This window comes from Apium graveolens, chromosome 6 (genome assembly GCF_009905375.1).
Source record: "Apium graveolens cultivar Ventura chromosome 6, ASM990537v1, whole genome shotgun sequence".
NCBI classification, from domain to species: Eukaryota; Viridiplantae; Streptophyta; class Magnoliopsida; order Apiales; family Apiaceae; genus Apium; species Apium graveolens.
The window spans coordinates 139,201,624-139,273,712 of NC_133652.1; positions in this window are offsets into that span (position 1 = coordinate 139,201,624).

Sequence of the window (72,089 nt, forward strand, 5' to 3'; positions counted from 1 at the left end):
GTAATAACTCGCATACTAAGCTTTCTTGTCATCCTTAACTTCTGCTAATTCAAACGTTTTTTACATTTCTCTTAACCACGACTGCGCTTTAATCGGGTCTGGCAAACCAAAGAATTCTGGGGGATGAACAGATTGAAAGTATTTGAAGTTTCCAACTTTAGGGGCCACGGGTTGTTGCAAAAGCTGAGCAAGTCTGCTTATCATGGTGGTTTCTGGATTTACTTCTGGGTCTTGGGTTGGAATTTCTTCTTCTTGGTGATCTGGTGAGTTGGCCATTTCTTACAAACCTGATTGAGCAATTATTTAGCAATACAATAGCATGGCATATATAACAACATTTTATTATGAAATATCTTTCGCGGGTTTTAAGCTTTGCCCAATTTTGCACATGCAATCCTATTACTACATAATTCTCATATCAGTGTTATTTTCTCATGGCACATGATAGGATATTATGAAATTTTAAACACGGTTGTGTGAAAACATGGTATTCAGAACAGTTTATGCAGATCTTTAGGGTACACAATAGAAAACAAGATATATAATGGATTCATCAAACCAAGGGTACATAAGTAAAGGTCTGGTTATCATAAGTTCAGGAATAAGGTACAATAATATAACAGGGTTAAACAGAGGAAAAACTGGAAAATATCCCCCTATCTACCCCTAACTTCTAACAACTACTACTACAAAGTTCCAAGATATAATGCAACAAATAAAAAAGGGATCCCGGCATCTGACCAAGTATCCCAAAGCCTACCAGCGCTGAAAAACAACTACTACGGGCTCAACCAACAGTCCCTCCTAACAACTAATCATCCAGAATCTCTCTCAACACAACCAACATCTAGCGATTAATCTTATACAGCCTCCGAGCCTCAGCATCAGCATCACTAGTGGATGGTCCCTCATCCAATCTCCTCCGGTCAACCTGCTCCACCATCTTAATCTGGACTCGCCACTCATCATCCATAACTGAAGTGCTCTGCCTAGTCTCTCGAGCTAGCCTATCCACCAAAGCTCCCAACTCAGGAATACGGGAGTAAACAAAGTCTCGATCCTGAGCTAACTTGCCACCAACACTGACAGGCACAATCTTAGGCATCTCAGACTCTGGCTCAGGGGCAGGGGTCTCTGAATCCGGCCTCAAGGGTGAAATCTGTATAGGGATCTCACTACTCTCAAAAGGATCCTCCTATGGATCTGAACTAACATACATAGGCTCTTCTGAAGAGGGTGGAATGGGGTCCACTCGGGTACCAGTCAAACTAATCTCTGAATCTAAATCACTACCACTACTGGGATCCTGAGATAAAACACAAAACAGCAACCAAGAAACAATGTTAGGGTTAAATAAAGCTTCTTGCTAACTCACACCCTAACTCTAGTCTCCACTTTAGCTAATACACACTTTTCCTTAGACTATACCTAATAGTCTAACTCAACTCTATATGAGTCAAACTCTCTCGTGATACAAATATATACCCAAAATACCCTTTTAAATCATAACTTGTCTCAGGGACTAGATCATGTAGCTCTGATACCAACTTGTGACGCCCTCAATCTCGGGGTTAGGAAATGAGGACCCACACACCTTTAATCTACTAATTAAATAAGCATAAACCCGATTAGCTACTAACAGGATCAAACAGGATAAAGTATGAGATAAGATTACAACTACCAACCATAAAATATAACTTATAACCCCAAAATAAAATCAAATATACATAGTCGATCCCGACTTGGAACTGACATATAACCCATTATATCTTTACAACTCTCGGGCTAAGCGCTTGCTCACTCAAAAACTTTACTACCTGCTCTGGCAACCGGAAGCCCTCAACACGATAGGGACCACCAGGTACGCTCTTATGAGCAGTGCGCCTAAGCCTGACTATCTTCTTGCTTAACTGCCATGGTTAGATTAAAACAAAACATATGAGTATAAAACTTAGCAAGTAACTAAACATCAGTTCTATGATATAAAATCCATAATATACTTTACTGATCTCAGGGCATTCTACTTTAACAGTTCTAGGTGGCAGATTTCTATCTTTCAGTTTATAAAAAGGGTTATGAAGAAAATTTTGGGCTTTCAAGGAACAAGGCTCAAAGCAGGGTGAAAGCCGACATTCTTCACAAATCATTTGTAACACCCCCAGATCCGGGGTCGGGGATCCGGGTCGTCACAGTCTTTCTTTCCACAATATCACTTAACTTAATTAATAATAAATAACCTCATGTTGTGAACCCACACTAACACACACCACAACACGTTATAGTCTCAGAGATGAAATTGAAATAAGTACAAGTCCTTCAATCCACAATTTAAAAGTTATTACAACCCAAAATGATTACTTGATAAGTTTACAATTAATAGCCATAATCTGCCACAAGTTATAATTATACATTAAAAGAAGATGAAGTTACCAATTACTTCACTATACTTATACCATTTAGAAATCTATTTGAACTACCACTGTTCAAAGTATTCTAAGTTTTCGAAGTTCATCACATAGGTGGGACTACAACATAAGACTTGAATAGATTCGACCTTTGAAATATTATTGAATGAAATGAAGTTACGAGATACTTCATTAAGTCCCGATATATATATATATATATCCATATATATCTCTCATACATTTCCTGAAACCTCTGTCATGTAAAGTATGAACAGAGTTACAATATCCAATGAATTTGGAAAGAAAAGAATTTTAGCATAAACCCGATATCTTGCTGATCAGGCAAAGATACCAATAAGTAACCTTTTCTACTAGTAGATGGACGAATTACCCACTGGTCATCACCCTGGCCGCATTAGGACCTATGCTGGACTGCCACTCAGCCACTTACGCATTGATAAACTCCCACTGAGCCACTTACACTTTCATGGATGCCCATTGAGCCCATGTTGCTTATGCCGACTCAAATATATGGACTTACTTCCCGAACGTTGGGCAAGTAATCAAAATGTTTTCTCAAAACAACAACCTCGTTGCGAATATAAGATACACCACAGAGCCGGATCCCTCAGGTTTTGAGCAAGTATTTAAATCCCCTTCGAAAGGAAGATCTTAAATCTAAAAATGAGTTTTGGGATCCGCTCTAACTTTTAAAAATCATTTTGAAGACTCGAAAATATTTTAAAGAATGTTTAGAGTAACGCTGATTTAATAAAATAAATCAGTCCCGATATGTTGGAGAAAATATCTGAAAATTATTACTTAAATAATATTTCCATAAAGGATAATCTTTATAAAATAATTGAAGTAGAAGTTTTACAACTCATACTTGAAATGAATAATAAATAACCAAAGATATACTTATACGAAAGTACGATCTTTATTTGAATAATCGAAAATAAGTTTGATTATCGTAATATTATTCTTTAATAAAATAAAGAATATTATTTAATAAAAGAAGCGGAGTCATAAGTCCTCGAATGAATATTCAAAATAATATTCATTAAATAAAATAAGCGGAGTCATAAGTCCTCGAATGAATATTTAAAATAATATTCATTAAATAAAATAAAGTTATCGAATAAGCCTTATTCGATTAATAGTTTTGAAAACTATATCTATATATATATAACTATATATATTATACTCGGGAATATCGACTCCCGGTTTAGAAAATGTTTACCTTTGGGTCCCCTATACTAAGGGTATACGCAACTACTACTTATCTCTAGCATAGGTATTATGCAACTTATAAACATTTGAATCAACAATTAGATATCAAGATTACGAAATAGGCATGCATATATACCATATCGGCATGCTCCAATATATCTCAATATTTTCTAATAACAATCATGCACTTATCACAAGACAGTGCATATACATATATACATCACAACAACAGTATAACGGGTAGAAAACTTGCCTGAGCAACTGGGTTGGAAAGAGGCCTGGGATGAGTCTGATAACCTATAAACAACATATAAGTTGGAATTAAACTAAAGTCTCTTAAGAAACTAGACTTTAACAAATTAGACTCTAACGTTCGCTTTTGCGCTTAACGATTCACTTAAGTCGTTCGAGTACCCTAGGCTCCACCATTTTCAATAAATTAACCATTAAGAATTTTAAGGCGATTATTTCGTGAGTACTCTACCAACTGACTAATCCACTTTACATAATTGTTTCATACTCCAATTAGTCATTTAAGGGCCTTAACCAAGGTTTCAAAGTAAGGCGAGGGGTAATGGTTCGATCGCGAAACGCCGTTACTTAAAACGGTCGTTTCTCCTAAACCGTACATCGGATTCAAGCGAACCACATATCAAAACGAAGCTCATAACATGATCTATCTAAACATATGGTCAAAATCTAACAGTGAGTTCACGGCTCCTGAAGTTAAGAACAAAAACAGTCCAAGGTAAATCGGGCATAACGACGGCTATGTTTACGCGATTACCAAATTTTAAACTACTCCAATCAATCCACAAATCAACCCACAATCAATGTTACAACCAAACTCCATCCAAATTTCACTACATCAGTCCCAACATCTCAAGATTTTCCAATTTATACTACCCTCAAACATGAACTAAAAGCTATACTTAAGTTCATTAACCAATAATCCAAGATTTACAACTCAAACTCATTACAAATCCAACCACACTCTAAATATACAAGAATCATACTTTCCATGGACTATACCAGTCATAACAAGCTCTAAATATTCAAAAGTAAGTCTAGGTTATGAGATTATACCTTCCTTGATGAGTAGAAGTAACTAAGGAGCTTGAAACAACCCTTGAAAATCCTTACAAAACCTATATATAAACAAAAACACAAGATCAAAAGTTTCAAGTTCTTGAAAACACTATTCACTCTCTTCTTCAATGATTTATTGAAAGAGATTGTGAAGGAAATGGAAGCTTAGATTCATAGGATATCTATATCTAAGTATAAGGGACCTTGGATAATTACCTCATAATTTAACAATGTTTGGATCTTGGTTTATGATTTTCTTTTCTTTGAAAGGATGAAGAAGCCGAGAGCTTCCTTCTTGAAAATGGAAAGTCAACTTTCAATTTGTATTTATGTTATGATATTTATTGGTTGGTTGCTTCCTTTTGTTGGTTAATTGCTTTTTACCATGGTGAAAATGTGTGGCTCATAATCAGCCAACTAATCCTTCCCACTTTGTCATGCTTATGTCATCAAGCTTAGGTCATCTTATTACACTTGTCTTCTTCTTGTTGGTGTGATGACATCATCATCCCCTAACTTCTTTGATTAACCTTTAATTACTTGGCTAATGACCGCTTATCTGTTATACGGTTCGCTTAACTTTCGTTCACGTTTATCGTTCGAGGGATCATATCCGGGATCTTATTACTTGGGTTTCCCCTAAACCTTTCTCAATATTTTATATTCCTTTTTATGATCCTCTCTTACAATCCTTGAATTTAAATCCTTTTCATCATGTTACCTTATACTCAATTATTTCTGTATCTTGTGGGTTTTCGGGAAAAATCGAAGTGTTCGAATTTGGATTCTGACGACCTTTACATACACTTATATACCGTATAGAGTACTAATAAGATCTCAGAATATCAATAAAAGAACCCCTACATATTGTAGCATGAAAAGTTTTCTTATTCAGCATAATCAGCAAAATCACTATTCATAAGGATTACAAAAAGTCAAAATTTTTTAGGGTTATTACAGTCGCCCCTCCTTAAAAGGATTTCGTCCCGGAATTAGATAGAAAACAAATGGGGGTACTTTTCTAGCATTACGCTCTCTAGTTCCCAAGTTGATTCCTCCACATTATGATTCTGTCATAGCACTCTGACTAGCTTGTTCACTTTGTTCCGAAGCACCTGCTCCTTCTAATCCATAATCTTCACTGTTTTCTCCACGTAAGTCAGGTCTGGTTGCATATCCACCTACTCGTACTCCACTATGTGTCTGGCATCCCGATGATACTTTCTTAGCATTGACACATGGAACACATTATGAACTTGTTGTAGGTTCGGGGGTAAGGCTAGCTCATAAGCTAACTTCTCAATCCGTCTTAGTATCTCAAAAGGTCCAATGTATCTTGGGCTTAGTTTCCCTTTCTTTCCAAACCTCATCAATCCCTTCCAAGGGGATACTTTTAGCAGTACTAAGTCCCCTACTTCATACTCTTTGTCCTATCGGGCTAGGTCTGCATACTTCTTCTGTCGGTCTTGGGCTGCTACAAGCCGTCCTCTAATAAGATCCACTATGTCTTTGGTCCTTTGGACCACTTCGGGTCCGAGCAGCTTTCGCTCCCCCATTTTATCCCAATATAAGGGAGATCGACACCTTCTTTCGTACAGGACCTCATAAGGCGGCATTCCGATGCTGGCATGAAAGGTATTGTTATAAGAAAACTCAATCAACGGCAAGTGATCATCCCAACTCCCTTTAAAGTCTATTGCACAGACTCTCGACATATCCTCTACTGTCTGGATGGTCCTTTCACTTTGCCCGTCCGTTTGGGGATGGTAAGCGGTACTCATGTTTAATTTGGTTCCCGCACATTCTTGAAAGCTCCTCCAAAATCTGGAGTTGAACCTGGGGTCTCGGTCTGAGATAATGGACGCTGGGACTCCATATCGGGTCACTATTTCCTTAAGGTAAATGTCCACCAGTCTATCGACTGTGTATCTCTCATTGATAGGAATGAAGTGAGCTGACTTTGTCAGTCGGTCTATAATTACCTATATGGCATCATGATTAGCTTTCGTCCTTGGCAAGCCTACAACAAAATCCATCGCTATCTGTTCCCATTTCCATTCGGGAATCTCCAGGGGTCGTAAAAGTCCACCGGGTCTCTGGTGCTCTGCCTTTACTCTTTGGAAAGTCAAACATTTGCTTACCCATTCTGCCACGTCCCTCTTCATGTTGGGCCACCAGTAATACTCCTTCAAATCCCTATACATCTTGGTGCTCCCCGGATGAATGGAATACCTTGAACTATGGCTTTCATCCAAATTCTCATCTTTCAGCTCTTGAACATTCGGAACCCAAATCCTGTAGGAATACCTCATTATCCCTTTATCATCTCTCTCAGTATGGATCTCTTCTCCATTCATTGACTCTCTGCCTTCATTCATTACTTTTTCTTGGCACAATCTAATCTTTTCCAATATCTTTGGCTGCATCGAGTTCTCAAACAGCTTTTCAGTTCCGGTTCCGGTTACCTTTACTTCTATTTCCATTTTCTCGAAATCGCTTATCAATTCCTCCGAAGTCATTATCATTTTGAGTCTTTCCTTCCTGCTAAGGGCGTTAGCCACCACAATGGCTTTCCCTGGATGATAGAGAATCTCACAATCATAATTCTTGATTAGTTCTAACAATCTTCTCTGACGCATGTTGAGCTCTTTCTGCGTGAATATGTACTTGAGGCTCTTATGGTCTGTAAAAATCTCGCACTTCTCTCCATACAAGTAGTGCCTCCAAATTTTTAAGGCAAAAACTATTGCCCCGAGCTCAAGGTCATGAGTAGGATATCTAATCTCGTATTCCTTCAGTTGTCTCGACGCATACGCTATCACCTTACCGTGCTGCATAAGCACACACCCCAATCCTTTGTACGATGCGTCACTATATATCACAAAATCTCCTTTTCCGTCTGTCAACGCCAACATCGGGGCCGTTACCAACCTTTTCTTTAATTCTTGAAAATTGTTCTCGCATTTTTCTGTCCATTCAAACTTCTCTGCCTTACGAGTAAGTCGTGTCAAAGGGGCTGCGATCTTCGCAAAGTCCTGCACAAATCTACGATAGTAGCCGGCCAATCCTATAAAACTCCTTACCTTTGTGAGTGTGGTTGGCCTTTCCCAATTTGAGACCGCCTCTATCTTGGAGGGGTCAACCAATACTCCTTCCTTATTGATCACATGTCCTAAAAATTGTACTTTCTTCCGCCCGAATTCACAATTTGAGAATTTGGCAAACAACTGTTCTTCTCTGAGTATTCCTAGAGCTATCCTCAAATGCTCTGCATGTTCTGCCTCGGTCCTTGAGTAGATTAAAATATCATCGATAAAAACTATTACACACTTGTCCAAGTACTTCTTGAATACTCTATTCATTAAATCCATGAAAGCCGCTGGGGCGTTGGTTAATCCAAAGGACATTACCAAGAACTCATAGTGCCCATACCTGGTTCGGAACGCAGTCTTGGGAATATCTTCGGGTTTAATCTTTAGTTAGTGATATCCAGTTCTCAGGTCAATCTTGGAAAAGTAAACAGCATCCTTTAGCTGGTCGAACAGATCATCTATTATGGGTAACGAGTACCTGTTCTTTATGGTTAGCTTGTTCAACTCTCGGTAGTCGATGCACAGCCTCATGCTCCCATCTTTCTTCTTAACAAATAACACTGGTGCTCCCCACGGAGACACACTGGGTCTTATCATACCCTTCTCCAAAAGCTCTTGTAATTGGGTAGCCAATTCCTTCATTTCTAATGGGGCTAACCGGTATGGTGCCTTTGAAACTGGCGCCGTCCCTGGGGCCAACTCAATAGCAAATTCAATCATTCTACCGGGTGGTAGTCCCGGAAGGTCTTGTGGAAATACATCTTCAAATTCGTTGACTACCGGAATGTCTTGCAAGTTGGTCACCTCCTTCTGCGTATCCACCACATAGGCTAACTAAGCCTCATTTCCATTTCGTAGCATCTTATTGGCCTGGGCCATGGTCAAAAATTTATGCGTCTGCCTCTTCCCTCTATATATGACTCCTTTCTTCCCTGGGATATTCAACTTAACTTTCTTCCCCTTACAGTCTATCTGAGCATCATTGCTAGATAGCCAGTCCATTCCCAAAATTACATCAAATTCCCTTAACTTAAAAGGAATCATATCAACACTAAAAGACTGTTCCCCTATGCCTAACTCACATGCGGGGTGAATCTGGTTAACAGGAATAACTTCATGGTTGGCTATTTCTACTTGTAAGGGTTCTATCAAGGGTTCAGCCTTAAGTCTTAATTTATGTGCCAAGTCTCTCGATATAAAAGATTTAGTTGCTCCCGAATCAAATAAAACATTTGCACTGACTGAATTTAGAGAAAAGGTACATGATATCACATCTGAGACTTTCATAGCATCTTGAACTGTCATGTTGAAATTCCTTGCAGTAGGTGGCTTATTAGAAGCAGCCCTGCTTGCTCCTGAAGCTGCTGGTTTATTCATTGGGCATTCCCTCTTCCAATGACCCGAGCGTCCACACTGATGACAAGTGGTTGTTGGAATGACGACAGGGGTTGACGAAGGGCACTTAATTGAATAGTGACCCCCTCGACCACACTTAAAGCATGTTACTGGCTTTCCTTTACACTCCCCAGAATGCATCCTTCTACAAGTGTTACAGGCTGGCAATGGGGGTCGAGACTGGATGGAATAGGACATTCTTGACTTCTGGCCGCTCTGGCTCACATTCACACTTACGGGCCGCTTAAACCCAGTACTCCTTCCTGGTAGGGACACTACTCCTCGATTAAATCTAGATGGGAAGCTCCCTCCTGCGGGACCTCCGCCCATGCTCATACTTTTCCTCTTTATTCCGTTCTTTTCTCTTTCCTTCTGTATCTGTTCACTTCCGGCTTCTGCAATTATTGCCTTTTGCACCAGAATGGCATAATCTGTAAGCTCAAGGATTGCCACCCTATTCTGAATCCGCGATTTCAGTCCCTGATGAAAACTCCTAGCTTTCTTTTCCTCGGTGCTCAAAAACTCCGGCACAAACCTTGATAACTCAGTAAATTTTGCTTCGTACTCTGCCACAGTTAAGTTATTTTGCTTTAGCTCCAAGAACTTGAGCTCCATCTGGTTCTCCATAAACCTCGGGAAATATTTCCCCAAAAAACAACTAACTGAACCTCTCCCAGGTTATGACAACATCTGTCTCCATATTTTTCTTGGCCTTCCACCAGTAGTTGGCCTCTCCTTTCAGAAGGTAAGTAGCAAATACAGTCTTTTATGCCTCATCGGTACTTAGAATCTCAAAGGATTTATCCATATCCTTTAGCCATGCCCTTGCCTCAACAGGGTCGGCTGATCCGGGGAACTCAGGGGGCTTAAGGGATTTGAAAGCCCTGAAAGAGTTTGCCACAACATTGTTATTTCCTTGAGGGGGTGGGTTGGGTTGACATTCCAAGTTCTACCTTAGTAGTTGCATGAACTGCCCCATGGGATCCATGCCTGGGTTTGGTACCTGTTGCTCAACCTCAGTTTCTCCTTCTTCAGCCTCTATCTCGAATCGTTCAATATCAAATGTTTCCTCCTCCTCTTCATACTGGGAGTCATCCTGTTCAACATAATCCTCATCTTCCTCTTCACTGTGTTCTTGGTTCCTACCATCCTGGTTATGGCTTCCCTGGTCCTCAAATCCAGGGTTCGCCCTAGTTCCAATCCTTCTTGGCGGCATGATACTGATAAATTTTGGAAAATTCAACGTTAGGTCACAGTCATACACAAGATTGTGCCTTGCACAGTTTCTATAATGGGGAGAACGTATCTCGCAATTCTGTTATATTATGATAGTTCTAATAAGAAGTGCAGTAATAATAATGATAAAAACAGTGATCTCGTCACTAAGGAACTGAACTGAAAGGAAACAAATATATACATAATGCGAGAAATACATAGTTCGATCTGGTCAAAAGTACAACAGTGCTATAGTCATCTGCCCAAAAGTGAAATACATGAGTCTATCTTTCTAGTCAGAGAAAGGGATACTATATACAAGTCAACTATCCCGGAAAATTTGCTCTTACTATGGCCTCGACTAACTAGATGACTAGACTACCACATCACTAGTCCTGAATCAATCACCGGAGCGGGTCAACTCCCACACTCTCTCCATCGCATGACGGAAAACGTAATCAGCCTGCCTCCTGGATATCCTGTCATGTCTGTCTCCCTGAAGTGATCGGAGTCTCGCACGGGCCATGAGCTCTATCCCAGTCAGCTCCCTCCTCAGGGATCGGGGTATGGTAGCTCTAGCCTCATGAGCTCGTGCACGCCTACCAGCTCTCTCTGCATCTAACTCTCTCCTGACCTTATCCAGCCGGGCCTCAACAACAACCACTCGAGTCCTTAGGACATCCTGAACATAGTCGTGAGCTGACAAAGACTGCCTATGGGCAGGGTCGAGAGGTGGTGAATCCGAAGGCGCTGGGGGTGCCTCCTCGGTCTGCCTAGGCTCGAGAGTATGGGTCTCAGAACTGACATCATAGGGGCTCCAAGATAGTGGTGGAGGGGTAGGAGCTCTGACCACGGGGAGTGAGGGTAGAGGGGTACCAGTATACTCCATTATAGCTCCGACATACTCCTCAGCCACTGGGACCTCATCCGGGTCCTCCTCATCTGAAATCGCAATAACCTCTGCCTCTGACTCCTTTGAGGGGTCCTCCTCCTCCACCTCAGGCTCCTCCTGATCCTCGACATCTAGCAGTGCCTCATCATGCTCACGCTCGAACATCTCTGGGTCCGCTATCTCATGCGCCTACACATTAAACGAGCTAAGTTACTATCATGATACTTATAAGAGTTCCCGTAAGGGTTTTAACCGTCAGCACTACTTTAAGTAGTCCGACCATGAACTTGGTAAGAGTTCTTATTATCTTTGTGAGTTTATTATTATATCGTCGCATCATCTCTGAGGTTTATAACGCTTAGCTCTGATACTATTTATGTAACACCCCCAGATCCGGGGTCGGGGATCCGGGTCATCACGGTCTTTCTTTCCACAATATCACTTAACTTAATTAATAATAAATAACATCATACTGTGACCCCATACTAACACACACCACAACATGTTATAGTCTCAGAGATGAAAGTGAAATAAGTACAAGTCCTTGAATCCACAATTTAAAAGTTATTACAACCCAAAATGATTACTTGATAAGTTTACAGTTAATTGCCATTATCTGCCACAAGTTATAATTATACATAATTGATCCCCAAAAGTAGAATTCCTGATCTACAAATAGATCTACCTCTGCAGCTATAGCAGCTACGATATCAACGGGAAGATGCGGGACGCTTCCCACGCTCTTGCGCTGGGTCTGCTTGAGTCTGGACATCTTTCCTAACTGTTGTTGTGTGATGAAGAAATGAAGCAAGAGTGACCATTACAGCTCGCAAGATAATATATAGTATAAACAATAATGCAAGTATCTAAATGGATAACTTACTGGAAACCTTTATCAAGTGTAAGGTAATTACTTACTGGATATAAGCTTAAAGGAAGAAGAAGTTACCAATTACTTCACTATACTTATAACATTTAGAAATCTACTTGAACTACCAATGTTCAAAGTATTCTAAGTTTTTGAAGTTCATCACATAGGTGGGACTACAACATAAGACTTGAATAGATTCGACCTTTGAAATATTATTGAATGAAATGAAGTTATGAGATACTTCATTAAGTCCCGATATATATATATATATATATATATCCATATATATCTCTCATACATTTCCTGAAACCTCTGTCATGTAAAGTATGAACAGAGTTGCAATATCCAATGAATTTGGAAAGAAAAGAATTTTAGCATAAACCCGATATCTTGCTGATCAGGCAAAGATACCAATAAGTAACCTTTTCTACTAGTAGATGGACGAATTCCCCACTGGTCATCACCCTGGCCACATTAGGACCTATGTTGGACTGCCACTCAGCCACTTACGCATTGATGGACTCCCACTGAGCCATTTACACTTTCATGGACGCCCACTAAGCCCATGTTGCTTATGCCGACTCAAATAGATGGACTTACTTCCCGAACGTTGGGCAAGTAATCAAAATGTTTTCTCAAAACAACAACCTCGTTGCGAATATAAAATACACCACAGAGCCGGATCCCTCAGGTTTGAGCGAGTATTTAAATCCCCTTCGAAAGGAAGATCTTAAATCTAAAAATGAGTTTTGGGATCCGCTCTAACTTTTAAAAATTATTTTGAAGACTCGAAAACATTTTAAAGAATGTTTAGAGTAACGCTGATTTAATAAAATAAATCAGTCCCGATATGTTGGAGAAAACATCTGACTATTATTACTTAAATAATATTTCCATAAAGGATAATCTTTATAAAATAATTGAAGTAGAAGTTTTACAACTCATACATGAAATGAATAATAAATAACCAAATATATACTTATAAGAAAGTACGATCTTTATTTGAATAATTGAAAATAAGTTTGATTATCGAAACATTATTCTTTAATAAAATAAAGAATATTATTTAATAAAAGAAGCGGAGTCATAAGTCCTCGAATGAATATTCATTAAATAAAATAAGCGGAGTCATAAGTCCCCAAATGAATATTCAAAATAATATTCATTAAATAAAATAAAGTTATCGAATAAGCCTTATTCGATTAATAGTTTTGAAAACTATATCTATATATATATATAACTATATATATATTATACTCGGGAACATCGACTCCCGATTTAGAAAATGTTCACCTTTGGGTCCCCTATACTAAGGGTATACGCAACTACTGCTTATCTCTAGCATATGTATTATGTAACTTATAAACATTTGAATCAACAATTAGATATCAAGATTACGAAACAGGCATGCATATATACCATATCGGCATGCTCCAATATATCGCAAGATTTGCTAATAACAATTATGCACTTATCACAAGACAATGCATATACATATATACATCACAACAACAGTATAACGGGTAGAAAACTTGCCTGAGCAACTGGGGCTGGAAAAAGGCCTGGGATGAGTCTGATAGCCTATAAACAACATACAAGTTGGAATTAAACCAAAGTCACTTAAGAAACTAGACTTTAACAAATTAGACTCTAACGTTCGCTTTTGCGCTTAACGATTCACTTAAGTCGCTCAAGTACCCTCGGCTCCACCATTTTTAATAAATTAACCATTAAGAATTTTAAGGCAATTCTTTCGCGAGTACTCTACCAACTGCCTAATCCACTTTACATAATTGTTTCATACTCCAATTAGTCATTTAAAGGCCTTAACCAAGGTTTCAAAGTAAGGCGAGGGTAATGGTTCCTTCGCGAAATGCCGTTACTTAAAATGGTCGTTTCTCCTAAACCGTACATCGGATTCAAGCGAACCACATATCAAAACGAAGCTCGTAACATGAACTATCTAAACATATGGTCAGAATCTAATAGTGAGTTCACGGGTCCTGAAGTTAAGAACAAAAACAGTCCAAGGTAAATCGGGCATTACGACGGCTATGTATACGCGATTATCAAATTTTAAACTACTCCAATCAATCCACAAATCAACCCACAATCAACGTTACAACCAAACTCCATCCAAAATTCACTACATCAGTCCCAACATCTCAAGATTTTCCAATTTATACTACCCTCAAACATGAACTAAAAGCTATACTTAAGTTCATTAACCAATAATCCAAGATTTACAACTCAAACTCATTACAAATCTAACCACACTCTAAATATACAAGAATCATACTTTCCATGGACTATACCAATCATAACAAGCTCTAAATATTCAAAAGTAAGGCTAGGTTATAAGATTATACCTTCCTTGGTGAGTAGAAGTAACTAAGGAGCTTGAAACAACCCTTGAAAATCCTTACAAAAGCTATATCTAAACAAAAACACAAGATCAAAAGTTTCAAGTTGTTGAAAACACTATTCACTCTCTTCTTCAATGATATATTGAAAGAGATTATGAAGGAAATGGAAGCTTAGATTCATAGGATAGCTATATCTAAGTATTTGTTATGATATTTGTTGGTTGGTTGCTTCCTTTTGTTGGTTAATTGCTTTTTACCATGGTGAAAAATGTGTGGCTCACAATTAACCAACCAATCCTTCCCACTTTGTCATGCTTATGTCATCAAGCTGAGGTCATCTTGTTACACTTGTCTTCTTCTTGTTAGTGTGATGACATCATCATCATCCCCTAACTTCTTAAATTAGCCTTTAATTACTTGGCTAATGATAGCTTATCTGTTATACGGTTCGCTTAACTTTCGCTCGCGTTTATCGTTCGAGGGATCATATTAGAGATCTTATTACTTGGGTTTCCCCTAAACCTTTCTCAATATTTTATATTCCTTTTTATGATCCTCTCTTACAATCCTTGAATTTAAATCATTTTCATCATGTTACCTTATACTCAATTCTTTCTGTATCTTGTGGGTTTTCGGGAAAAATCGAAGTGTTCGAATTTGGATTCTGACGACCTTTACATACACTTATATACCATATAGAGTACTAATAAGATCTCAGAATATCGATAAAAGAACCCTTACATAGTGTGGCATGAAAAGTTTTCTTATTCAGCATAATCAGCAAAATCACTCTTCATAAGGGTTACAAAAAGTCCAAAATTTTTGGGGTTATTACATCATTAAAGGATCAAAACAGATCTTTCAAATGGAAAGCGACAAATATTTTCATTATAAGGAATCAATTATATGATCAACAGAATCAAAAATCAGGGTTCACAAGCTGTAAGCTCCACAATATCACAATCAACTCTTTTCAAAGCAATATAAATCTTTTTCATTTTCAAAGAATCAATTACTGAATAGGAAATTTCAATTCCTTTTAAAATCATTATGGAACCCTTGATTGGACCACTTTATCTTTCATTTCATAATAATACAGGTGATCAGCCCGTACCGACCTCCATCCGGTCTTTAAGGTACCAATGTCATAATTTCAGCCTTAAACTGGACTAGCCCCGCTAGCCTCTTACTATGACTGGACTAGTCCCACTAGCCTCTTACGTCCCAATCCAATCCATCAGGAATTCATTTGGAAAACCTTGAGTTGGAAAAAGGTAGGTTACTAAATTCATTTTACATTTACCAAGAATATGAAATCATTTGGACTTTTTCAAGTCGAAACTCATTCTTAAGTTCAATTTCAAGAATTTCAAAGTTAAGGGAATGAATCAGGGATAAGCAAAGTTCAATTCTAGGGATCTTGATCAATGATAACAAGGTACTCAAGTTAGGGAAATCAAAACCGTTTCAAGGATCAATAGGGAATAAGGTAAACAAGGAATGAAACATCATTACAAGGGGTTCGTAAAGGTACTTATAAGGTTTTTTTAAAAGTTCATGGTATATCAAATAATTAGAATAGGAAAAAGAGTTACCAAAGGGGTTGGATCAATAAGCTTATCAATAACAATTTCACAAGATCAAAGACAGGGTATCTCAAATCAATAACAGGGGTTCATTACTTTAACAGTTCAATACTCTACATGGCATGAACAATATCCTCTCTATAACCATTTACACAAGTAATTAGAGTTACTTGCCTGAATTCGCTTTCCTGAAGGTTGAACTACTGCCACCTAGTATACCTTTCCCTTCCCTAGCCTGAATGCCCTCACGTTCCGAATTTACAATTAAAACCAAAACCTTAATTAGTTTCTCAACTCTCGTTCCCGGAATGTTCACTCAATACGATAGCTCGATTATACTCTCGACTCGAACTATATGAGTATAGTTTATACACACATGCACATAGCACATAACACATTCTTTTCTCATATCCTTAATATCTTTATATACTCAATAACCAACTTATACTTGCTTTAATCTCGACTATTCTTCAAATCAAACGATTATAACTTATACGAGTACACGATTCATTCGCAACTAAATCTTTACGACCATAACTATCACTTATAGCTTTTAAAATCAATCAACTTAGTTCCCTTTTCCTTTATTCCTTAATTCGAACCACACACTACAATCATACAAACAAATCCATAGATATTCACATATACACACCCAATCATTCTTTCAATTATCAAAATCAAGCTTTTGACTTTTAATTTCTATGGCCTATTCGGCCTTATCACTTAACACAAATAAGAATGAAACATGCAAAGCTCTTAATTGACATAAATCAAGTATATCATCCCAATCTAGTTCAATTTCATTCTTACAACTCATTTAAACTCATAATTTAAACCTAAACATGGATGATCACTCATTTTAACACATAATACAACTTAATTTCTTAAAAACAAGTAGGGACATTCAAAATTTTCAAGAATCAAAACATGCATGCATCACTTTGGACCTCTAAACCTCAACTCAATCTAGTTACTCTATAATTTATAAAAACAATTGTCAATAGATCATTTACACCAACAAAAATCAATTTGATCTTCCCAAAAATCAAGAGCCATTCGGCCTATTTTTTTTTAAAGAAACCACACATGCAAACATAATTCCAAATCCTTGCATCTTTAATCACCCTAATCTCTTAACATTATCCTAGAATAAACATCCATAACCAACAAAATCAACTCAATAACTTTTGAAACTACAATTCCATTTGGTTTTTCATCAAAATACCACATGCAAACACAGAAAATTGATTTAAAGATACTAGAGCTCAGTTTTCTTTTAACATCATCACTCACCACCGGTTCACCGGAGTTCATCACCGGTGGCGGTGGCTTCACGGTGGTGCCCCCATTCGGGGGTTTCCAACCTTCAACCACCAATTTACAGAAGTAATTACACACATGCAAACACATATCTTCACTCCAAATTACTTAAGAATCAAAACCCTTTTTGTTTTCATGAAAACCGAATCAAACCACCAAATCCAACTTTGGATTTTTCAAAAACCTTGAAGATAGTATTATGCATATATATACATGGATAGATAAAGTAAAATCTCACACAATTATGGTCTTATAATCGAAAGAGGATGAAGAACAAGAGAGATATTGAATAGAGAGAGTACCGAGAGAGAGAGAGAGAGAGAGAGAAGTCCCGAGAGGTAGAAAGAAAAATGAGAGAAAAGAGAAAAGAGGAGTGCTTGGGTGAGAAAAGAAAGAAAGAGGGGGTAGGGTGGGGTTATATACTACAAAGGAAGGGTAGTTTAGTAATTAGGCCATTCTATTTCCAATTCACCCTTTATTCTTTAAAAAAATGAATTTGATTTGCAAATATCTCTCTCAGAAAAGATGAATTTGATACGAATGATAATTTTAAAACGTGGATCTCGAAATTAGCTTTCCAACCATTACTCATAATAAACATTTGAGCGTACGATTGATTTTATATGATTTTTACAAGTTTATACTAAAACTAGCATTTTAATACATAAAAAAATCATTTTAAAATGCAACGATCATGAAATAAATCTGTCTATCATTTTTAGAAAGTCTCTAAGACTATTTCGAAGATAACAAAACAAATCTCATGCCTTTACCTTACTCATATAATTTTATAAAAATGTGAAAAGGTTAAATAAATCTTATTTAAATCATCTTATCCATAAAAATATTAACAGATCACGTATTCTCGTATACATACAAGCAAGCACATATACTCACACGTCACAACTCATGTCTGATCATAAAAAAATTCCTCTTTAATATTATTCCTTTTTACGCGTACCGGGTCACGTTCTGCCTGACGGCCCGACGCTCAACGTTTCAATTACGCTTCACAATATCATTATCGACCGACACATCACTAGAACACAATACTTTACTTAAACATTCATTTCACATAATATCATATAATTCACATTTTAAATACTTTAATCCCTTTATAGGACGGGTTCCGTTCTACTTGACGGCCCGACAACACAACTTAACTCTTAAGCTGACTCTTTAAATTGGAATGCTTCTATCTACACTCTCAGATACTTATATACCATAAATAAAATTAATCAACACTTAATCACATAATTTATAATCACATCACATAAATCATACTTTATTCACTTAATTACGTCGCGAAATTCTCAGTCGTCACATCGAGTACTTAACAATTTATTCGATTTAGCTTGATTAATTTGAATGCAAGGAATATTAAGGCATGCTTTTAATTCGAGATAAAATCTAGCTATAGCAAAATATCATTAAACCTACTAACTACAAAATTTTAAACTATAAAGAGCCGTAGAGGTTTAAGGATAGTATGCTACACAACCGAGTATATATTTTACCAAAAATAATTCTAACTACACAATAGTTATTCTATTTTACACAAAAAAACAAATAATGTTAATTTAGCAAGATAAAATTGTAGATTGGTAGCCGATGTGTTTCTGTTGGTCGAGTAGCACTCCATCTTGGAGTTTAAGTCCAGAAACAAGCACAAAGGTATTAGTCTTTAGACACAAACTTTGCCAAATTTTACACTTAAAAAAAATTGCAACTTAAAATCTATAGCAGAAATCACAAATGTGATAAGCTCAATTCTCCACAATGAATTTTGGTAGGGGGGCAGGGTTCAGACTTCACACCGTTACCTTACTACATATACACAAGTTAGTAATCTTTCTTAAAGTGACAAATATAACAATTGAACTTAAGTTTGAGACAAGGAATACAAATAGTACTATAGAGTAGTTCCAAAGCCAAAAGAACAAGCACCAAAGCTGAGATTTCGTCCTGCAATAATCACAAATGCAAGTGCTTTTCTACATGTGGCCAGTTCCCCTTGGGAACAGATCAAGGGAGCCTCGCAGGAGCCCCCAGGAAATCCATAGGATCATTGTCATGTGTGTGCTTGAATCATAGTATGCTTATGCAGCAGTTCTAAAGATTAAACAATTGCAAAAGAAAGCATATTGCATTAACCAACACAAACTAAGGCATAGCAGCCTACAACCATCCAACTGAAACACAAGCTAAGCATAAAAACAACAAACTAGTTTGCTACTGGTACCCAATCAAGGAAACACTAACAAACTAAACAACTTAACCAACTAGCACAAAACAGATAGTGCTACAAGAAAGAGGCATGCAAACATAAACCAACTAATCAACCTGATTATAAGAATCAGAATTGATTACAGAATCAACTAAAGAAACATTCTTACTAGCCCTATTGTCATCTCCATTTCCAGCAACATCCTCATCTTTGCCAACTATTTCCATATCAACATTGTTGATTTCCTCAATGACAGTAGCAGGAGCAGCTTGAGTAGAGGCAGAGTCAAACTGAATTTGAATAACTTGAGATAGATTACTCTCCACTGCACTCACTCTACCCATAACTGAGCCCAAGACAGTCATAAGAATGTCAACCTTTCCCAACAACTCAGTAATTTTTTCTTTTAAAAGATCATATTTAAGTTTTAAGTCCTTGTAATTCATGTCATTTTCTTCACATTTTCCAGAAAGCTTAACTAGTACATTAAAATATGCAACTAGCTGGGCATGAGTAGGACTGGAAGTGGGGACAACACTTGGAGGAACACTAACAGTAACAGCAGGCAAAACATTTATATAAGAAGGAGCAGGCAAAGCACAAACTGGAGCAGACAAATCATGCAAGGAAACAGGAAAGGCAGACATGGAAACAAACACAGGAGCAGGCACATCATCATCAATCATAATAAGCATGGCATTCACAGAAGTCTTAGCAGGTACAGACTCAGAAAACAAAGGAACAGGAGGCAAAGAACCAAACTGAATACTAATAGAAGGAGGCATGGCATTTTCAGGTAAAGGCAAGACAGTCCTAGGAGTCTTATCAGAAATGCTAGGGTTCACATAGAAATGGGGGTGAGCAAGAAAGTCACAGTGGAAGTACTCAAACACATGAGTGAGAAGAAGACCATAAGGCATGTAACCATGTTAAGCATCAGAAATCATTTTTGTCAAGATCACATAAGGCAAGTTAAAATCACCATATTTTGAAGCAAGTTTGTACATAATTTTAAGCTCTACAAAGTTCACAAACTTGTTTTTGTTTAAAGGATAAAATACAGTTTTGACAATTTCAGCAAGGACTTGATAGAAAGGAGTAAAGTGCTCATAGGTTATACCCTTATCTTTTTGAAAAACATTTTTAGGGACTTCTTTCCCACAGAAAACAGTGAGGAACTTATAAAGTTCATCATTGTTGAAGGTGAATGTGGAAGAGACATCAACTGGTGGCAATCTCAAGATGGAAGAATCAAGTTTGAGAATTTTTCCCAACTTAGCATAATCAATGACAACAGATTTGACATCAATTTTGGAAGTAAAAAAACAAACTCTGTTTTCCCCATACCCCAACCCCATGTTACTATAGAACTCAGTGACAAGTTCTGTTAAGACTCTCTTAGTAGGGTAAAACAACAAGGGTTCCCACTTAGCAACAACAAACAAGTGAAATAACTCAGACTCTCTATCCAAAATGGCAACTCTACCAGTTAAGATCCTTGCCTTAGCAAATTTCTTTTGGTTATCAGTGGTCATTTTGGCTTTCTTAGCTCTCCTAGACCTAACAGCAAGGGTGCCCTCAGGCAAAGACTCAACAGGCAAAAAAGAAAGAGAACTGAACAAATTTAGAGTGGTGTCAACTGGTGTTTTGGTCATGGTGTGCAAGGGGTGTGTATTTATAACTAGCAAAGAGAAATGAATGCAGGAGATATGCATTTAACACATCAATAAACACTCTCTTAAATAGCCAAACACAGCACAGAAAATCAGTACATGAACCGTAACAGATAGTAGAACATAGTAACAAGTAACCTAGGATTGACAGTTAAAGGATAGCACAGTATAGGTAAGTACACAGAATTTCAGGAAGTACTATCACACATCAATCTGTTAAGATCCAAAAAGCTGAGTATCATCATTTACAATAATGCCAAAACCAGCTACCATCATACAAACAAGATAGGAAAGGATAATACCATTTAGGGAAACATTGAACACATTTAATGCAAAGTTGATAGCATGCAGCAAAGAGTAGATGTTTATATAAAACAAATTCTATTAATGCAAAGAAGTTCATTTCAAGTTGAAGAATAGGCATGGCTTAGTATCAAAAGAAATCAATAGCTCATAAGCATGCACATCTTACAACTAATACACTGTATATATATCCATTACATAAATATTAACCACACAAATATCAAACTGCACAAAGCTCCATAATAATGTGCAGCACATTTAGTAAATACCAAAAACAACTAAGTGCACATGAAAAAGTGTTAACATGCTAAGTGAGATGCAACTAACTGCTTAGACTTAATGCAATAAAAGTTTCAAGATAATCAGATAGCACATAAGATAGTTAGGTTCTAAGTGCACACGTGTGTGTGTTCAATGCATAAGCGAGATACACTAAACAGGATGACACAAATAGAGCACCTTAAACAAATAGCTCACACAAAGCACTTAATCACATATTAAAACTGTTAGACTTTGGTTTTTATTCAAGGATAAATTTCTCAAAATTTGAGAATCCAAGAATTAAATACATTTCTCAAGTCTATTTTAGCCACACAAATAACAATAACTCTACATGCTCAAGGTAAAGCTAGAGTTAAATCAAGGCAAATATGCAAAAAGCTCTAACTTAATTAAGTCACACCATAATAAGCACAACAATCAGAGATGCATGACAATTCCAATCTTATAACTAAGGAAGCATAAGTAAGATACACAACTGATCAAGCATACAAAGCTCATATAAACGCTAGATAGCAAACCAACCATAATTGTAAGCACATAATTCAATCAACCAAGGTGTATCCATCAAGCACACTTACAATGACTATCATATGGTCCTAAAATGAATATCCCCAGTTAATCATACTATATACATACACATACATACTACTACATCAATCAACATAATCATTCATATCATATATGCTTTAAAACTGTAATCAAGATAAGGCATAGATGTAACTGTATGTGAAGAACACGAATTGATCCACAAAACACACAAACACCCCAAGGTAGATGGAACTCCAACAACAAGAAATCTGCAACATAAATTAGTACAGCAGAATAAAAGTATTAGGTGCTGGAATTTCAACAATATAGAGATTCAAGTGAATGAAACTCCAAAATAAATAAAATTATCGAATTTTTGAAAGCCAATGAAGGGACTTTTCTGAAATGAGAAAGATAACCAATAAACCAACACGAGAAGAGCATGAATTGCATGAAATAACAACGAAACAGAGTCGAATTGAAACCAATCGAAGAGCTAGGGTTTCGAGGGTTTGAGATTTACGAAACAGAATCATGCTATATGGGTGTGTATCGATGTGTTTTGAGGAGAGAATCACGAATATGAGATCGATTTTCATCGAGGTTGAGTGTTTTGATCGGAAAAGAGCAATCACCGGTTAAGTTTTAGATAAATATAGAGATCGGCGAGAGACAGAGATATGAGAGGCGCGTGTGAGAGAGAGAGACACGTCCGTACACGGCTGAAAACATGCACACACAAAATGATATATACTCTTTGATTTAGATGGTTCAGATTCATCTGCCTTTTCAAATCAACGAACCAGATTAATTGGTTTTTACTTTTATATTCCTAAAATCGGGAAAATGAAAAGTTAAATCATAAAATCAGTTTTATTTATTTTAAATAAATTTAATATATATTCAGAAATTATTTCCTTAAATAACAAAAATAAAATTGCAATTTTCTGGATTTAATTTTGAATTCCTTGAATTTTATCTAAAATCAAAACCGAATTATTTTTAGTCCAAATATTTCTAAATATATCATTTTAAATTTGAAAAATGATATAACATTTTAGAACAATTATTTTTGGACATAAAAATATGATCCTTGGATTTTTATGCATTTTCCACATTTTTATATTAATATTACGATACTTGCAATATTTAAAATGTGTAGATGTCATAAATAGCATTATATTATTTTTCAAATAATAATATATGAAAAACTTGATTAAATTGAAATAGCTCTAATTTTTTGCCCCGAGTTTTGAAATATTCGATATTCCAAGGCCATGCAAAATAGAACCATTTAAATTTATCCTTTAATCTTAAAATATATTCAAGATGGTTTTAGACAAATCATAAATATTAAAAATAATATTTACGTTAATCAAATATATTGCAGAGAAATCTGAACTTTGGACAACCAAAAATCCGCTCATACAATATGCTTAATTGATTTGGCCAAAAATCAAATTGCGTATACTTTCAAAATGGAAGTCTAACTAAATATAGAGTATTTCTATATTTAATTAAGATTTGCATTCTAACATTCCTAAGAGCAATCGCAGCTTAGTGAATCTTTCGGAATGCAAAGGCTTCGTGAATATGTCGGCAATATTATTTTCGGTATCAACATGATCCATTAAAATATTACCCTTATTGACATGATCACATAAAAAGTGATGTCATATATTAATGTGTTTTGTACGAGAGTGCGACACCGGATTTTTATTTAAATTTATTGCACTCGTATTATCACACAAAATTGATACCGCATCAAATTTAATCATATAGTCGGCTAATGTTTGCTTCATCCACAATATTTGAGCACAACATTTTGCGGCCGCTATATATTCAGCTTCCGCGGTAGACATGGATACGGAATTTTATTTCTTTAAAAACCAAGATTTTGAATTTACTCAACTAAGGAATAAATTCGAAACTGAATCCAAGAAATGAGAAAGCGTTATCTTGGAACTTGAATCGATTATATTGGATAGACAAAGACTCGAAATAAAAAATCGCAAGCTCTTATTTCAAATCGAGCATCAAGATATTCAATTACGTAATAAGATAAATATCTTGTTAGCGGAAAAGGAAAATCTTGAGAAAACTGTTAAACAACTCACTAAGAGTAATGCTATACTAGATCGTATGGTATTTAACTCTAAGGAATTATTTAATTCGGAAGGATTGGGATATAATTCGAGATCTTCACCTAAGAGTGAGTTTCGAACCCCTAAAACCTCGATAAATACAACTCCTAAGTCATCTTCTACTACGTGTTCTTATTGTAATAAGGATGGACATATTAATCTTTATTGCAAAGCTAAAGAAGGTGAACATAAGGGGAAGTATAAGTGGATTCCTAAAAGTGAACTTATAAAGAAAAGAAATGAAACAAAGGTTGTTCAAAATAAAAGACAAATGGTCAAAAATGACAAGAGACAACCTAAGTTTCATTATCATCAAGAATCTAACGTTTATCAACGTAGGAATGTTAAAAATCAAATTAGTGAAAGCACTAATAAGGGACGATTTTTGAACACTCCTAAACAAGGTTATAAAACTCGAAATCCAAGTGGTTATGATCATACTTGCAACTTGAATGTTAAATTTATGCTTAGAAATACGAGTCATTTGCATGCTAGGTCGAGTCATAATAATTATGTGCCTAATGTCTATCCTTGTGCTAATTATTATAATTCGAGTCATCATGCTTATGTTAGTGATAAAAGTTCGAATCAAATTGCATATCCTAGGTTCGAAAATGATCATGCCTATCCTAGAAATATGTCTTATGCTCCTCGTAGAAATGCTTATCATATTTCTAATAGAAATGAAGCATCTAGAAATCTATTTGGTGTTAATAATGATTATCCTATGCCTAGATTTCTATATGCAAACTCTAGTATACCATATGATGCACTAACACCCGGAACCTTGATAAAGAAGGGTACCAATAGGTTTAATTGATCCTTTGTATAGGTGTGCCTTGCTGCTAAGAAAGATGTGTGGTATCTTGATAGTGGTTGTTCACGACACATGACAGGTAATAAATCCCTTTTGAACAACATTAGAAAAGTTACCGCAGGAATTGTCACATTTGGTGATAGTAACAAAGGTGACATCATTGGTATTGGTGATCTTGGCAATGAAAACTTTAAAATATGTGACGCACAATTAGTCACAGGATTAAAGTATAATCTGTTGTCAATTAGCCAACTTTGTGATAATGGATGCAAGGTTACATTTTATCCAGCTCATTGTTCCGTATTTGATAATAATGGAAGACTTGTTATAACATATCCAAGAGATAATAATGTATACGCTTGTAACATTAACAATTACGAAAATGTGTGTTTAGTTACCACAAATGAGGATCCTTGGTTATGGCACCGAAGGATGGGTCATATTAATATGAAACTCATTAAGAACATTTGTTCGAATGAACATGTTCATGGTTTACCAAAATTCAATTTCGTAAAAGATCATATATGTGAAGCATGTAAAATTGGCAAAAAAATTAAAGCATCTCATAAAGCCAAATTATTGGTGTCTACGACTAGACCACTCGAGCTTCTACATATAGATCTTATAGGACCCGTTCCCGTACAAAGTTTGGGAGGATGTTCGTACACTCTAGTAGTGGTCGATGACTTCTCACGTTATACGTGGACAAAATTCCTAAAAAAAGCGATTCACTTGAATCATTTATTGCTCTTTGCAAAAGGATACAAACTCAAAAAGAAATGTCTATCATCTATATAAGGACGGATCATGGAAAAGAGTTTCAAAATTCCGAGTTTGTACACTTTTGTGAAACTAGTGGTATTACTCACAACTTCTCTCCTCCTTATACACCTCAATCAAATGGTGTAGTTGAAAGGAAGAATAGAATGTTACAAGAAATGGCAAATACAATGTTGAATGAATATCGGAGACCTAAATATTTTTGGGCCGAAGCGATGGCAGCATCTTGTTATGTTCTTAATAGAGTACTACTAAGACCTATTAAAATGAAGACTCCATATAAGCTTTATTTTAATAAAACACCCAAGATAAGTTACTTCAAAGTATTTGGAAGTAAATGCTTTATTTTGAATACAAAAGATTATTTAACGAAGTTCGACCCAAAATCTAGTGAGGGCGTATTTCTTGGATATTCAAATACAAGCAAAGCTTATCGGGTATTCAATCTTAGAACTTTGATGGTGGAAGAATCGTTAAATATAGTTTTCGATGAATCTAAATCACATTCGAAGTATAAAGATTTGGTCGAAGAGGATAATGATCCAAAAGTTGATTGTCAAGATAATGTGAAAAACACCATTAGACAAATTGATGCTTTTGATTATGGAATAATTGCTCCTAATAATCCTCTCGAAGTAGTTGAAGTCGATAATGGACTACCTCCGGATATAACTTGGGTTATAAGTCATCCTATCGAAAATATTGTGGGAGACCTAACTAGAGGAGTTCAAACTCGATCTCAAGTATAGAATATTGCTAGTCACTTAGCATTTCTATCACAAATAGAACCCAAAATGGCTAAAGAAGCTTTACTCGACGAGGATTGGATTCTTGCGAAGTAAGATGAATTAAATCAATTCACTCGTAGTAATGTTTGGGAACTAGTTCCACCTCCGCCCAATACTTCCACGATTGGAACTAAATGGGTCTTTCGAAATAAATTAGACGAAAGCGGAACTGTGGTAAGAAATAAAGCTAGACTAGTAGCTCAAGGTTATACACAAATGGAAGGAATAGACGATGATGAAACTTATGCTCCCGTAGCTAGACTCGAAGCAATTTGTATGTTTTTAGCATTTACGTGTCAAAAGGGATTCAAGGTTTATCAAATGGATGTTAAATCAGCTTTCCTAAATGGTGTCTTAGAAGAAGAAGTCTACGTAAGACAACCTCCGGGATTTGAGGATTTAACACATCCGAAATATGTGTATAAATTTTATAAAGCCTTATACGGACTAAAACAAGCTCCGAGAGCTTGGTATGAGCGTTTAAACAAATTCCTAGTGAATAGTGGATTCAAAATAGGAATAGTTGATACGACTCTATTTATGAAGTATGAAGGTGAAGATATTTTGCTCATTTAAATTTACTTAGATGATATTATTTTTGGGTCAACCAAAGAATCACTATGTAACGAATTCTCGGAAATAATGAGTAAAGAATTCGAAATGAGCATGATGGGAGAACTAAATTTCTTCTTAGGGTTGCAAACTAAGCAATCCGATGAAGGCATTCATATATCTCAATCTAAGTATTGCAAGGAAATGCTTAAGAAATTTGAGATGGAGAATGTTAAACCACTTAGTACTCCTATGTCTCCTTCGGAGGAATTAATTGCAAACGAGACCGGTAAATCAGTAGAAAACAAGAAATATCATGGTACGATAGGCAGTTTATTATATATCATTGCTAGTAGACTGGATATTCAATATAGCGTTTGTAAATGTGCACGATTTCAAGTGGATCCAAAAGAATCTCACTTATTCGTGGTTAAACGGATTTTTAGATATCTTAAGGGGACCACTGAACTGGGACTTTAGTATCCTAAAGGATTACCATTGGACCTAGTGTGTTTTTCTGACTCGGATTTTGCGGGTCATTTAATCGATAGAAAAAGCACTAGTGGTACTTGTCAGTTCCTCAGTGGATGCCTAAATATCATAGTTTGTACTATGATTTCTATCAAATAAAACCTTCTGTAAAGAAAGTTAGCATTATTCCTTCTAGTGTAAGTTCTGATGCAAAGTCTGATATTGCAAATTCTGATAAGAAAACTGTTAACATAAACTCTGATGCTAAATTCACTGTAAATGTTAACAAACTTAAAAAGGCCAAAGGATCCAAGCAAGTCTGGGTCCTTAAAACTAATCATTAGTGGTCTTTGTGATTGCAGGGCAACAGGAAAAACATCCTAGTTCTGGACAGTGGATGTTCAGGACATATGACTGGAAATAAAGCCCTGCTATCAGACTTTGTGGAGAAAGCTGGCTTAGGTGTTTCTTATGGAGATGGCAACATTGGAAAAACTCTGGGATATGGCAATATCAATCTTGGGAATGTCATCATTGAAAAAGTAGCTCTGGTCTCAGGACTTAAACACAATCTGCTGAGTTTGAGTCAAATCTGTGACAGAGGTTATCATGTGGATTTCTTTGAAGAACACCGTGAAGTTTTAAGCAAATCTACAGGAAAAGTTGTTCTGAAAGGGTACAGGCATGGTAACATTTATGAAGCCAAGCTTTCAACAAGTATTGATGGTTCTGCAATCTGTCTGTTAAGTAGAGCATCAATTGAAGAAAGCTGGGATTGGCACAAGAAGTTAATGTCATGTCTATTGCAAAGAAGAAATATGCTATGGTCATAGTGGATGAGTTCACCAGATACACATGGGTATATTTCTTGCACACAAAAAGTGAAACTGCATCTATCTTGATTGATCATGTCAAGCAACTGGATAAATTGGTCAAAGATTCTGTGAAGATCATAAGAAGTGATAATGACATTGAGTTCAAGAATTTGATCATGGAAGAGTTCTGCAAAAACCATGGAATAAAGCAGGAATTTTCTGCTCCTGGAACTCCACGGCAAAATGGAGTTGTTGAAAGAAAGAATATAACTCTTATTGAAGCTACACGAACTATGCTTGATGAAGCAAAGTTTCCAACCTACTTTTGGGCTAAAGCTGTGCAAACTGCTTGTTTTACTCAGAATGCAACACTTATCAACAAGCATGGAAAAACACCATATGAGACGGTGAAGAAAAAAAAATCCAAATCCGAAGTATTTTCATGTATTTGGATGCCAGTGTTTTGTTCTTAAGACTCTTCCCGAACAACTATCCAAATTTGATCTAAAAGCTGATGAAGGAATTTTTATTGGATATCCACTTTCTACAAAAGCCTTCAGAGTCTACAATTTAAGAACAAGGGTTGTCATGGAATCTATCAATGTCTCTATTAAAGATAAGAAGATTACTGGACTTGAAGATTTCAATGATCATGATCAGCTGAGATTCGAAAATGAACTTTTAAATTCTGATTCTATAAATCCTGATAGTCTAACTCCTGATACTGCAAACTCTGATGGATTAAACTCTGATGGATTAAACTCTGATGTTATTGAAACTATGGTGACTACGCCTAAAGAAAATGCACCTGTGTAGGGGGAGCATACTGAAGATCCAACCACATCTCAAGAAGCATCAGAACCTACAGCAGACTCTTCAAGTTCTGATTTGTCAAGTTCTGATGGGCCAAGTTTTGATAATTCTGGAAACTCATGTTCTGATATTTCTGGAAACTCAAATACTGAAGGATCCAACTCAGAGAGCATAATTTCAGAGGGAGCATCAGAAAATGTTGATGGAGAGAGCATGGATAATGGGGGAGCATCCAATTCTAGAGAGAACCTTCCATCTGCAAGGAAGTGGACTAAAGCACATACACCTGACTTAATTATTGGAAATCCTGATGTAGGTGTCAGAACTAGAACAACTACATAAAATGAATGTCTCTATCATTCTTTTCTTTCTCATACTGAACCAAAGAAAGTGGAAGAAGCTCTTCAAGATGCTGATTGGGTGCAAGCAACACAAGAAGAGTTAAATGGATTTGAAAGAAATAAAGTCTGGACCCTAGTGCCAAGACCAAAGAACAGGTCTATTGTTGGTACAAAGTGGGTGTTCAGAAACAAAACTGATAGTGATGGCATAATTACAAGGAACAAAGCAAGGCTGGTTGCAAAAGGATACTCTCAACATGAGGGAATTGATTATGATGAAACATTTGCACTAGTTGCTAGATTAGAAGCCATAAGGATATTTTTGGCTTATGCTGCTCACAAGAAGTTTAAAGTCTTTCAAATGGATGTGAAAAGTGCTTTTCTCAATGAAGAATTGGAAGAAGAGGTATATGTTGAACAACCTCCAGGCTTTGTAGATTCCAAATTTCCCAGTCATGTCTACAGGCTTGATAAAGCACTTTATGGCCTTAAGCAAGCTCCAAGAGCATGGTATGAGACTTTAGCTCAGTTTCTTCTCGAAAGTAGATTTAACAGAGGGATTATTGAGAAAACACTATTCTACCTCAACCATGGAAAGGACTTATTTTTGGTTTAAATATATGTTGATGATATCATTTTTGGTTCTACAAATGACAGACTTTGTAAGAAGTTTGCCAAGCTGATGCAGTCAAGATATCAAATGAGTATGATGGGAGAACTTAACTATTTTCTGGGCCTTCAAGTCAAGCAGAATGAAGAAGGAACTTTTATTTGTCAATCTAAGTAAACCAGAAATTTGTTGAAGAAATTTGGAATGCAAGATTGTTCAAGTGTATCCACTCCTATGGCCACTGCAACAAAGTTGGATAAGGATACTGGTAAATCAGTGGATATTACTGATTACAAAGGTATGATTGGTTCACTAGTCTATCTAACTACAAGTAAACCTGATATTATGTATGCTACCTGTCTTTGTGCAAGATTTCAAGCAGATCCAAGAGAACCTCACTTAACAGCTGTGAAAAGAATTTACGAGTACCTTAAGGGTACAGCTGATCTGGGATTGTGGTATCCTAGAGAATCAGACTTTAAGCTAATAGGTTACTCCGATGCAGATTTTGCAGGATGCAAAATTGACAGGAAAAGCACAAGTGGAAGCTGCCAATTTCTTGGAGGCAGATTAGTTTCTTGGTTTAGCAAGAAACATAAGTCAATTTCCACATCAACTGCAGAAGCAGAATACATTATTGCAGGAAGCTGTTGTGCACAGATTCTTTGGATGAAGAATCGGTTACTGGATTATGGGTTAGAATTTTCTAAAATCCCTATTTACTGTGATAATCAAAGTGCTATTACTATGACAGGTAATCCAGTTCAACACTCAATGACAAAGCACATCAGCATTAGGTACCACTTCATACGGGAACATATGGATGAAGGTACAGTGGAATTGCATTTTGTTCCAACAGATCAACAACTAGCAGATATCTTCACAAAACCATTGTGTGAAGCTACTTTTACAGGATTGGTAAATGAACTTGGAACGGTTTCAGGTTCTTTCTCTAAATCTGCTTAGTTTATGTTCTGATACATCAGACTTTATGATCAGTATTTACAGATATTACTATCTTTGTGTATTCTGTGCTTAAATTGAAATTTGCTTAAGTGCTGATTGTTGTCTGATGTGAATTTCTAAACTCTGATAGTGATATGAATGCTTCTGTGACTATTCAATCCAATGAGGATAACTGTGCTAGATGCTGACCTAGTAGTCTTCAACATACTAGAGATCCCATGTTAGCAGTAATTATTTATGTGGAACTCTATTGACAAAAGCATATTCTGATATTGAGCTTAGTTAAGTTCACTTTGTCTATCTTATTACTAAGTCAAAAACTAGAATAATGCTTCTTATCTGTTAAGTTCTGATGTTAGTAAATCTGGTGGATGTACTAAGTGCTGATAAGCCTCACTTATCAAAAGAAAAAAAAGAAAGAAAAAAAATAAAATCAGGTACTCCTTTGAGATCTAGAGTAAAAATGTGGAAGGGAAGACCCAAGTGCATTGCTGGTATTAAGTAATATGCATTAGAAAAGCAAAATAAAATTTTCTTGGTGACTTTTCACACTCTATGATTACTGGAGAAATACTCTGATAACAGCATAAATTCTGATAAGCAGTCGTGACTCACTTACACTGAGAAGCCACTGTAAAATGGAATTTCAAAAGATGCATAAAATGAGCACAAAACAATTGAGGTGGACTCATGCATGAACTCATTCTAAAGTAGACTTCAGAATAATGACAGATTTTGAGCAAAGTTCTTAGTTATGCCTTATTTCTAAGATGTACTGAAGTGAATCAGACTTTACTCTTTGTCTGATATTTAGCTTAATGCACACACTTACACTCCATATGAATGATGAACATTACTGTGGTGATAAATGTTATTTTAGATGAACAGTCTATGTGTCAGATTGTATAAATTCTGAGGACAAGTTCTGATGAAAGTTCTGATGATTAAGCTCTGATGAAACAATATCAGTATTTGTGTGAATAATTACAGGGATAAACATTCACTTTTCGAGTTAAGGAGCCATATTCTGATGACTTTTAAATCCTGATAATAATCAAGTTCTGATGCTGACGTGATAGTATTTATTTACTTGGTTTTTTTTGTCATTACCTGAACGATAATATTTTTACAGAATATTGGTTAATGTGAGATAAGACAGTCATAATCATTATGGGTTAGTGGTTAACGTGTATGTCCTGAAAAAACTGCATGTGCACAGTAATAATTGCTTATTTTACGTGCCGATTAACTCTTTTTCTAATCGTTTACTGACTGTTCACATGGTGCCAGGTGTAAAGTGTATCCCATGCTTCAAAAATACAATTGTTCAGTGGAGAGAGTATATATATGAGAGATAAAAGATTTACTAATCTTTTACATACTTTTCTATTCTAAATCTCTTTTACTTTCTCTCTCTCTCTCTCTCTCTCTTTTATTTTCTGAAGTTGTTTTTCTCTCAGAAAGATACTGTAACTGGGAGTTCTAGGCCCCTCAAAAGGCTTAGAAAGTTAAATTTTGATGATAAATCTCCCACAGTGTCTCCACCTTTGAAGAAGTTAAAGAAACAGAGAGCTCACAGGGACATAGTTGAGTCAGATTCAGAGGATGTAGTGGAAGCAACTAAGGAAGGGGATCAGGAATCTCTGATCTCAACAGAACCAATTGTTATTGAATCACTTCCTTCTGCACAACTAGAAACTGTTCAAGACAGAATACCTACACCTCCTATGTCACCTATAGTTGATCCAGTACATACTGAAGAACCAGGTACAAGTGCAAAAATTGATATTCATAACTTGATTGTGCCTGAGGTTTTGTACTTGGAAGCTCCACCAATTCAACTCACTCCACCAACAACATCAATTTTAGATGTTGATCAGAACCTGGCTGCAGATCAGAATTTAGAGGATGATGTTGAAGCCTCTATAGCCTCACATACTGCTATTTTATCAGAGGATGTTGATCCTGCAGGATCTACAAGTTCTGATGCTGCCAATGAAGAAACTACTGGTGAAGCTGCTGCTAATTTAGATGCTGATGCAGCTGGTCCATCAGGACATGCACCTCAACAAACAGTTAATAAAGCTGATTTAGTCAAGAAGTTTGATACAGGGGAAGCACCAGTACCTTGGAGTGAAACTCCTAGAGGAAAGGAGTGGACTAAGGAATGGAACACAATTAGTTTTGTTCCTTCTGAAAAGATTCTTGCTGAGCATCTGGCAAAAGCTGATGAAATATTGTTAAATGATGATTTCAAGGCATAATTGAGAGTTACTGCATTGAGTACTAGGCACCTTCAAGGTCAACACTCGACAACTCATGCCAAGGTGAATAAAATTCAAGAAACTTTGATCCAGCAAGATAAGAATATAAAACTTGAAAAGAACAGATTTTTCAAGCCAGCCTTTGATAGAATTTCCTACATTGAGAAAACTCAGGAGAAGCAACAAACTCAAATTGCTAAAATTCTGAAGAATCAAGCTTCTCACCAAAATCAACTCAATGAGATCCAATACTCAGTGGAATTGCTTGTCTCTCTTCTTTTACCTGCTGATGCCAATAAGGGGGAGAAAGTGATCAAGTCCAAATGTAAATCTATTCACACACTGAAGGGAAAGGATGATGGAAATGATGACCAGGGAAACTCTAACAAGTCTAGAGGTCAAGGTCAAGGCAAAGGATTTTCATCAAGTAAAGCTAGAATTATAAGTTAAGGAACAAGTTCTGATACTGGGAGAAGGATAAGTTCTGATACTAGTAAAAGGATAAGTTCCGGTGAACATCTGGAACTTGATGAAGAAATTTCAAAGGAGTTATTTTTTAAAGAAAATCCAGGAATGGACTTTGAGAGTCTAAAGGAAGAAGAAGCTAGACTCAAAGAAGAAGGTGTCAAGACAAAATCTAAAGCTTTTGTTGTTGAGAAGAAATTTCCAAAACCTAAGGGTATTGTGATAAAGGAAGAACGAGTTCTGAGGCAATCAAAGTTAAATCACAAATGGAAATCGATCCAAGGTCCAAGGGCAAAGAAAAAGTTGATGAACCTGTAAAGGTTTATATGCCAGTCATGGATGAAGAAATAACTGATGATGATGAAGATGCTAATCTTACTCTGATGCAAAAGAAGAGTTTTTGAACAACCTCTGACATGGCTCATGTTGTTCAGAGTCAAGATGGAGTAAGTTCTGATATGACAGTGAAGCAAGCAACCTCTGATATAGCTCAAGTTGACTTGATATCAGAAGATAAGGAAAAGGAAACCTCTGACATTGATCATGTTAAACCTTCAAAGATACTCCTACCAGGATTCATCAAAGCTAAACAGGCTCAACCTTTGAAGACTGCAACAAGTGGTTTTGAAGAAAGAGTTGTTACAGGAAAGGAAGCAAGAGATAAATCTGGATTGGGTAGTTCTGATGAAAGAAGAGTACATAACACTGCCAGTGATCCAACTTCCTTAAGTGAACCAGGTGTTGGAGCAACTCCTGAAAGATTGAATCGACTTGAATCTGTACAAATGGTTTACCATACCTTTTTGAAAGAACATATCTTTTTATATTTTATGACAGATGGAAGGGTATACCAGATTAGGCAGAATGCTATACCACTGAAGTATTTTGAGGAACTGGAACATGTTCTATTTCTACTTCAAGTGAAAGACAGATTAACAGATAGTGCTGCAGGATATTTAAAGTCTCAAATTCAAAGACAGAAGAAGCTTTATTATGTAAAGTCTGACAGCACATACTGTCCCAAGTACAGAGATCACAAAGGTGATATTGTCGAAATGAAGCCTAACTCTGCTAAGATTATAACTACTTTTCTGGGTTATAAGGCTGTGGAATTTAATCTAGAGTCTAACAAGGCATATCTAATCAGACTAGATCAGGAGATAAGAAAAGCTAAGATAAATGATCTCAGAGCAGCTATTTTTTAAACTGGTGAAGATACAGCTGAATTGATAAATGCTAAAAGGAGGATGGTCAATGAACTTGAATATGCTGAGAGATGTTTGTTGAAGAACTATCTCAGAACAACTCCTGATATCAAAGAGATCAGAAATTGAAGCCAAGTCAAAGATCTACAACTGCTTAAATTCTGAAGTGTATACAGACTGAAGCTGTTATCAGACCTTAAGATGGTAAAGCTAAAAGGACTGTAAGTTGTAGTTATCTAGTCAAATTCTCATGCATTTGTACTTAATGTTTTTGACATCATCAAATATCTGTTGAACTTGTATGTTATGCTAATTTACAAGTTGGGGAAGATTGTTAGATATATTTGATAATGTCATGTGTAATATGATTTGTGTTTAGTCTTCAGATCTTACCTAATAGGGCAAATCAGTACTTAACTGGAAATCAGCACTTATACTGAAGACAGAACTTAAGATATCAAAACTTAAGTTATCAGAAGATATTTGCCAGGAGATAATATCAGGACTTAAGATGACTTTCAGAAAAGGCAGGCGGCTGATTGAAATGAAAGAAGATCGAGACTAAGACAGAAAGAAATATGCATGAAGAAAGAATTCTATGAAGAATAGAATACTTGGAAGAAAAGATAACTAGTTGATATATTTTAGGAAGCAGAATTATATTCCATATCAATTAGAATTTATCTTGTAACTGTGTAGTATATAAACACAGGCATAGGGTTTATACTATAAGTGTTATCATTATCGAAGTTATTATTCATTGTAACCCTAGCAACTCTCGTGATAATTTGTTCATCACTGAGAGAGGACAGTTCCATATTATAACAGATTTTATCGTGTTGAATAAAATCTGTTTTCTGTTACTTGAGTTCTTTTATTCAATTTGATTGTAGTAAACATTGTATGTAACCCCCTTCTACAGTGTGTGTGACCTAACATTATAATTGCTTGATATTCTTGATTGGTCATATCAGAGGTAAACAGTTATTGAGCTATGTTAGCAAAGCCTTCAATTTGATCCATAAGCATGTCATCAACAGAATTTTGTTGAGCTTGGGTATCTTGAAGTCATTTGGCTAGGAGGTGTGAGGATGGTTGTGTAGAGGTGGAGGGTAGGTCAGGGTTGGGTGGTGTAATAGTTGAGGTGGATGGAACACCTGCGACAGAAGTCATAGTTGGACTCACATTATGAACTGTGGTTGTGACACTGTATTGACCACCTTGTGAGTGATCCTCCATTTGAATTGGAGAGGAGTTAGCCTGGCCACTGTCTTGTACCATGGCCTCAAACCCTTGTTCTTCTTACAAACAACTGGCACTTGAATGTGCTTGATCTCTTTCCTTCTCATTAAATCAATCATGGGAAATTTGTCTCCTAACATCAATTGTCAAAGTAATGTATGCTAGGATTTTGAGAGGAGTTTCCCTTCTAGAGGAACCTCAAATTTAATTGGAGAGGATTTGAGTAGCTCCCCCTCAGGAGTACTAACCTCAAACCTTGAAGCCTGTAAAGGCTGTTGTGCACATGAAGGTGCATTTGTTGTCACAGAGTCTTTAGTAAAAACCGATGAAACCCCAGTGTTTGTGGTGGTGTCATCAAGTTCCAACTAAGCATTTGGCCTCTCACCATCTAAATGTGGTTCCTAAATAATGAACACGGTTTCAAGAACTGTGTCACTTGATTTTGGCAAGACTTGAGAGGTAAATTGAAGTCCTTCATTAAATGAAGAAGAAATTTAAAATATGAGATTTGTGATGTCAGTTGTGAGCGTTGGCAATTCCCCTTAAGTAGAAGAGGGAGTTTCAATGGATGTGCTCTTAAAGTGTGTGCCAGCCTATTGACTTCTTTCACCCCCTTGAGAGTGCTTAAGAGGGGATCCAGACTCTTTACAGGATGCATTTGGATAGTATTTTGTTCAATGGTGACATCTTGTTGAGAAGATGCACCTAGAGTCTATTTTAATCCCTTATTTACAACTATATCTTGTTGAAAAGATACAGAAGTGTTCAAATGAGTGGTCAGCTCTGTTCTTTTGTGATTTCTTGACCAGGTGACTCAAGTCCCAACTTGGTTCTTCTTCACTCTAATTGATTACAGTAAGGTTTACCTGATTTCTCTTCTTTTTACTAACTTCACCCTTTTGAGAGGATGAATCAGTTAGTTTAATAGCTTCAATTGGTTGAGAAAGAATGGTTCCAGTTGTGGTAGGCCCCTATAATAATGACTCGTACAATTCTGTATTATTTAAATGTGTAATTATTTAATAATTAAATAAATAAAATATGTGTGTGGGTTCTGTCAGCTGGATATTACTTTGTGATGAGTTATAAGTGCTTATTGGTGTTCGAGATTCATTTGAGTAATTATTTGTGAATTATGTTGTTTTGTTTTTATATTTGAAAAATGATTTTATTAAAGAATTATCTCCATAAATACTGGGGTTATCTCTAATTTACATTATTATTTTTAGGAGTTTATAAAAATTAGAAATCAATATTTTATTGATTATTTATCTTAAAATTATTTTCTGATTGCATTTAATTGTAAAATCCGTATTTAATTCCAGAATTCTTCAAATATTATGAAATTCATATTTGTATTAAGTTTGGAATATTTCAAGAATTTTAAAATTATTTCGGAAATTTTTGGGATTTAATTCACCCGCATGTCGGTTTGCTTACTCGTTAAACGCAGGTACTTGCGCGTTTCAAAAATGCTTTAAATAATTACAAAATTTTATATATTATTGGTATTGATTATTTTTGGAAATTTGATGTTTATGTGCGATTATTTTGATTTATTTCAATCACAGAGTGTATCGTTAAAAATAAAAATGCGGTTCAGGTAGTACATTAGTTGCGGGGTTATATAATTAAATAAAAACGGGGCAGAGGGGTTAATCGGGTTCAACCCATTTCTTTCTTTCCAGTTCATGTCTCTCCTACTCCTAATCCCTCAATTGCTCTCACTTTGTCTCTCATCTCCTCTCTCCCGAATCTCTTTCCCTCCTCCAATCTCTCCGCTTTTCCTTTGCTTTCCCGATTTTCCCTGTTTGGCGAGTTTTCGGCCGCCTGGTTTCTTTACTTCTCTGATCACTATTGAGTTCTCAGTTTGATTGTTTCGATTTTGGCTGATTGTTATGCCTATATATATATATAAATATATGTGTATGTAGAGGCGTATAGTTGATCAGTTATGCATGTTTGTTATGTGCCGCCCTTGCCGCTCCGGTTGCTGCCGTTTTGAATTTCCGACAAGGTGACCGGAGGGGTAGAGGAGTGTGTGTTGTGTTGCGTATTTTGTCCTTGTTATTTCAGTCGCTTATATTCCTCTTGTTAATTTGAATTATCGTCTGTTGGGCTTGAACTAATTGAGACAGTTATAAATGATTAATGTTTCGTGATATAAATAAATTTTGTACGAGGATTATATATATTTTTTTAATCGATGAAATTCGCAAAGGATGTTTGATATAGTCGAAAACCCGTGAATTTTATCGCCGTCGGCGATGAGCCTCGGCGAGCCGATGGTGGACTATGATGATACAATCTGAGTCCTACGAATTAATATATAAAAATACGTATAATAATTAATAACTATATTTGAATTGGCATTTGGGAATTTATGGATTGCGATTGTTGTGATTGGTTTGAATCGGTGGTTGGGACTTGTGATTGGATGGTTGTTAGTTGGTTTGACGTCAAATTGTTCGACAGGATAGTCCGGTAAATAAAGGAAGTGCTGCCCGATTTCTGGGAAATCAAATTACAGAATTACGGGGGCGTATCTAGTAATTATCGGGACATTGAGCGATTATATGTAAATATTTCATGCGAACCTGATTGTATGTTTTGGTGAGATGTTTTGCAAAACCAATAACCCTAATTTCATAAAAGGACAAGTATACATATTTTCTCAAAACAAACACCGAACCGACTTTTGAGGACATGAACCCTAATTGATATGTGTATTATAATATTGGGTATATTACGAGTTGGGTTTTGTAAACGTACAGGTAGATTGTTAGCGAGGATAAGTCAAGCATATTTGGACGTCTAATTTAGGGTATTTCGTAGGTTCCAGTCGAAATCCTGAGCATCCCGGTCGGTGCCAAAGCTAGTCAGTAATAGTTGTTAAAGCGTATCAAGACAAGTACCCCTAGCCATACCCTTATGGTTCAGTATATATGAATGAAATGTTGTTTTATTTTCGAACAGGGACAGAAACGTTTTAAGTTACGTATCCCCTATGTTTCAAATTGTTTTGTTAACTGATGTTGTTGGGAAAAAGTAACTTCTGAAAATATCTATCTCTAAGTTTTGAATAAAATGAAAATGTTTTGGAAAGTGTGCTGTGATAGAATTGTTTGAAAAAGAGATATGTAAGTGGTTTGGAAAACCGGATAAAATTGATCAGATAATTGGATGAGCGTGCGCAAGGGCCCGTAACGGTCAGGAAGATAACGTAAGAGGCGAAGTGGCTGCGTACCCTATTTTAAACCACCAGCCCAGCGTGACAGGGACCTAGCTAGTCTCTGAGTTCCGGAACAAGTTTTATGGGATGGAAGATGGAGCCGTCCTATGGAGATAGCCTAATCAGCTGTCTCACCAGGTATCATCCAATACATTTATATCTGAGCGAGATTTAGTGGTTCCCGTAACGAAACTGATGATTTTGGGTCCCCGTAACGGGAAAAATGATTTGTATGGTTCCTGTAATGGAACAAATGGTTTTATGGTTCCTGTAATGGAACGAAAGATTTAGAAATGAAAGTAGCATGCTAAAAATTGAACTCTGATATTTACATAACACAGCTAATGAGATATTTTATAAAGCATGCTAGTTATTGACATCCGGTTTTCATCTGTTTTCACCTATTTTACTTGTTTTCTATAAATGAGTTATGATGTATGTTCCTACAATTGTTTATCATAAACTATTTTGATTATTATTGATATAGTGGTACTGCTGAGCGATTGATCACTCACTTTTGCAAAATATTTTATATATTCTCATATTGCAGATGCCTAGGAGGTTGTGTTGTCTTAGGAAGGGCCAGTTTTCAGTTCCTCCTGTGTTGAGCTCCTCTGAGTGTGTTGTGTCAGACCAGGTGTGGTCTGTGAGTTGCTGTAGTAAGTTAGACATGTCAGGTTGTTTTAAATAAGTTGGTTTATAATAAGTGTGTAACCTAAATTATACTTGAACCTGGAAAAGATCTTGTGAAGGGGTTGTTTATAATGAAATAAATATAAGTAGATTGTATTATATTGGTAGTTTAATATTGTTAGTGACGTCAACTCCCAACCCCGGGGTTGAGGCCGTCACACCTATGGGTTGTCCTGTTTTGGTGCTTTTATAGGATCAGGAGCCATAGCTGTACTAGTAATAGAACTACCTCTTATGTCAGGCATATGATAAGGATAAGTATTAAATTTCTTCAACATAAAGTCGGTGATATTAAGACTTACCTTTATCTGATTTTTAGTATTTAGTTGTCCAAATAGAATTTTGGACATTGACTTACAAATGCATATTTGATTAGCATCAATACCCTGATTTAGGTAAATGTCATTCACTTTAAAATTTAAGGCAGACATAATAAACCTAGGGAAGAAAATTTCCTTACCCATACTTACCAAATGCATTGTAAGCCTGGTGCTCAGCTCTCTTAGTATGAGGCTTCCAACATCAAGGTTCCTGCCATAAGCCATTGAGAAGACCAGATTTTGGACCACACTTGAGATGTTGTCAAAACATGTCTTCCTGCATGTAAAGGCCATTATTATTATGCCAAACACAAAGGAAGACTCCATTCTCAGATTTTTCTTGTTCACCATGGCTAAATTAATTCTTTTCACCGTAGTTGATGAAGTCCATGAATTCTGAGATCTCCTGTAAGTTAGGAGCTTTTTATGTGATCAACACTCATCTATGGTGCTTCATCCTTTGATTGTAAGAACAACACCCATGTGTACTTTGAGAAATCATCGACTATCACTAAAGCATATCTCTTCCTTGATAGTGATAACACATTCACTGGACCAAATAAATCCATGTGAATTAACTGAAGAGGTTCAAGTATGTTTTTCATTTTTTTGATTATGTGTGATGCTTTCTTTGACTTCCTTTTCACATGCTTCATAGACCCCTTATTGACAGAATTCCATCTATGGAAAACCTCTCACCAACTCCCTCTTTACCAGTGAGTTCATTATCTTGAAATTAAAGTGTGAGAGCTTCTTGTTTCATAACCAACTTTGTTCTGATGAAACTTTGCTTTAGAAACACCACATCACTCCGTCATAGGTAGAACCCAAGTCATCTACGAATAAATTACCTTTTCTTACTCCCTGCAAAGCAAGCTTCTCATTTTTTTATGAGAGATCAAATACCTTTCTGGTCCAAAATTAACATTGTATCCTTTGTGACAAAATTGACTAATGCTCAGAAGATTGTGCTTTAATCCTTCCACAAGAGAGATGTTCTCAATGATGACATTCCCAATTTCCAATTTCCATATCCCGTAGTAAATCCTTTGTTGTCATCTACAAAGGTAACTATAGGGCCAGCTTTCTCAACCACACCTGTGAGCAGGGACTTTTCACCTGTCATGTGTCCCGAACACCCGCTGTCTAGAATCCACAAAATCTTTTCCTTTCGTACCTTACCCTAAAAACACAGATTGATTAAGAATCCTTTTCACTATAGTAACAATACCCTCCATTGGTTTAACATTCAATTTGAACATATTTGGATCATTATCAGTACCTGATTCAGAAACAACACTACTCCTTCCTGCACTCTCTTTCATTTTCTTTTCCTCGGCAAGTGTCTATATCAGTATTTTGCCTTTTGGAATATGTTTTTTAGAGCCATGCACTCTCCTTTCTCCATATTTTTCCTCTTTTTCTGTGGGTAATGGTGTAACAAACCTTAAACCTGATTGCCCACTAGACATATTAGTTATATCTGGTTGTTGAGATTTTATAACTGATGCTTTTTAGGAAGAACTAGAGGTGGTTATGTTCTAATAATGTGTGGTTAGCATAATATCTAGAGCTTCCACTTTATTAAAGTGATTAGATCATCAATCTTTCCTTATCTCCATGCCAAATGTTGATTCATTGTGGTGTGATAATGTCATATAGTCTAATACACTTGGTTAGATGCTAATTGGTTGGTTAAGTCTTGAAATAGCTTGGTTACTTTTCTTTGCCACTCGCATAAGCTTGTTCCTTGATCGTTTAATTGCTTTATGGCTTGTTTAACTCTTATTCTCATTGATCATTTGAGGGAACATATCCATAATTTTATTGTTGGGGGTTCCCTAAAACCTTTTTAATATCTTTTATTTCTTTATTAATCTTTTTTTATGATCCTTGGATTTAATTCCTTCAATATTAACACTTTATACTTATTCCTTCAGTGTTTAGTGGACTTTTGGGGAAAAAATAAAGTGCTCGTTTTCGGATTCTGACGACTTTTACATACACTCAAATTCATTACTAAATACTAATATGTTGACTGCCCACACTCCAACAAAGGTATAAAACCCTTGAACTCTTAGAATTAAGTTGAGTTCAATGAGTTTTAAGTATGTGTTTTGGTGATTATTAATGGATGAAAGTATAAAGCATGTTTAAGGTTTGATTATCTAAGTTAGTATAATGATGATTGTTGTTAGTTGATCCATGATTTTTGCTAGTTACAAGTTAGTATTTTTGAGAGGTTTTGACATAGAATAGTTGTTGATGATGGGATCTTGAGTTGTTGGATGGATTGAGGATGGTTTGGTGTGGTTTAAAACTTTGAAAATCGTTAGTTTATAGTCGCCGTAATGCTCAATTTTACAATGCCTCTTTTGTGTGTAACTTTGGATTCAAAAAAATCATTATTGAACCTCACCACTTCCATTTAGTTCATGTTTTAAGCTTCTTTTTGATGTATAGATCATGTTAAAAAGATACACGGTTTAGGAGAAATGATTTTTTTAGTAAACGATGTTTCGCGAAACCACCCCTACCTTATATGTAACTTTGAAATTATTTTTGAAACTCGCAAAAGACTTGTTAGATCATGAAACTTTTACATAAAGTGTTAGAGGCATTAGTAAGGTCCTCGCGAAGGCTTCATATTAAAAATAGAATTTTTCAATTTTATAAAAATGATAGAGTCGAGAGTGTGCAAGCGAGAATGTTAATCAATGACTTGAAAATGAGCATTAGAATATATGAGAGTCAAGGCTTAGCTTCATAAGTGATCAATGACTAATCCCGGGTAATGTTATTGTTCATAGATTATCGGACCAACCCGAGACCCACTACCACCCCCGGACAACCAAGCAAGTTTTTGAACCATTTTTGTTGTTGTTGTTGTTGTCATCAAAGATTTATGTTTCATAATGCGATACAAATGCATGCATAGTTTGAAATCATGTCTTACGATAATTGTAGTATGATCTAAATGTTGGGCTTATACGCTATAATACCTATGATAGCTACAAGCTAGATTTTTACAAATACCTTTAGTATAGGGCATACAGTTTGAACATTGTATTTTGAATCGGGAGACGATGTTCCCGAATATGCTACGAATGGTTTTCGTTTACTGATAATCGAATAAAGTTTATTCGATAGTCTTATATTCTAAAGTGAATAATATTACAAATATTCATTTAAAATTTTATTTACGAACAATTATTAGTAAGTGAATATTATTTTAATTATTCAAGTAATGATTTTACTTATAAATATTTATATTATTTATTAAATGAATATTATTTTTTGAATATTCATTTAATGAATTAACTCCAATTATTTTATTTAAATATATTCTTTAAACAATAATTATTTAAGGAATAATATTTAAATATTCATTAAATAGTACTAAATGAGAATAAAAATGATTTATATTATTTAAAATCATATTTGGCCTTCAATATTTTTGAAGAATATTTTCGAACTTAACCAAGATTATTTTAAAAGTAACGAGAGTATACCAAACCCCGTTTTAAAATTTAAATCTTTCTTTATGAAGGAGATTTAGATATTCGCTCAAAATATAGAGGATCCTGCTCAATGATGGGTTTTATATTTGTAACGAAGTTGCTAAAAGATAAAGGAAGAGAGTTTTATTACTTATCCAACATTCTGGAAGTAAGTCATGGAACAAGTTAATCCATTAACAAGCATCGTTTGAAAATATTGGTGAGTTTCCCTTTTCAAAGCTGATACGACTTCCTTGAGGAGTCCTATTAACAAGTTTCTATTTGGAAAAAAGGGAGGCGAACTTTATGTTTCAGAGTCATGGATTTTAATCGAACTAGGAGTCGACGTAAGAGACCGAGTGGCGCCGGTCCAGCATTAATTATTAGGCCCAAATGGCCAGGATGTTCCGGAAAGGCAGTTCATTTCTTAGGAGTCCAGCGATTAGTGGACAAGTAAATCCGACTGTTCTCCCATACATGTAGGCATTAGTGGGGTTGTACGACTTCGACTGATCATCATAAGTTGCACCACCTGGCGCGGTGATACTCCAAAAAGTAGTTCATCATCCAGATTGGATAATTTTTCTGCAACATAATCAAGAGCACCCCGATTGGAAAGCTATGGTTGGGTGATCGATGAGTGTTGGCAGGGTTAAGCGTTCAAAATGATGTTCCAAAAATGAAGTATCTCGTAACTTCATCTTTTAAATGATATTCCGAGACTTGATTTTACTTGAGGGAACAAAGGCCCTCAAGGGTTTATATGAAAATAATATATACATAATAACCTTGTAACTTCATCTAATATGATTTACATTTGAAGCTTTGTTTATACTTTGTAAAATAGAAGTTTTAAGGGATTTTACAAAAAAAATATATATAAATATATATATTAAAGTACCTAGTAACTTCATCTTTTAAAATATATCGTGACATTGTTTATATTATGCATGACAAAGATTTTTAAAAATAATATGAAAAAGATATTCTGCATTGTTGATCAATTATATATTATCTTGTGGGTTGTGTTGCTCACTCTTACTTTATTTATTTATCACACAACAGCTGCTAAGCAAGATGGCCATATTCAATTGCACCTCACACAAGTCCATGGGAAACACCCCGCGACTACCCGCTGAGATCGTATCCGCTAATGTTACAAAGGTAGATCTACCTGTAGGATAGGCTTTCAGCTTTTGATAATTAAACCTATTTATAATTATGAATTGTGTAAGAACATGGAAATGAACATGTAAACTTATTAACTAATCATTTTGGGTTTGTAATAACTTATCACTTATGAATCTTATGACCAATACTTATCCCAATTTTGTCTCTAGGACTATAACGTGTTATGGATTGGTATTATTGCGGGATCATAACATGCAGTTATTTCTTTTTGATTTAAGTTAAGTGTTATTAATGAAAATGGAGATCGTGACAACCTGGTTCCCCGATTTCGGATCTAGGGTGTTACAGTTGGTCATTATAATAAATATAATAACTTTATACATGGTTGAGATATGATAACTTCCCCAAATTTAATATTCTTCATAACGGTTGTAATAATAAAATATTTACACGCATAGTTTAATCAAAAAGTTAAAATTTTGAAACATTTTACTATTCAATTTTTTTATATAAAATAAAAGGTAGTATATTTATCATGGGAGATATATACTTTTCACCATATTTACATAATTAATATTTTTGCATTATTGTAGAATACATCTTCAAATATTTCCTAAAAGTCAAAAAGTGCAAATATAGTAGATGATCAAAAAGGAGTAGTTAGGTATAATTTAATTACTGAATTTAATTAGTAACTTTAAACTCAGAACTTCATACTATAAATAAAGAGCTGAGCTCACTTTCTCCAAATACCCAAGCATTTTATTTATATTTGTGAGATCTAAATTTTCCTTTTCATATTATAAGAATAATCGTAGAACTATACATATCATGGAGAAAAATTTGTTTGGCAAGAAAGTCTTCACCATCATTTTACTAGGTAAGACTTTGTAAGTTATCACTTTAATTTATAATATTTTTAAAATCTTTCTTTTTGCTAAATTTGTTTTCCCCAATCTCTTTCAGTATTATCTAAATGAGTTTATCGTATGCAGGCATGGAATTTTCGGTTATTCCAAAAGCAGAAGCATGCCAAAAGGATTCAGATTGTAAATTTCTGCAGGTTTTTGTCAAATTGATTGGAAGATATATTTTTGTAATCTGCTTAACCACAAGTGTGATTGCAAATGGCCACATAATTTTGGTGCAAAAAAGAGTTATCATAACTAATTAGCTATGTATTAATAATATAATCGAAACATGTCTGTTAAGTATTTATATCTTTTGAATTTGTGTTGTTTATGTATGCCGATAGATATGTAGCTCATTGGTAGGTTGAACTTAAATAAAATGTAATATTTTTCGATTTCTCAATAATACAAATAATTTTTATAACACATCCTTAATTTTATTTTAATCAAACACATTATTTTTCAAGTTTAAATATATTGAAAGTTAATAAAAAATCATTTCCAAATTTTAGTAAAACGAGTAAAAATTATGCGTCACATGCATGATTTGAGGTTGATTAAAGTGGAAGAGATAACAAATGTATTCTAAATAAAATTTAAAAGAACTATATGATAAAAAAATATGAATATTGCGTTTCATGACATGATATATTTTTATAATATTTTTTTTTAATTTTTGTGCCTTTTTGACGCTCTCATATGATAAGTTGCAACTCGTCAATATTCATTCTATTTAGTGAACCAAAATACACTAAAAAATATTTCCATTGAACTAATTGTGTATTTAAATAAATATTATTTTAACACGAGGACAATAAATTATATATATTTGATAAAAGGAATATAATTTTTTTCAATACATGCTAATGATTTGAACCTTCGGTACAATCACTTAGCTGTATACTAGATATGCATAAAAGATATAAGATCTAGAAAGACACACACACACTAAATTCACTTACTTCAATCATAAAAATATATCATCGATAAAGTTAAATAAATAATTATACTTTAAAGTTGATTAATGATAAACAGATTTAATTTACGATAACTGTCTGCCATTGTTATCCAACACTAAATTGAAACTTGACCCCTCCAAAACCATCCCAAAATCTGAGGGGTTACCCCATAATGTGACGCCCTCTAAATCCAGGATCTAGATTTTGAAGTCACTAAGTGATAAACAATACTATAATATGCACAACGGAATAAAATAATAAATATTACCCCTACATGCAACTAGATCGATCACAGATTATAATATGGAATAGGCACTACTACAAACCATGAGTTATTACAAACTATAAGTCTATTTAGTTTTACAAAATATTTCAAATTTTATTACAAACCACTAGACTAGTCAATCGTCCCAAAATAGTATACCTGGAAAGGCACACCAAAAACTAATTACAAGCAAACGACTTTTGATCAAAATCCTTCTCCAGGTGAAGAAACTCAGACCTACTTTGGCCTAGCTGAAAGATTAAATAATATACAAGTATGAGCGAATGAAATGCTCAGCAAGCAGTATATAACTAATGCTTGAAACAATAACAATATATCTTTGCTGAATAAAACTTAACTCAATATATGAACAAGATCAAAATCTAATATAAGCTTTAATGACTAACAACATTTTTCATATTTTACATTGGAATCCTTGAACGACGGTGTGTTACCGCCAGTGATTAGCCGCAGAGCAACACCGGTATGCCGAAGTATAGCCAACTAAACAAAAGGGCACCCAAGGCACACATTAGCCTAGAAAGGTATTATAATCAAGTATAATACATAGCTCACACTGGACCGCACCACGGCCTCTTACGTAATCATCCAATTAATAAAAATATTTTTAATAAAGTAGCCGAATTAATCGACATCCTTAACAACACACTCCCCATTTTCACATGGTACGGAGTAACCGCAACAACTGATGGCGAGATAACTAGAATAAATAGTTATTCTCTAATCTCATAACAAAGTTCCACTGTTTAGAATATATCTGGATAACATAGTTATTCATTATCTATCAAAAGGAATATTTGTTCTAGCAACACAATTACTAGTATAAAAGGATTTCAATAAATCACTGACTGTCTATATATAACTCATCTCAAGAATAATTATAAATAATTCTAATATTTTGAATATATAAAACATTCATCTATTCTGAATTTAGAATAGGAAATGGGGTACTTGCATAATCATGATAGTCATTTCACTATTCCGACAATAGAGTTGGGGCGAATACTTGCCTGCTACTCGATTCTATAAACAAAATGTTACCTAACAAAAATATGATTGTTTAAAGGGGTTGAATATATTTATATCAATAAATCTAAATTAGGATGTAAGATCAATAAGAGTTTATTAAATCTGATATAAACTGGTACAAAACTCTCTCAAGAAATTTTGATGTTCTAGAGAGCTGCTAGGTTACAATGATTCTCGTGTTAAGCTTATCAACAATGATAACATATTCCGTGTTTACATAATATACAGATGCTCTATCAATTACAAGATACGTCAAATATATTATCTTGTTTCTATATATATCTCAATTAACAGCTACATTTCTATAAATCAGGAACCAACAACTAAACTACTCCTCAATTACTAGGACTGTATAAATCAGTAGCTCCTGATTTACTCTGTAATCCTGATAGCCAGTCATATCCAGATGACTGTCTTCATCCTGATGCCATATTTTGATGCCATGCAAATCTTGACTGATGGAAGATCCTAATTCCCAGTAAAGCCTGATTCTGACTTAGAGCATTTTCATCTAACAATCTCCCGGGATTTATGCTATGTAGAACATGCATAAATTTTATGCTCTGTTTGATTCCAAAAACAAGAAGAAATTTTTTTGAGTAGAATGTTGTAGAGCATACTCAGTAATCTTCAGTTAAAATTAATTTCTCGGTTCTTCATAGACCCTTGAACATCTCTTGACAAAAGACTTGACTTTCTCATTTGTCTTCTTTCTGAGAAGTTGCTTTAACTGATATATAACAACTATCATGTTCCCAATAGGAGTTCTTCGTATCATTGAATCATCAAAAAGTACATAGTTGGCTCTCAGAGCATCAAGATTAAGTGTCAACTGTCTTGAAGTAAGATTTTTTTCAAACACAACTGCATCTCTTCTCATTCCCACTTCCTGATCTCTGTAGTTTATATACATAGGAATGTAACGTCCAAAGTACTCAAAGCCTTTATCTTGAATTCTCCTTCTGATTGAATAGAAAATCAAATCTGACCATTCCTTAGATGCTTGATTCTCAACTATTAGCAGATAATGTATATATTTCAGCTCTTTGGTTGACATCATCGGTAGCTCATCAAAAGAAAGTACTTGAACTTGATCTCTTTCCAACATCATCATAATCTTCTTCTTTGATTCTGAGCCATCATGCTTGTCAATGATAATTTTTACAGCTTCAAGCTTGTTAAGATGATAAAAGATGATTTCCTGACCAGGTCTATCATCCAATGTGAAATTTCTATTCTTAGATTTATAAACTCAACATTATGATGCTCAATTCTTGCTCTTGTGTATGGCCCCAACAATCTGAGACCTTGTGCCTGTCTCAACCAAGAGGATGAATTTGAATTATTGTCCACATCAGGTTCAACTTGATTTTCCTGTCTGATTCGTCCATGAATATAATTTATTTTAACAGAACACTTTACTTCATCAATCTTTTTCTATTTGTAGTCTTCTTTTCTGGTAGGAAAATAAGTTCTTGTCATTTCTTTCTCTTCAAGATTTTCTAGATTTGTAATACGCCATCTCTCCCTTCCAGATCTCCAAAGCATATTATTAAAATCATCATTAGCCTTTTTCAATGCTCTCCTAATTCTAGCTTATTCTCTTATTTCTTTCTTCATCAATTTCAAAGTCGTGAGAGTCAACAAAGACAAAGAGAACCATAATATAAATTGCTTTAAACACTCTTGAACCATTAGTATTTTTCACAGTATTATCAAAATCAGGAATAGATCTGTCAAGATCAGGATTTGAACCATTAAGATTGATTGTGTCAGGAATTTCTGCATCAGGATTAGTGTTTCCACTGTCAGGAGCTGCAATAATGTGAATTTTTCTTGATCTTCTAAATAGTTGAGTTTCCACTTCCTCGTGAGATTCTTTCATAAAGACATTAAAAATTAGATGTCACATGTGGCCCTGTTACCGGATTGAGAAATATTGGATCAATAAGCATTCTTGGAGTCTGAGATGTTTCAGGAATTTCCTCAATCCTGACCCCACTTGACCTTGTCCTTCTTTGAGAGGGAACAATGGATTGATCAGTTCTGAGAGTCCTTCTTTTTCCTCCCCTTCTTGCACCTCTAGAACCTCTAGCTCTTCTACCTCTTCTACCTCTAAATGACTCTTGATTTCCAGACTGAAACTGCTTCATAATTTCTTCTTGTTGCCTTAGCATTTATTCTTCAGTCATATCAGGAAACTCTTTAACTAGGTGAGTGAAGGCTTTTATATCAAACAGATCTTCAACTCTTTTATTTTTATGATAAATAATTACAACTTCACCTGCCTTTTTCTTATAAGACCTGTAGAACCTTTGAGCATCTTCAAGATTATCAATGATCAATTCATCCTCCTCAGGAATTGCAGATAGAGTTTGCTTTTCCATCAGTATTTGAGAGTGAGTCACTGTCTCAGTTCTAACAGTCCTTGCACCATCTATGAAGACATGAGTTAACTGTGTGATTTGTGTTTGAGTCTTGATTCCAGCTCTTGATTGTACCACAACAACATCAGATGTCCCTGTGCCTTGATTTATATCATCATCATTAGGATTGGCATCATCTTTCCTCAATACTGATTCAGGTACATATTTTGTTTGAGCTACTATCTCCCCCTTTTTGGCATTAAGACCATGTAACAGGAGAAAATAACATCTATTTTTTCATTTTTAGCCTTTTGAGTAGATTCAATAGCACTCAACCTTTCCTTCATCAATTCTTGATTGGACTCAACATTCATCATCCTTTTAACCAGTCCATTATGCTTGTTAGTGCATATGGTAACACCCCCAAATCCGGGGTTGGGGATCCGGGTTGTCACGAGTTCTGTTTCCCTTAATAACACCCAATCTTAATAAACAATCAACTACTCTGTACTGTGACCCCACAATAAACACACACACCACAAGTTATAGTCTCAGAGATGAATATCCAAAAATAACACGAGTCATTTTATTCCAAAATTATATGCCATTACACCTTAAAAGGGTTTCTGAATAGATTTACATTTCTTTGCCATTATTACAATTGATAAAGATACATAAGTCTGGTACATCAAAAGTTGAAAGCCTAGCCTATTGGTAGTTCCTACCTCAGCTACAGCGACATCAATGCCTATAGGAAACTGCGGAACGTTTCCTATCCGCTCGCGAATTGGGAGCTTGCTCCTGTTCATCTTTTCTATCTGTTGTTGTGTGATGAAAGAAGAAAGCAAGGGTGAGCAACAAGCCCACCAAAATAATATGTATAATGATTAACAATATGTGAGCATTCTCATAGTACTCATGAAAGTCTTGGTCAAGAAGAAATGAACCAAGCTGATATCTTAACGCGACCAAGTCGCAAAATATTCAGTATATATGTATACATATACTTTTCAAAATCTTGGAAGTCCATCTTCCATGCATAATATACACAGAGTTCCAGTTTATAACTGTATAAAACTATCGTTGCAAGGTGATCTCATATATCTAACCTTGTCTCAATGTTTTTGTGAAAATCTTTGACATGCATAAGATAATCATTTACTAGATATAAGTTTAAAAGATGAAGTTACAAGATACTCCAATATACTTATATCCGAATACTACTTGAACTACCACCGTTCAAGTTATAATCAGTTTCAAAAGTTCATCACCCAGATGAGACTACAAGATAAGACATGAATAGATTCAATCCTTGAAATATCATTATAAATAATGAAGTTACGAGATACTTCATTAAGTCCCGATATATATACACCTATATATATATACACATTTCATACACTCCTTGAAAACTTCTGTTATGAAAATTATAAACAGAGTTGCAATATCCAATGAATTTTGGAAAGGAGAAAACCTTGGTATAAACCTGATATCTTGCTGATCAGGCAAAGATACCAATAAGTAACCTTTTCTACTAGTAGATGGACGAATTACCCACTGGTCATCACCCTGGTCGCAATAGGACCTTATGCTGGACTGCCACTCAGCCACTTACGCATTTGATGGACTCCCACTGAGCCACTTACTCTTTCATGGACGCCCACTGAGCCCATGTTGCTTATGCCGACTCAAATAGATGGACTTACTTCCCTAACGTTGGGTAAGTAATCATACATTTATCAAAAGAGCAACCTCGTTGCGAATATAAAATACACCACAGAGCCGGATCCTTTAGATTTTTGAACGAGTATTCAAGTCCCCTTCAAAAAGGAAGATCTTAAATTTGAAAACGAGTTTTGGAATCCGCTCTAAACTTTAAAAGTCATTTTGAAGACTCAAATTTTTTTGAAGAATGTTTGGAGTACTGCTGATTTATTAAAATAAATCAGTCCCAATATATTAGAAAATATCTGAATATTATTATTTAAATAATATTCCCAACAAGGATAATCTCTATAAAAACAATCGAAGTAGAAGTGTTAAACTCATACTTGAAATGGGTATTAAATAACCAAAGATATACTTATACGAAAGTACTATCTTTATTTGAATAATCAAAAATAAGTTTGATTATCGAAACATTTTTCTTTAATAAAATAAAGAATATTACTTAGTAAATCATCGGAGTCATAAGTCCTTGAATGAATATTTAAAATAATATTCATTAATAAAATAAACGGAGTCATAAGCCCTCGAATGAATATTCAAAATAATATTCATTAATAAAATAAACGGAGTCATAAGCCTCCGAATGAATATTCAAAATAATATTCATTAATAAAATAAACGGAGTCATAAGCCTCCGAATGAATATTCAAAATTATATTCATTAATAAAATAAACGGAGTCATAAGCCTCTGAATGAATATTCAAAATATTCATTAAATAATATAAAGTTATCGAATAAACCCTCGAATGACTATTCAAGTAATATTCATTAAATAATATAAACTGAGTCATAAGTCCTCGAATGAATATTCAAGTAATATTCATTAAATAATATAAAGTGAGTCATAAGTCCTCAAATGAATATTCAAGTAATATTCATTAAATAATATAAAGTTATCGAATAAACCTTATTCGATTAATAGTTTTGAAAACTATGTCAATATATATATATATAACTATATATATATATCATATACTCGGGAACATCTACTCCCGGTTTTAGAAAAGGGTTCACCTTTGGGTCCCCTATCCTCAGGGTATACGCAACTACTGATTATCTCTAGCATAGGTATTATGCAACTAATAAGCATTTGAACCAACAGATATATATCAAGATTATGAAACAGACATGCATATATACCATATCATATGCTCCAATATATCGCAAGAATTTGCTAATAACAATCATGCATCTATCACAAGATAATGCATATACAAATATACATCACAACAACAGTTATACGGGTAGAAAACTTGCCTGAGCGACTGGGGGTTATAAATGGCTTGGGATGAGTCTGGTAACCTATAAACAACATATAAGTTGGAATTAAACCAAAGTCACTTATAAATCTATACTTTAACCAATTTAGACTCTAACGCTCGCTTTGCGCTTAATGATTCACTTAAGTCGCTCGAGTACCCTCGGCTCCACCATTTTTAATAAATTAACCATTTTTAATAAATTAACCATTCTTTCGCGTGTACCTTACCAACTGCCTAATCCACTTTGCATAAATGTTTCATACCCCAATTAGTCATTTAAGGTCCTTAACCAATGTTTCAAAGTAAGACGAGGGGTAATGGTTCGTTCGCAAAACGCCGTTACATAAAACAGTCGTTTCTCCTAAACCGTACATCGGATTCAAACGAACCACATATCAAAACGAAGCTCGTAAAATGAACTATCTAATCATGGCAATGGTCAAAACCTAGCAGTGAGTTCTCGGGTCCTGATGTTATGAACAAAAACAGCCTAAAGTAAACCTAGCACTCCTAATTGCTTGCCTAATGACCGGTGATCTGTTATACGGTTCGCTTAACTTTCGTTCTCGTTTATCGTTTGAGGGATCATACCCGGGATCTTATTACTTGGGTTCCCTTAACCTTTCTCAATACATTGTATTCCTTTTATGATTCTCTCTTTAAATCCTTGAATTTAAATCCTTTTTATCCTGTTACCTTATACTCAATTCTTTCGGTATCTGGTGGATTTTCGGGAAAAATCAAAGTGTTCGGATTTGGATTCTGACGATCTTTACATACACTTATATCCCATATAAAGTACTAATAAGATCTTAGAATAACAATAGAAGAACCCCTACATAGTGTGGCATGAAAAGTTTTCTTATTCAGCATAATCAGCAAAATCACTATTCAAAAGGGTTTTAAAAAAAAAATTCCAAAAATTTGGGTTATTACACATATGATAGTAACTAATAGGTCAACAACTTCCTCTTTCAAATTAGTATTTGAATCTTTAAGAGCAGAAAGAGTAGAGTGCATCCCTTTTACCAAAATCGTAGTGGATTTGACAATAGTCTTTGTCTCAGGATTATCAATTATATTGACATCATGATCTACTAGGATGTGAGTAACATCATAAGAAATCCTTTCACTAGTAAGTCTCTATGAGTGACCTTTCATGAGCTCGATGATCATTAAGAGTAGCATGGCCTGATAAAGATCCATATGTAGAGTGTTTGGAAACTTCCAAAACAGCTTTAAGTTGAACTTCATCAGGATCATCATCATCGTCACTGTTAGTGCTAAACTCATCAAGAATATCATGATCATCAAGAACTAGATCTTCAGCAATGCTTTTGAGCTTCTGATCAGCCTTGGATTTAGGAAGACCATTTTCTAGAGAAGAGCCTGAAATAAAAGAACCAGTAAAACCTAAGTCTCTCTGTTCTTTTAACGTGATCTCATCACTTCTCACACATATATTACTTTTAATAGTAATATCTTGCTTACTCTTTTATTTAATTCTACCTCTTCTTTTTCCAGTACAGGAGACTGCCTCTCATTAATTTAACTTTTTACTAATTGTTTTCTCTCAGTCTCACTAGAAAGGCTCAAATCACTCACAAGAGAAGAAATAAGAGATGGTTGAGAAGAGTTGTATGTAGTCATATAAATAGGGGCATCCTTATGCAAAGGTCTATTTACAGTCATACTTACAGATAAGGTAGAAGTGAGAGTAGAAAATATATCTTATGTGGTTTATTCCAAAGGCATAGCAGAAAGACGAGTCTCTAGGATGACTCCAGTGTTCTTCTTTGTAGCCACTATGTCAACATCAGGATCAGAAAATTTAGCATCAGGATTTCCTGCATCAGGATCATGATGAGCAACATCAGGAATTGACCTGGAATCAGGACTTGCAGCTTGGTCTACATCAGTACTTTGAACTGATGGTTCTTATGTGACCTGAGGCTTTGAAGCTTCTTCAACCCTTTGATTTGGAGGTTCTTGTGGGCTTCCCTCAAATATTGAATCATTAATCACTGCATCCAGCTTGGCCAAATTCTCTTAATGAGCTTCCTTTGGTTACACATATATTGTAATCTTAGTTTTTATAGAATCAAGACTACCTTGAGCAGTGTTAGGAACTGTCCTTTGAATTAGTTTATTTGCACTCTCACTTTGAGAGAGTGGTTCTTGTGTGACTAGAGCTTGAACAGCTACTGAATCCCTTTGAGAATCAGATTCTTGTGTGTTGTGCTCTTTCTATGGAGACTGAAACTTTATTTTTTTCCTCATAAATATTGATTTATCCTCAGCTTTTATCTTCCCCAAAGTATCAAGACCAACTTCTTTTTCCAAATGAGCCATTATCTTAGCAAAAAACTCAATAAACTTGGTTGGAGGAATGTCAGGAAGAGATGTAGTATCAGGAATTATAATCACTATTTCAGGAAAATCAATTTTCTCATTGTCAGGATACAGACTGGATTGATTAGGATTAGTATGAAGCTTTGTTTGTATCTTTACTTTTTCTTGTTGGGCTTGAAGCTTGTCAACCAACTTTACCGACTTTCTTTTATTCTTGAGAATAGTCTTCTCAACATCAGACTTATTTAGTTCTCTGTGGAGATTTCTAAAGCCCTGTTCAAGTCCTGATTATTGAATTCCACAACTACTTCCTTGATGTTGCATGTCACTACCATAGACATCACCTGATTGTCATTTATGTGAGTGGCAATCACAACACTTCCCCCAAACTCGTTCCAGATATCCAAATATAGAATTGGATTTGTATTTGAGCTTCTGTAAGGTATGAATGAGCAACAAACTTCACAAAATACTTGAAATTATCAGGTGCCTATGTTGGGTCAACAAAAGCCAAACATTTAGTTCCATTATTGGGGATTACTGCTCTTGTGGTGTTGGTGGTGGATGCCATTTTTAAACTTGATAAAATGAGTGGGTAAGTGTTTTGAGAAGAAGAAAACTTGTAAAGATGTGAAATGGTGAAAAATTGTTGTAATTAGGTCAATTGAGATCTCGAAAGAGTAAAGAGGGGTTAGAGATGTCCAGGTATTTATAGTGTAGAGATGTGACTTCCCAACAAGAGCGTTAGAAATGGTAAAATTATATCGAGAAGCCACATGGAGCGTGTAGAGAACTCATATTGAGATGTCATTTTGTGAACTCTTATCGAGAACTAGATAGTGACATATCGATATGTAAGAAAAATACCTAGTTTTCCAACTAGGACTAAATTTATTTTAATTTATATTGTGAAAAACAATATAAAATTAAAATTGATTTGATATCAAAAGTATTGTATTGCAAAAAAAATTATTGAATTAAATTAGTCCAGTCTGAGTTATCGAGAAGTCTAGATTTGCATTGTAGAGAACTCCATATCGACAAGTATATCGAGATCTCTACAAGACTTATCGCGAAGTCATAAAAAGACTTATCAAACTATATCGAGAAGTCAAAAAAGACTTATTCTAGAAGTCTATCGCGAAGTCAGAAAAGACTTATCGAGAACTCAATACTTTTATTTCATGTTGATTCTGTCTTATATCAATTTCACATATAACAATATGAATTAATATTTGGATAGTTTTTCTTAGAATTAGAAAAGTTCCAAGTTAAGTTTATTTATGAAAAAATAAATATACAGAGAATTCTGAAATATCTATAAATCATATTACAATTAATTCTTGATTAAATCAAATTAATTTTAATTCATTAAGAGTTAATCTACTGCAACATGTTAGCTGAGTTCTTTCCTTAAGATGAAGCATACCAATTTCACTTACAAGAATTGTGAATGTTATTTCATCTACAGGTTTAGTGAAAATGTCAGCTAGATATTTCTCTGTTAGAACATAAATGAGCTCAATGGTACCATTAGCAACATGTTTTTTTAATGAAATGATACCTTACATCAATGTGCTTTATTCTAGAATAATTGACAGGGTTGGAAATAATAGATATTACACTAGTATTGTCACACATGATAGGTATCGTTTGTAACACTAGTCCATAATACATTAGTTGGTTTCTAATCCGAAATACTTGAGCACAACAACTTCGAGCAGCTATGTATTCAGCTTCAGCTATGGAAGTTGATAGATATTGTTATTTCTTACTATACCAGGATACAAGTCTTTGATAAGGAAATTGACAGCTTTCAGCAAAATTTGTCAACCCTGCATCCAGCAAAATTTGTATCTGTGTACCCAACAGCTTCAAAACCAGTTCCCTTAGAATATCACAATCCTAATTTAGGAGTACCCTTCAAATATATGAAAATCCACTTAACATCCATCAAATGTGATTTTTTTAGAATAGCTTGAAATCTTACACACAAATATGTAGCAAATATGATATCTGGTCTACTTGTCGTCAAAAAAAGTAGAGATCCAATCATTCCCCTATAAACTGCAATGTCTACCCTTTTTCCTTTCTTATCTTCATCCATTTTGGTAGGTGTAGACATAGGGGTAGATGCAGGTGAACAATCTACCATTCCAAATTTTTTCAGAAGATCTTAGACATACTTAGTTTGACTAATGAAAATTATGTCACGTTTTTGACTAACTTGAAGGCCAAGGAAGTAACTTCATTCTTCCATCATGCTCATCTCATATTCAATTTGCATGAATTTTGAGAATCTTTGACAAAACTTCTCATTAGTAGAATCAAAAATAATATCATCCACATAGATTTGAACTAGGATAATGTCATCACCATGTTTCTTGTTTAAAGATAGTTTTATCAATTGTGCCTCTAGTGAATCCATTTTTTATCAAGAATTCTAACAAGGTGTTGATAAGTGGCATTTTATACCACTTAGAACATCTTATAATGGCTTGAATTGATGTCTTGAAATCAAGTAATTTGTGTATTTGATGCATTTTTCTAGTGTTTGTGCATTTCAGGGTATTACTTGCATTTGTGGGGAGATTTCATCAAGAATAAGCCTTAGTACGTGCTTGGCATTGCAAGTGGGAAGTTAGGAGCAAAATGCAGCAAAGAACGGGAGCAAAATAATTAATTTTCCAGAAAGGTGCTGGGCGCCCACTCAGCCTAGTTGGGCGGCCGCTCAGGAAGCTGGGCGCCCGCTCAGGAAGCTGGCGCCCGCTCAGGATTGCTGGGCGGCCGCTCAAGGGCGCGAATTAAAAATATGATTTTTAGAGTTCTTGTTCTGCTGGACTTCTGATTTCTTAGATGGATGGGTTTTGTGGGGCTTCTATATAAGTAGTTTTCAGAGATGTTTCACGTGGGTTGAATCGTGGTATCAATCGAGAAGCAAGGAGATAAGGAAGAAGACCGTTTTAGCACACCGCAACGAAGAGGAAGCATAGTTTCTTGTGATTCTTTTATTCGTTGTAACAGTGGATGCTAATTTTCTTTACTTTAAACCTTATTACTCTTGTGACGTACTCTGATTTAACATAAGTAATTTTATTAATTATTCTTGTGTGTTATTATCATGTTTTCATATGAACCCATGGTGACGATGAGTTCAATTATGGGCTAATCGTGATCATGGGGTCATAATGGATTTGCTATGGAATTCTTTAGTTAGTTGTTTAATACCTTAGTGTGTGATGATTGTATGATATCTAGTATTGGTTGTGCTTATTCATCTTATGTGCGTCGCGAACATATAAGATAGGGTATTAATCTCTTGTGAAGCGACGACGGATCTTGAGGTTTAGAACTTGCCATGCTAGCATAGGTTCATGTATGTGTATGCATGATTAGTGGGTAACTCTAACCGTTTTACTTGCCCTGTGTAATCATAAGGAATAACTTATGCTTAAATCGTTATGTTGTCAAATTCTGTAGATATATAGGGTCTCAACATAATTGATGACTATTCAACTTCTATCTTATTTGTGGATGTTTGGTAGAATGATATTGGTACAACGAAAGTTGGCTTTTATCAGTTTAGTGTTGTTCGATTAATTTCATCACCGTTACATGCTAAGGGTAATAACAATAACTATGGAAGGAAGTAGTACTGAAGTTATGATCTCATGTGTGTTTAATATTGTTAATTCAAGTGTTTGTTAAGTGTTTAATTCTCATAGTTAATTCTAGTTAATAATTAGTTAATCAATTCTATGTGTTATTGTTTTAACATTGAGAAGTAATCATACATTGGTTAGTAAGTGTTAATTGAGCATAATTAGTTCGAGTCTCTGTGGGAACGAACTAGAAAGTATTCTATATTACTTGCGAACGCGTATACTTGCGTGTATTATTAACGCGTGTTTTCCGCCCTTACAAGTTTTTGGTGCCGCTGCCGAGGACTCGGCGTATGTGTTTAGTTTATGTACTTACCATCACTGGTCATTAGGACTCATTGATTAAGACGTGTTACTTATCATTTCCGGTTGTGTTTCAGGTACTTTAACGAGCCTTTATGCAAACACGTTCTCGTACTCGCAAGAGGACTTTAGATACGGCTGAGGAAACATACTCAGTTCTTGATATTCCGGAGAAGATAGATTTTAAAGATTCGGATAAAAAGAGTGAGCAGAAAGAACCAGTAATCATGGGTGATCGTATAGTTCCGGCAGATCCAGCTCTTATGGGCCTTTCTCGGCCTAAAATCGATGACATTCAGTCAAGCATCTTTCATCCGACTATTCAGGCTAACACTTTTGAAATCAAGCCGGGCACTATTCAGATGGTGCAGAATTCTGTTTCTTTCGGAGGTGCTGCAACTGAAGACCCCAACATGCACATCAGGAATTTTGTCGAGATCTGTAGTACTTTCAAATATAGTGGTGTGACTGATGAAACTATCAAGCTGAGGCTTTTCCTATTCTCTCTGAGGGATAAAGCTAAGGACTGGTTACATTCTGAACCAACTGGGTCCATCACTACTTGGCAAGATCTTGCGTAAAAGTTTCTGGTAAAATTCTATCCAATGGCAAAGACTGCAGCTATGAGGAGTACTCTTACTCAGTTTGCGCAGCAACCAATAGAATCTATGTGCGAAGCTTAGGAGCGCTACAATGAGATGTTGAGAAAGTGTCCACATCATGGTATGCCTGACTGGATGGTGATCACTGGTTTCTATAATGGTTTGGGGGCCCAATCTCGGCCCATGCTCGATGCAGCAGCTAGAGGCGCTTTGTGGGCCAAAAGCTATACTGAGGCTTATAATCTTATTGAAACTATGGCTGTAAATGAGCATCAAAACCCAACTCAAAGGATGATGCCTGGGAAGGTAGCAGGTATTCTGGAAGTTGATGCAGCTACAGCTATTGCAGCACAACTCCAAGCGCTGTCTATGAATGTCGATTCTTTAGCCACCTATGGAGTCAATCAGATAGCTATGGTCTGTGAGCTTTGTGCAGGTTCTCATGCTACGGATCAGTGTTCTCTTGTTAATGAATCTGTTCAGTATGTGAACAACTATCAGCGACCGCAGCAGCCTGTGCCAGCTACTTATCATCCTAATAACAGAAATTATCCCAATTTTAGCTGGAGCAATACTCAGAATGCTATTCAGCAACCATATCAGCATGGTGTAAGAAAACAGTTTAATCCACCTGGATTCCAGCAACCACATCAGTATACTCAAAGGCAATTATATCCTCAATAAGGAGGTGCTGCTCCACCTTCTAGTGCTGATTTCGAGGAACTCAAGCTGTTGTGCAAAAGTTAGGCTATTTCTATCAAGACCTTGGAAAATCAAATCGGTCAGATAGCCAATGCAGTGCTCAATCGTCAACCTGGCACACTTCCCAGTGATACTAAAGTGCCAGGTAGGAAGGAAGCAAAAGAGCAAGTCAAGGCTATTACCTTAAGGTCTGGAAAAGTTGTTGATGCTGAAAAAGAAAAAGATGGAGAAGCTGAAGTTAGTGATAAAGAAGTGAAGCAGAAGGAGAAAGCGACGGAACCAAGGAAGACTACTGTTGAACACACTCTTCCTGAGGGTAATACAGGGGAGAAACAGCTCTATCCTCCACCACCTTTCCCAAAAAGATTGCAATAACAAAAACTAGATAGGCAGTTCGGTAAGTTTCTGGAGGTGTTCAAGAAACTTCACATCAACATACCTTTCGCTGAGGCTCTAGAGCAAATGCCTAGTTATGCGAAATTCATGAAGAGTATTCTTTCAAGGAAGGTGAAACTGGATGACCTTGAGACTGTTGCTCTAACGGAAGAGTGTAGTGCTGTGCTGCAACAAAAATTACCTCCACAGCTTAAAGATCCAGGTAGCATCACCATTCCTTGCACCATTGGCAAGTTGTCTTTTGATAAATGCCTGTGCGATTTGGGAGCAAGCATCAATCTGATGCCGTTGTCTATCTTCAAAAAGTTGAATTTTCCTGATCCAAAGCCCACCTACATGTCTCTATAATTGGCTGATCGTTCTATTACATATCCATGAGGCATAGTGGATGACATGTTAGTAAAGGTTGATAAGCTCTTCTTCCCTGCAAACTTTGTCATTTTGGATTTCGAGGAAGATAAGAAGATCCCTAAAATCTTGGGAAGACCTTTCTTGGCTACAGGCCGTACCCTGATAGATGTGTAAAAAGGTGAACTTACTATGAGGGTGCAGGATCAGGATGTGACATTCAATGTATTCAAAGCAATGAAATTCCCTACAGAAGACGAGGAGTGCTTAAAGGTGGATTTGATTGATTCTGCGGTAACTTCAGAACTTGATCATATGCTAATGTCTGACGCATTAGAGAAAGCCTTAGTGGGGGAGTTTGACAGTGATGATGAGGATGGTAATGAGCAACTACAATATCTAAATGCTTTTCCTTGGACGCAAAAGCTAGACATGCCATTTGAATCTCTTGGTACTTCTAATCTCAAGAATACTGAAGGAAAGCTCAAACCATCTATTGAGGAAGCACCTACTTTGGAGCTTAAACCATTTCCTGAACACTTAAGGTATGAATTTTTAGGTGATACATCTACTTTACCTGTTATTATTGCATTTGACCTTTCAGGTAGTGAGGAGGACAAGCTCTTGAGGATTTTGAGAGAATTCAAATCGACTATTGGATGAACTATAGTAGATATCAAAGGGATCAGCCCTTCGTACTGCATGCATAAAATTTTGCTAGAAGAAGGTAGTAAGCCAACTGTTGAGCAACAGTGACGACTTAATCCTATCATGAAAGAAGTGGTGAAGAAAGAAATTCTGAAGTGGCTGGATGCAGGAATCATATATCCTATTTCTGACAGTTCTTGGGTGAGCCCCGTGCAATGTGTACTGAAGAAAGGAGGTATTACTGTGGTAGCAAATGAGAAGAACGAGCTCATCCCCACTCGAACAGTCACAAGATGGAGGGTATGCATGGATTACAGAAAGTTGAACAAGGCCACGAGAAATGATCACTTCCCTCTTCCATTTATTGATCAGATGCTGGACAGGTTGGCCGGTCATGAGTATTATTGTCTTCTGGATGGCTATTCGGGGTATAATCAGATTTGCATTGCACCAGAGGATTAAGAAAAGACTACCTTCACTTGTCCATTTGGCACGTTCGCTTTTCGCAGAGTTTTATTTGGCTTATGTGGCGCACCTGCCACTTTTTAGAGATGTATGATGGCTATATTCTCTGATATGATTGGAAATAATGTCGAAGTGTTCATGGATGACTTCTCCGTTTTTGGACATTCATATGATGAATGTTTGAATAATCTTCGTGCGATGCTCAAAAGGTGTGTGGAAACTAATTTGGTGCTCAATTGGGAAAAATGTCACTTTATGGTGCGTGAAGGCATTATTCTTGGGCATAAGGTCTCTAGCAAGGGTCTTGAGGTAGATAAAGCCAAGGTGGGAGTCATTGAAAATCTTCCACCCCTATTTCTGTGAAAGGAATCCGTAGTTTTCTTGGTCATGCGGGTTTTTATCGGCGTTTCATTAAGGACTTCTCGAAGATATCTAAGTCATTGTGCAACTTGCTCGAGAAGGATGTGCCTTTAAAATTTGATGATGAATGCTTGGCGGCATTCGAGACTCTCAAGAAGAGTTTGATAACAGCACCGGTTATTACGGCACCTAATTGGACAGAGCCTTTTGAGATGATATGTGATGCGAGTGATTATGCGGTGGGAGCAGTTCTTGGGCAGCGCAAGAATAATCTTTTTCATGTGGTCTACTATGCTAGTAAGACTCTAAATGGAGCTCAAATGAACTACACCACTACTGAGAAGGAGCTCTTGGCTATAGTCTCTGGTTTCGAAAAATTTCGATCTTATCTGCTTGGGACAAAGGTGACAGTATTTACTGATCATGCGGCCATTCGCTATTTGGTTGCCAAGAAGGATTCGAAGCCTAGACTTATTTGTTGGGTGCTCTTGCTACAGGAATTTGAGTTAGAGATCAAGGATCGAAAAGGTACTGAGAATCAAGTAGCAGACCATCTCTCTAGATTGGAGAATCCCGATTCTACTTCACATGATAAGACATTGATCAACGAATCTTTTCCGGATGAGCAGTTGTTCGCAGTTCAGGAGGAAGAGCCATGGTTCGCAGAAATTATGAACTATCTTGTCAGCAACATAATGCCTCCTAATATGAATACAGCTCAAAAGAAGAAGTTTCTGCATCAGGTGAAGTGGTACATGTGGGATGAACCGTATTTGTTTAGACAAGGAGCTGACCAGATCATTAGGAGATGTATCCCATTCTATGAGACGGAGGGGATATTACGAGACTGCCACTCCACAGTTTATGGTGGACATTATGGTGGTGAAAAGACAGCAGCTCGTATTCTGCAAGCAGGCTTTTTCTGGCCTACTTTGTTTAAGGATGCACATCAGTTCATTTTAAGGTGTGATCGTTGCCAAAGAGTGGGGAAGCTTACGAGGAAGGATGAAATACCGTTAAATATGATTCTTGAAGTGGAGGTCTTTGAGGTTTGGGGAATCGATTTCATGGGACCATTTGTCTCATCTTGTAATAATCAGTAAATCTTACTGGCAGTCGATTATGTCTCAAAATGGGTAGAAGTCAAGGCTCTACCAACGAATGATGCAAAGGTAATGTTGAATTTCTTCATAAGCAGATTTTCACAAGGTTTGGAACGCCACGAGTAATCATAAGTGATGAGGGGTCGCATTTCTGCAACCGTAAGTTCACTTCTATGATGCAGCGCTATAATGTGAATCATCGTGTTGCTACTGCCTATCATCCGCAAATGAATGGTCAAGCGAAAGTGTCTAATAGAGAGATCAAGCGCATTCTAGAGAAAGTTGTTTGTCCATCAAGGAAGGATTGGTCTTTAAAGCTCGATGAAGCTATTTGGGCTTATAGAACAGCATACAAGAATCCACTTGGGATGTCCCCGTTTCAACTTGTTTATGGTAAGGGATGTCATTTACCTGCAGAGCTTGAGCATAAGGCTTCTTGGGCGTTGAAGAAGTTGAACCTTGATCTAGATGCAGTTAGGAAGAAGCGAATGCTTCAGTTAAATGAACTTGATGAATTTCGACTCCAAGCGTACGAGAACAACAAAATGTACAAGGAAAAAGTAAAAAGGTGGCACGACAGGAAGCTATATCCTAAGTCATTTGTGCCGGGGTAGCAAGTTCTTTTATTCAACTCTCGTCTCTGACTTTTTCCTGGAAAGTTGAAATCAAGGTGGTCTGGACCTTTTATTGTCAAAACTGTGTTTCCACATGGAGCGGTGGAGATTTTTGAGAATGATCTGGGCCAAGAATTCAAGGTTAATGGTCAGCGTTTGAAGCATTACTATGGGGACACGGTAAACCGGGAAGTGGTTAGTGCCGTTTTATTGTCAACTTGAGCAAGGTACGCTACGTCAAGGTAATGACGTAAAAGAAGCGCTTTTTGGGAGGGAACCCAAGATTTGTTGTTATAGGAACCCTTAGAAATCAGTAACCTATCAAAAACACAAAAAAATCAGAAGAAAAGGGCAAGAATTTTTTTTTTCCAATCACCATCTGGGCGCCCGCTCAGCTTTGCTGAGCGGCCGCTCAGGATGCTGGGCGCCCGCGCAGCTTTGCTGAGAGGCCGCTAAACCCCCGAATTCCTGAATTTTTTTTAGCCATATAAAATTGAAAAAAAGCAGAAAACAAAAAAATGAAAACACAGCCCACTACCCACGAATCCTTTTCCCATAAACCCATGTTTTTAAACCTCAACCCCACTCCTAATCAATTTTTAACCCTAATCTTTATCCTATATATACATACAACTATTCCATATACTCCCCCATACACTTTCAACCTTAAAACTCTCTCCCATATTCCAAAACACAAATCTTAAACACTTTTTCTCAGTTTCAAATGCACCCAAGGGATCCAGGACTATTGATAGCAGCAACATTGTTCCTACTGCTGATTCTTCGAGGGGTACTGCTGTGAGACCTCGTTTGTTTGATAGAGCTGCTGAGGAGGAGTATACTAGGCTTCTGGGCAAGCCGATTTTGAAGGAGAGGGGATTCTTACCATCGGGGAGGGATGGTGAGTTATTGCCGATGATTGCTGAAAAGGGTTGGATTTCTTTTTGTGAGTCGCTAGAGGCGGTTCCAATGAGCATGGTTCGCGAGTTCTATGCGAACGCAAAGGCTGAAAAGAAGGGTTTTCTGTTGTGTTTGGGCTAACGGTGGATTATCATTCTGAGGTGATTCACCTTGTGATTGGGCAGCGACAGCGGAAGCCCACGGAGGAGAATTGTAATGAGAAGCCCTCCGAGGAGTTTGATTTGGATTTGATTTGTACTACTCTCTATCAACCGGGCACGGTTTGGAAGTTCAAGACTGGGACTAATGAGTATCGTTCTTTTCTGACGATTGCGATGAATAGGTATGCCCGTGCATGGAATGCCTTTATTTGTGCTAATATTCTGCCTACTTCACATACACATGAGGTTACAGTTGAGCGAGCAAGGTTGTTATGGGGTATTTTTAATGAGGAGTATTATGTGGACCTTGGTGAGTTCATCTACCAAGGAATTTTGAAGTTTTTGAGGGGAGCGAAGCACATGAACATCCCTTATGCATCTACTGTCACGAAGCTATACCGAGCAGTGGGAGTTCATTGGCCTTCTCACGAGCAGTTGCAGATGTCGGCCGCTCTTATTGATTCAGGGACTCTGAATGCGATGCAGGAGTGGACGGGTGGAGAACCCGAGGAGCATGGGCTGGGTTATCGTCTTCCAGGAGGACGTCCAGCAGCTGGTGCTACCATGGCTAGGCTGGGGTGTGATGAGGCAGGCTCTTCTAGAGCTCAGGAGGGTGCTGGGATGGCTGATGCCCAGTATAGGAGGCTGTCGAGGAGGATGGACGCTATGTACAAGACGTAGAGTAGGTTTGCGCAGGAGCTCACCCTTGCACTTGGGACTGCTTTTAGAGGCCTTAGAGTTGACATCCAGTGGCCCGTTTTTTGTGAGGACTCTGTTTATCTGCCTCCTGATACTCTACCCTCTAAGGGTGATGATGATGATTTCTCCGAGTAGGTATACCCTGAGTTCCTTTCTACTACCTTCACTGGGGACGGTGAAGATTTTAAGTTTGGGGGTGGTAGTTAAGGAATATTTTTATGTGTGTGTCATATAGTTGCATATTCATGATAGTTTAGTTCATATAATTGCACATTTTTGCCATATAGTTTTATTTTATTTTATAGCTTTATCTATCATAACATTTAGCTCATGCATTTACCATGATCCCCTTTTGCGTTGTTTTACCAATTGATTTGTGATATTGATGCGAGTGTAGTGATAGCGTTAGAGTGATGTTGAGTCTTGTAGGTTGACATGCATGCTAGAAACACTTGTAATTTCACTAAGTCTTAGAGTATGCTTAAGGACTAGATTGTTGTCATGGTTTGATGGTTTTTGAGGTTAATCCATTGATTATGCTTAGAATTTATAATAGGTTCTTAATGGTAAAAGGCATGAAAAGAAAACATTGGAGTAAAAATTGGAATTCATTGCTAATTGTGGCTAGGCGTCAAATGGCTAGTAGCCGGCTCGTATTTTTATGTGAGTAGTCTAGGGTTGAGCAAGATGAAGCGAAACGCACTTGCTCAGAAATTTGGAAAAAAAAAGAAAAAAAAGAAAAGAGAAAGAAAATAAAAAAATGTAAATAGTTAATGCATAATTGATCACGAGTGGGCTCTTTGGTATTCGAGTTATTAAGTTCTTAGGGGACTTTGTGCCTAGTGACCTAGGCTTTTATAGTCTGGGATCCGCTAACCTAACGCTCGCTAAATGGATGCCATTGTATAAATCTTTTGAGGACCTCACTCATTGCACGGTCAAATAAACATTATTGTTGTGTTGAATAAAAAGCATGATTCCGCAATAGGCTCCAGTAATCTTGAAGTGTTTAAGTCATTTTGTGCCTAGAATTTATTCTTCGTATAATCATGTGATTGCCTTGAGGATAGTCGAGTTATGATAATTGATCTAGTTTTGAAGCATATCTGTTAAGCATCTGCACACACCACATTTCTGGTTGTATGTTAGTTTGCATGATTTGATTGATCTTTATTCGCCTAATTACATTTGTTGAGATGTCATAAGTTGGTTGGTTTGATCGTAGTAAGGGGGATCGCTGCATTTCATATAGATTGCATTCATGCATGTTTTTGTTTTGTTTTTGAGTTTGTGACGCTTGAGGACAAGCATCGATTTAAGTTTGGGGATGTGATAAGTGGCATTTTATACCACTTAGAATGTCTTATAATGGCTTGAATTGATGTCTTGAAATCAAGTAATTTGTGTATTTGATGCGTTTTTCTAGTGTTTGTGTATTTCAGGGTATTACTTGCATTTGTGGGGAGATTTCATCAAGAATAAGCCTTAGTACGTGCTTGGCATTGCAAGTGGGAAGTTAGGAGCAGAATGCAGCAAAGAACGGGAGCAAAATAATTAATTTTCCAGAAAGGTGCTGGGCGCTCGCTCAGCCTGGATGGGCGGCCGCTCAGGAAGCTGGGCGCCCGCTCAGGATTGCTGGGCGGCCGCTCAGGGGCGCGAATTAAAAATATGATTTTTAGAGTTCTTGTTTTGCTGGACTTCTAATTTCTTAGATGGCTGGGTTTTTTTGGGGCTTCTATATAAGTAGTTTTCAGAGACGTTTCACGTGGGTTGAATCGTGGTATCAATCGAGGAGCAAGGAGATAAGGAAGAAGACCGTTTTAGCACACCGCAATGAAGAGGAAGCATAGTTTCTTGTGATTCTTTTATTCGTTATAACAGTGGATGCTAGTTTTCTTTACTTTGAACCTTATTACTCTTGTGACGTACTCTGGTTTAATATAAGTAGTTTTATTAATTATTCTTGTGTGTTATTATCATGTTTTCATATGAACCCATGGTGACGATGAGTTCAATCATGGGCTAATCGTGATCATGGGGTCGTAACGGATTTGCTATAGAATTCTTTAGTTAGTTGTTTAATACCTTAGTGTGTGATGATTGTATGATATCTAGTATTGGTTGTGCTTATTCGTCTTATGTGCGTCGCGAACATATAAGATAGGGTGTTAATCTCTTGTGAAGCGACGGTGGATCTTGAGGTTTAGAACTTGCCATGCTAGCATAGGTTCATGTATGTGTATGCATGATTAGTGGGTAACTCTAACCGTTTTACTTGCCCTGTGTAATCATAAGGAATAACTTGTGCTTAAATCGTTATGTCATCAAATTCTGTAGACATATAGGGTCTCAACATAATCGATGACTATTCAACTTCTATCTTAATTGTGGATGTTTGGTAGAATGGTATTGGTACAACGAAAGTTGGCTTTTATCAGTTTAGTGTTGTTCGATTAATTTCATCAATGTTACATGCTAAGGGTAATAACAATAACTATGGAAGGAAGTAGTAATGAAGTTATGATCTCATGTGTGTTTAATATTGTTAATTCAAATGTCTGTTATGTGTTTAATTCTCATAGTTAATTCTAGTTAATAATTAGTTAATCAATTATATGTGTTATTGTTTTAACATTGAGAAGTAATCATACATTGGTGAGTAAGTGTTAATTGAGCATAATTAGTCTGAGTCTCTGTGGGAACGAACTAGAAAGTATTCTATATTACTTGCGAACACGTATGCTTGCGTGTATTATTAGCACGTGTTTTCCGCCCTAACAGGTGTCATACCATGCTCTTGGTGCTTGCTTCAAACCATAGAGAGCCTTCAAATCATACCATTTTCATTTTTTGGTTTGTTGATTTTGATGACTAAAAGTTTCCTCATTTTTTTCATTATTGGCGTGACTTGCAGAACTATCACTTCTTTCTCCCCTAAGTGTGTATTGTCACATTCATGTAAATTTATGTCTTGAGATAATTCATCATTCACAGGAATTACTGGGAAACTAGCTTCTTCTTCTCCATTGTCTGCAGTCTTTTCATCATCTTTAGAATCACTGTCAAGGTTGAGATTTTCAAAATTTAAAGTTTCAGCTTCACTTCCATCAAGACATTCCAAACCATGATACTTGTCATCATCAAAGGTCACATCTGTACTCTCCATATTTTTTCTTTGCTCTAGCACATAGACCCTGTAGGCAGTCCTTTTCAATGAATTACCAAGAAAGATAGCTTCAAATAATTTTGAGTCAAATTTGCCAACATATTTAGAGTTATCTTTTAACACAAAATATTTGCTTCCAAACACATGAAGATGTTTATCTGTAGGCTTCTTCTTATACATGATTGAGTAAGATCACTTGTCAATGCTTTTGTTTACCAGGTATCTATTACAAGTATAACATGTTGTGTTAACAGCTTCTTCCCAAAAGCTTGTTGGCAAATTAGCATCCCGCAACACTGTTCTTGCACATTTAACTAGAGTTTCAGTTTTTCTTTCAACCACACCATTTTGTTGCGGTGTTCTTGGAGCTGAGAATTCTTGAGTGATACCATTGTCTTTACGGAATTCACTTAGGATAGAATTTCTGAACTCAGTACCATTGTCACTGCTCAATCTTTTCATAGAGTTGTCATCTTCATCCTGTTTCTCAATCTTCTTTATGTGCTCAATGATAATGTGTGGAGTTTCATATTTAGAATGCATAAATTCCACCCAAGTGTATCTTGAGTAGTCATCCACCATTACTAACACATATCTCTTCTTAGAAATGGACAGGACATTCACGAGACCAAAAAAATCCTTATGAATAAGTTGTAGAGGAGCATTTATAGAGTTCACGGTTTTCTTTGTAACTTGATCATTCCATCTTTCCTTTCTGATAAGCTTTACAAACTTCATCTTGGACAAACTCCAATGCTGGCATGTCTCTCACTAATTCTCTTTTCACAAGAGTGTTGATTGCCTTGAAGTTTAAGTGAGAAAGCTTTTTGCGCCAAAGTCTACATTGTTTACTTGATTCCTTGGTGTAAAAGTAGCACAACTTGTCCTTGTTTGTTGAGTTCATGTCTGCAACAAACATGCTTCCTTTTCGTACTCCTTTGAGAGCAATTTCACCAATCTTTTTATTTGTAATTGAACAATCTTCTCTGTGAAATTCAACTTTTAATCCTATATTTGTGAATTGGCTGACACTTAGAAGATTAACCTCAAGTCCTCCAACCAGAGGTAAATCTTGAATCACAACATTACCATAAATCAAATTACTATATTCCATTGCGAATCCCTTGTTGTCTCCAAAGGTCACCAAAGGGCCAACCATCTCCTCAAACTGTGATATAATGGCTTTATCACCTGTCATATGTCTGAAACATCCACTATCAATGATCCACATGACTTTATTCTTCTTGATCTGCACAAAATGAGTTTTAAGTATTTTTAGCTACCCAAGCAGTATTGGGCACATTCTTCTTCTTTGCAGAGTTAGCCGGAGTAGAGTTTGAGTTATCAACATAAACATTTTTCTTAGGTTGATTAGCATTCTCATTTTTGACCTCAAATCCAAGATTTTTTTCTTTTAGATCTTTTCTTAATTTATGACAT